The 72,089-nt window shown below is 40.8% G+C and overlaps 2 protein-coding genes across 2 annotated transcripts; both read right to left on the reverse strand.

The window, feature by feature from the left end:
- Window positions 1-10,954: 10,954 nt before the first annotated feature.
- LOC135521805 (zinc finger protein 271-like) lies at window positions 10,955-21,163 on the reverse strand. The gene is made up of 2 exons (XM_064947546.1): window positions 20,549-21,163; window positions 10,955-13,124 (listed from the first exon to the last, which is right to left on the reverse strand). Exons 1-2 carry the CDS (start codon window positions 20,910-20,912, stop codon window positions 12,481-12,483), a joined length of 1,008 nt encoding a protein of 335 aa, XP_064803618.1. The 5' UTR covers window positions 20,913-21,163; the 3' UTR covers window positions 10,955-12,480.
- Window positions 21,164-41,584: 20,421 nt separating this feature from the next.
- Window positions 41,585-45,660, reverse strand: LOC135521678 (zinc finger protein 239-like). Its single transcript, XM_064947358.1, has 2 exons — window positions 45,089-45,660; window positions 41,585-43,841 (listed from the first exon to the last, which is right to left on the reverse strand). The coding sequence occupies exons 1-2, from the start codon at window positions 45,429-45,431 to the stop codon at window positions 43,048-43,050; spliced, it is 1,137 nt and encodes a 378-aa protein (XP_064803430.1). The 5' UTR covers window positions 45,432-45,660; the 3' UTR covers window positions 41,585-43,047.
- Window positions 45,661-72,089: the final 26,429 nt, after the last annotated feature.

Below are 72,089 nucleotides of genomic sequence, written 5' to 3' on the forward strand. Positions count from 1 at the left end.
AGTCAAGTGAGCAACAATCATATTTTGTCTTGTTTTCACATTAGTAGTAACCATACATATTTTTTTGTCTCCAATATAGGCCCTTTTCTGTGTTTGCTAAAATTGTGGCACGAGGGCAAGGTGCACACAATTTGATTGCAGAAACTCTTCCCTGCTAATGAGGAAACCACTAGTTATGGATGTAGTATATCTGGTAATGAGGAAACCACTAGTTATGGATGTAATATATCTGCCTGGAATAAAAATGGTGAGCAAACATTTCAGTTTTTCACAATGTATTCTGAATAATATAGCACAAGATCAGGAGTGCTTACTCAAGGAAACTCACAGTAAGCTCTGTGTCTATTCACTAATTCACCACCGTGGGGGAAAACTCAGGGGAGTTTGAGTAAACCTGAGTATGTCTTGTATAGAATCAGGTTCTGGATGGGTGCATTTCATTTTTAAATGATTAACCGTTTTAATTTGTTTAGGTGAGAAACTTTGCATCCATGGATTGGTCCAAAGCTCTGGAAAGCTCTATCTGTCCCGTGTTGTCAACTGTTTTTGAATGCTGTAGAGTTCAAATTACTGTCTTTATTGAGAACAAAAATTGCCTCCATTTCAAGGTTGAATATGAGTGAATTTCACATTACTTTTGGATTATAATTGTAAGGATTGTTTGAATGTCCTGCTTAATATGTTTGTGTTATTGTCGCAAATTAACTGCTTTATACTTAAACACTTCAAACCAGTAAAATTCTCTTTGGCTAGCTTTGCCATCAGCCGGACAAATGAGGTTTTGTACACTGTTTTTAACAAATTGGCCCATAACTTCACCTAACAATAACAGACCTTCTGTAGGACCCATAAATTCACCTAATAACAACATAGGCCTACCTAGATGTAGGACTATAAATAATATAATATTTCAGGCGAAACATGGAATCTAAAATGTATTTGTCATGACATTTCATAACCTGATCACCAGATAATTTTGTGAATAATCCCGCTAGCTCTGTGTGTTGTACAATACCCTATCCATCAAGGAACAGTTCTCTACACATTATGAGCTAAGTCATTTGACTGTCATTTGAAAATGATTTCCTGGATCAGCTGATGATAGTTGAACATGTGACTGTAGGTAAACAGCTACAGTATTAAGTATTATATGTAATTATTGAAGAACCATGTCAAATACAGTACCGATTTGGGTGTTGTCAAAAAAGTTAAGGTGACTCTCGGTTAGAACCATTGGATTATTTAGGATTTTTGTACCCATGAAAACTGTTTTCCCAGTGTAATATAAGGAGGCACTAAATGTTACGTAGGTAGAGTGCATTTCAGAGATCTGAATACAAAAAAAACTGTACTAATAGGACAATAACCTAAACCAGAAGGTCAAATCTACACTGGAGTAGCTTACCAAGATGACATGGAATGTTCCTGAGTGGACTAGTTATAGTTTGGACATAAATTGTCTTGAAAGTCTATAGCAAGGCTTTAAAAATAGCTTTCTAGCAATGATCAACAACCAACTTGCCAGAACAAGAAAATTAAAAAAAAAAAATGTTCACATAGAGATCTATTTGGTTGACATCACGACTTCCCATCAAGCCAACTCCTTGAATGCCTTACTATGACATCACTCACTCCTTCTAGTTTGCAGTTCTCTCAAAAAACACAATTTTTTAAAAGAATATTATATAGAGCAACAAGTGTTGTTTGATTAGTTCAGATTTTTTATGAGATTTTAAAACAAACTCTACATCAACTCTACATCTATATTTCTGATTCAGTCAGTCAAATAAACTAGATTTTAAAATAAGCACTTAGGTATTGATACCCTTGATAAAGATGAGCAACAATTACTGTATCAAATAAATAAATAAACGTTACCCACTACCAGGATATTTTAGCCCAAAACCTGGTTACTTCTCTGCTATGAGGATAGGAGGCCACAATCTTCCAGCCAGACACACCAAGATCCACAAACAGATGGTTAATTGGGCACAAAATCAACATTTTCAATGTCCATCTCAGTCTTCGGACTTGAACTCCCTTGAAATCCTGCGGTTTGAATTGAACAGGGCAGTCCATAAAGGGCAGTCTAAATAAATCAAGGACCTGGAGAGATTCTGTATGGAGGAATGGTCTAAGATCCCACCCAATGTGTTCTCTAATCTCATAAAACATTTTAATGTCATCATCTTTTTCAATTGTATAGTATAAAATAATACAATTTCCCTTTTATTGTTAGTGTAACAATACATCATGTAGATGTATATAATGAACAGACTAGGTCTATACTGCTCCTACGTGGTGTAACAATACATCATGTAGATGTACACAAAGGTTTGGGGTCACTTAGAAATGTCCTTGTTGTTGAATGTCCTTGTTGTTGTTGTCCTTGTTCATTGATCATTTATAAAAACCTGTTTTTGCTTTGTCATTATGGGGTATTGTGATGTCATTATTGGGTATTGTGTGTAGATTGATGAGAGGGGGGAAATTATTTAATCCATTTTGGAATAAGGCATAACATAACATAACAAAATGTAGAAAAATTGAAGGGGTCTGGAAACTTCCGAATGCACTGTATAAATATAGGGGCAGTACTTTGTGACATCACTTCATGAAACAAGAGGTACAAATACAGTATATAACATAGGTTCACAATATCAACATTCAATGTATAAAAATATATTACCCAGTTGGAAGTGGAAGCGCCAGCCCAGCCACAATCCTAGAGGTTCACTGATGATCAACCTCCTCCTTCACATCTGACTCCTCAGCCATATAGTGTTAGTTTACAAACAATGGCGTTATACGAGCTTATGTTTTGGTTTCTGGTGGGGTAATACGGTTGAAACATTAGGGTAATTTACAAGTTATATTCTTCATGTATCAATGGTTATATAGTAAATGGGTCTTTCTATAACTGCCAGTGTAGATTTCCTGTTGGGGTCAAATTATTACAGCTGTTTAAGTCATTGTTTAATATTCAGCCAATTTATTTTCATGCCATTAGATCAATACAGCCCAACCAGAAGAGGGATAGCTCTTCCTGTGAACCATGTCCTCCTGCTTGGCCTTCATAAATTCTAATGATAGTTTAACCAGGTTTCTAGGATATATAGTTTATTCTAGAATGACCCGTGTAGATTTCCTGTGGGGGTCAAATTGTTAGCTGTTGATGTCATTGTATAATATTCTGGCAATTCCTTTCATGCCATAACATTAAAGGCACAAGATTGTATTTTCCTTAGCAAGGTGTTGCTCAAATAATTTTAGCTCATTATCGCTAGTTAGCGGGCTAGCTGGCTTTGCTAAATGTTTGAAGAGTCAGGGCAAATGTAGCTAGCTAATACTGCCTGGTACCAGTGCTGTTGTCAGACTAGATAAGCATGTTTGTGCAGCGGTATCTTATAAGAGGGGAGTTTTTCTATGTTATTTCCCAATTATTTAACCAGGTAGGCTAGTTTAGAACATTTCTCATTTGCAACTGCGACTTGGCCAAGATAATGCATAAAACAGTGTGAACAGACAACACAGTTACACATGGAGTAAACAATAAACAAGTCAATAACACAGTATAAAAAAGTTTTAGAAAAGAGTCTATATACCAGGTCTATATACATTGTGTGCAAAAGGCATGAGGAGATAGGCGAATAATTAAAATTTTGCAGATTAACACTGGAGTGATAAATTATGTCCAGGTAGAGATATAGGTGTGCAAAAGAGCAGAAAAGTAAATAAATAAAAACAGTATGGGGATGAGGTAGTTAAATTGGGTGGGCTTTTTACCGATAAGACTATGTACAGATGCAGCGATTGGTTAGCTGCTCAGATAGCAGATGCTGAAGTTGGTAAGGGAGATGTCTCCAACTTCAGCGATTTTTGTAATTCGTTCCAGTCACAGGCAGCAGAGAACTGGAATGAAAGGCGGCCAAATGAGGTGTTGGCTTTAGGGATGATCAGTGAGATACACCTGCTGGAGCGCGTGCTACGGGTGGGTGTTGCCATCATGAGCAGTGAACTGAGATAAGGTGGAGCTTTACCTAGCATGCACTTGTAGGTGACCTGGAGCCAGTGGTTCTGGCTACGAATATGTAGCGAGGGCCAGCCGACTAGAGCATACAGTCGCAGTGGTAGGTGGTATAAGGTGCTTTAGTAACAAAACAAATGGCACTGTGATAAACTGCATCCAGTTTGCTGAGTAGAGTATTTGGAAGCTTTTTTGTAGACGACATTGCCAAAGTCGAGGATTGGTAGGATAGTCAGTTTTACTAGGGTAAGTGTGGCGTCGTGAGTGAAGGAGGCTTTGTTGCGGAATAGAAAGCTTGATTTTAGATTGGAGATGTTTGATATGAGTCTGGAAGGAGAGTTTACAATCTAGTCAGGTATTTATAGATGTCCACATATTCTAGGTCGGAACCATCCAGGGTGGTGATGCTCTTCGGGCGTGTGAGGGTGCAGGCAGCGAACAGTTGAAAAGCATGCATTTGGTTTTATTAGCGTTTATGAGCAGTTGGAAGCCACTTCCGTGGAGTGTTGTATGGCATTGAAGCTGGTTTGGAGGTTAGCTAGCACAGGGCCAGAAGTATACAGAATGGTGTCATCTGCGTAGAGGTGGATCAGGGAATAGGGAATAGCCCGCAGCAAGAGAAACATCATTGATATATATATAGAAAAGAGTCGGCCCGAGAATTGAACCCTGTGGCACCCCCATAAGAGACTGCCAGAGGTCCGGACAACATGCCCTCCGATTTGACACTCTGAACTCTGACTGAGGAGTAGTTGGTGAACCAGGCAAGGCAGTCATTAGAAAAACCGAGACTACTGAGTCTGCCGATAAGAATATGGTGATTGACAGAGTCGAGAGCCTTGGCCAGGTTGATGAAGACTGCTGCACAGTACTGTCTTTTATCGATGGTGGTTATGATATCGTTTAGTACCTTGAGCGTGGCTGAAGTGCACACGTGACCGGCTCGGAAAACCGATTGCACAGCGGAGAAGGTACGGTGGGATTCGAGATGGTAGTGATCTGTTTGTTGACTTGGTTTTTGAAGACCTTAGATGGGCAGGGCAGGATGGATATAGGTCTGTAACAGTTTGGGTCCAGGTTGTTGAAGAGGGGGAATGACTGCGGCAGCTTGTCAATCCTTGGGGAACTCAGATGATATGAAAGAGAGTTTGAACAGGCTGGTAATAGGGGTTGCGACAATGGCGGCGGATAATTTCAGAAATAGAGGGTCCCAATTGTCAAGCCTATCTGATTTGTACAGGTTCAGGTTTTGTAGCTCTTTCAGAACATCTGCTATCTGGATTTGGGTAATTTCGTCCTTGTGAATGTTAACCTGTTTTAAAGGTCTTACTCACATGGGATGCGGAGAGCGTGATCACAAAGTCGTCCGGATCAGCTGATGCTCTCATATGCTTGTTTCAGAATTACTTTCCTCGAAGCAAGCATAGAAGATTTATTTAGCTCATCTTGTAGGCTTGTCACTGGCCAGCTGCGCTTCCCTTTGTAGTCTGTAATAGTTTGCAAGCCCTGCCACATCCGATGAGGGTCTGAGACAGGGTATATCAATCTCCCCAGGATAGCATTAATACGTTGAGGGGTACCCCTCCCATAGGTGGCTCATTATTGGGATTCATTGCTGATTCCTTACCTGTAGCTCACTATGAAGTGTCTAGTGATACAGGTAAAGGTCCCTGTTGGAGATTGGTGGTTGGTAGCTGAGTCGAGGGAACAAGGCATGTTATTATCCCACAGAGTCTCTGTGGTTCATATGAACCCCGTTCCTGGGAATTCGATTTGATTACAAATCGTCCCAGTCTGTTACCACAGAAGGGGTCCGTTTGTCCCATTTTCCAGCAAGGTTACGAGGCGCTTTGTCATTTCCAGAGTCAGTTTATTTTGGTACTGTCCATATGTAGCTTGTTTTGTGTCACAGAATGGCTGAATAAGTGCAACATTTTCGATGATAAATCAGTCTACCTAATTGAAAATGATACAAATCTAAATAACTTTTAATGCCATTGCCAACTATGTAAAAATAGCCTACATATGAAGCCAACAAAATATCCAAATATCCAGATAAAAATAAATAACATTGGCTGCGCATGGCCTTGTCTTACAGAGAACTTTAAACAGTGTATCAACTATCACCTAGGTCTGTCCGACACGTGATTGCAACATTGTATAAAATATATTCTGGGCCCTCAGTTTCCCCGCGCCAGTGAGTTTGGGACAGACTCAGCTGTTGGCTTTTTGTGCAAGGGATAAGAAGTAATCAGGTATTGTATGACCTTTCCATTGGATCAGAGCATTACATTTTTCCCTTTCATGTCAAGTGGTTATCAAGAGTGAGAGCTGGATTTTTTTTTTACAAATACTTTGAGCAACTTGTCATTCGCCAATTAGATTTTAATAAGGTCTTGGTTGCTGGTGCTTGCTGGTGAAGAAAAAAATACTTTGAGAAGCTCCACAAATCATTAGTGGTGGTGCGTAAGTCCTATCAGACATCCCCAAATAGGTGCATCGTTCTTTGTTGGCTAAAATGCAATTTGGTTGCAGAAAATCCTCCATGCTAATGCGGAAATCCCTAGTTATACCAATACCATAGACCTATTGTAGGACCCATAACGTCACCTAACAACAACATAGACCGACAGAAAGGTGCCTAATTGTAGACCAAAAGTTGTCTGGCACACTGCTTAGGTTTTCAACAACTTTAAAAATGTATTACTAATACATCTAATGTATCTACTAATGTGAAAACAAGCCAAAATATGATTGTTGTTCACTTGACTGTTAACAATTAACATTCATTAGACATCATTGTTTGTACACCATAATGGCTATGCTGTTGGCATCACCTTTTACAGTGGATTTCTGCTGATTTTTACAGTGTATTTTTTTCTGGGCCTTAAACCACCTGTCCGACTTTTTGTTCACACAGGAGAGAGACGTGACTATCGTGGATCCACTGGGGGGCCTCAACAACCTCATGATGATACTGATGAGGCAGAGAACAGTCCCTCCACGTCAAAACACCTCAAGAAACACCAGCAGAGACCCACAGGGAAGAAATCTCATTGCTGCTCTGTGGGAAAGGTTGCAAATCTTCATTAGAACTTAAAATACACCAGAGAACACACTGGAGAGAGACCTTATAGCTGTGATCAATGTGGGATGAGTTTTCCTACATCTAGCCAGATGACTTCACACCAGAGAACACACACTGGAGAGAAACCTTATAGCTGTGATCAATATGACAAGAGATACACTGATAAAAGATCTCTGATCAAACATCAGAAAATCCATACATGAAGAAGTTGTTTCATGATATCAATGAAATAATGTCACAATGTAGAAAGTTTTAACATTGTAGTATGAGTATTTTAATGATTCTCTACCTTATCGTTTGCCCTGTTCAATTGATTGCAGCATGATATGGATATTAGCCTCAAGGGAAAATCCAGGCTCAGAATTGAAAGCGTATTATTAAACAAAAAGTGACTAACAAAAAAAAAGCTGTGTCACTGCGTTGGTGACCCACTTGAATCAAAATGCAGCACTTCAAAATGTCGCCAGCTGTTTTCTACAAGTTGAAAAAGCTGCTTGTTTAAAAAATACATGTAATATGATAGTTGCAGATGTTTGTGTATATACACACACGAAAGCAGTATAACATATAATCAATTTTATTAACAATCAGACATCACTCCATTATATCTTGACAACATTCAAATGCTAAAATTGTCTTAATTCCACTACTGAAGTAGCATGACTCAAATCACCTACTCATATTTCAAACCTTCAGCCTGATAAAATATACATGTTTAGTTACTCCATGCCTCATCATTAAGTGAACTTATTGCCAATACATATTAACAAAAGGGTGTACATTTGGTTTTGATTTCCATATTTACAATTTGTGACAGTAATCATAATTATTTATGCAACCAGCTGACAATTGTTGGGTACAGTTGTCTTGACAATGTTGCCCTGATTTTAGAGTATCATGATTCATTCTCAGATGTGCTAACCCAAATGCATGACAATTGGGGACTGGGCCCAATCCAACAACATGCCAATCGAGTCAACCTTGAAAAGAGAAAGCGAAGTAAAGTGGAAAGTTTACTACGGATATTGCAGCAGTTGGTTGCTGATTCTCAAGGGTGGGCAGTCAACAAGTTTTGCATTTAGCCAGTGCGTTGCCATGGATCATAATTTATTTTTCCGTATTGGGGAGAAGATTTTTGGGGGCTCTTTCCAAGTGGATGAGAGTTCTAGAAGCTTGTGGGTTTTATGATTCTATTGAAAGAAAAATGATTTAAAAAATAATTCTAAGAATAATATTGTATATTATTATTTAGAAATGTGTTTTTTCTTGTGTTCTACTGAGGAAGGGCCTCTGGGAGAAAACACTGACAGGAGATTTACAAGTGTCTTTTGGGTGATGAAACCTAGAGACCGCATTCCAAACAATGAGTTAATGTTTCTGTTCTATATGGTACCAGGGAGAGATGACCCCAGTCTCTACAGATAGTTTTTCCAGCAGATACTGTCTGCTGAGAATTATGTTATGCAGCTGTTGTTTGTCATGTAGGTTGAAAGGAGAGTATCTTGGCTATAAAAGACCTTTGTACTTTTGTCCTGTTGGTCGACCAGCCATCATTATCGTAGAGCACTCAATTGATTCACTTTATATGTGCACGTTGTATTGACCTGCTCCCTTATTAAGTGACTAAAGATTTAGTTTAAGCATAACTCTGACTTGTGTGTTAAGTTTCTCTCCACATTTGATATTAAAGAAGTTAACCACATTTGGCGATGGGGATGTTATTCTTCACTTGGTGACCGCTCCTGACGACCTGGGTAAATGGTACACGAGGGCACCCTCAAACTTGGGCTCTCAGAGAGACATCACTTAGGGAACGGAGCTGATGGACCCACCTTTGATCTGAGAGGCAGTGAGCCGAGCGAAACTTGTTCCTGATAAATGGTGCTCAAACTTGGGATCTCAGGGAAAACATCCGGACCATTTATGAAATAGTATAAGATAGTAAGGTAATTGTTGTAATTGTCTTAAACCTGGATCCCATTTTCAAAGTATTAAAAGATGTAAATGTATGAGTTGCAATTATCCTAGGATCTAACCATGATAGAAATGTGAAAATATTCCTGCAGGTTAAAATATTGTTGAAAAACGAATTGATGTTTGAGAATAGCATTGCGTGACTGTGGTATAAGAGTTGTGACTGTGGTATGAGAGTTGTGCCTGTGGTATGAGAGTTGTGCCTATGGTATGAGAGTTGTGTGACTGAGTCTTAATCTGAAGTTTGGATAGTAACATCATAGAATATCGCGGGGTGGTTTTGAGAGCGGGATGATATTTTAGAAAGCAGCGGAAGGTCTATAGTTCCTGGGAGGCTTGATTTTTGCCGTGGTCTCTGGGATGGTTTAGAGAACCGTTGACGATCCAGTCATTGTCTGGTAAACAAATGTTTATTTTTGGTTCTGCTTGGAGTATGTTTGGAGAGCTGCTTCGGAGCTGTGGAGAGTCCTTGAAAAAGCATATAGATTGGGTGCCATGAGTACCTAAGAATTTCTTATGGATTTTGTGAATAGATGAAAACATGATGAATTGTACATGTGTACAATGATTACTAGAGATTTGATAAAGTAATACTGGGAATATAATTAGATACAATTTAAACAACCCATATGTAGATTAACATTGAGTTGGTATTTTTTAATGGATAATTTGATTAAGATGAGGTTTAAGCATTATTAAACAGTCTATAAAGTCTCGGCAGTTGTCTCAGAAACTGATGGCAGTGTGTCCACTTTAGAGTAAGGTACCCTAAGGATGAAAACTATAAAACACTTATTAGACTTTTCCCGTCCGGGTACTCCATTTTAAATAAAACTGCCCTTCAAGGCGTTCATATATCTCCCTCGCTAACTTTAAGCATCAGCTGAAAGAGCAGCTTATCGATCATTGCACCTGTACACAGCCACACCCAACTACCTCATCCCTGTATTGTTATTTATTTTTGCTCCTTTGCACCCCAGCATCCCTACATTCATCCTCTGCACATCCATCACGCCAGTGTTTAATTGCTGAATTGTAATTATTTCGCCACTATGGCCTATTTATTGCCTTTCCTCCTTACTCCATTTGCACACACTGTATATAGATTTTTGTGTTGTTTTTGTCACACTGCATTGCTTTATCTTGGCAAGGTTGCAGTTGTAAATTAGAACTTAGAACTTGTTCTCAACTGGCCACCTCGTTAAATAAACGTGAAATAAAAAAATAACATTTTGTTGAAATCAAATCAAGCTTTCTTTATTACAGCACATTTCAGGCATGAATGCAACAATAGTTTTACAGGAACAATGAAAATAAACATTTTAGTATGCAACAAACAGAAGACTAACAATTGAAAGACAATGAAATTCCATTGATTCAAATATTAATCGGATGCAATATCCAACCCAAAATATAAGCTAGTTTTTTTAGGTAGGGTTCTGAAAGAAACGGAGGGTGTCCACTGAAAATTGACTAGTAACAACAACTGGGACCGAAAAGACAATCCACTATGAGACCCACTAAATCTGCCCAAGAAGAGGCAAACAAAAGAAAAACCCACACCAAACTTAAAGACAGGAAGCAAACCTAAAAGGTGTTGACTGGAGCACTGGGCCAGACACTCTTAAATAGAACCTGGACCAACTCAGGTGAAACACCTTCCCACTAACGAGATGGGCAAAGCCAGCACAGGTGTAACACATACTGACTAACAAGGTGACAGCAATCAGTGCGTCCTACCTGCTAACGCGCCTCAAAACATCAATGGAAAAACCAAATCCTGTAAAATCTTCACCCTTAAGACAACAAATATATCCTATATTTTTGTTGGACAACTTCCATTTCACATTATAATCAACTACAATGCTTCACCTATATAGACATGATGTCTGCTGGCTGTCAACAATTGAAGACAGGAAAAAAATATTTCTAAATAATAATACACAACAGTATTATTATTTTTCTCTAAATCCTCTTTATAGAATCTGAAAACTCACGAGCTTCAAGAATTCTAGTCCACTTTTTATTTAACTAGGCAAGTCAGTTCAGAACAACTTCTTATCGACAATGACGGCCTAGGAACAGTGGGTTAACTGCCCTGTTCAGGAGCTGAACAACATATTTTTACCTTGTCAGCTCGGGGATTCCATCCAGCAAACTTTCGGTTATTGGCCCAACGCTCTAACCACTCGGCTACTGAAATTACGTTGGTTTAAATCATTTAAAAAATGACCCAAAAATACATATTTTCATCTAGAACCAAACAAATATTTGACGTTGGGCATTGTCTTCTTTTCAATTACATTTTGCTCGGTGGAATAGCCCCCATGTCAAAACACAGTTAACGTTTCTAAATTAATAACCAATATATAGAAACAGTTTGTGATATATTGAAAACCTAAAATGTGCTATGTACAGAAACTGCCACAATAATAATATTACTTGTATTTTTTTAAACAAGCTCCTTATAAACTGCACAAGCATCAGAAACGCTTTTGTTTTGACAAGTAGCAATAAATCACTAGGGGGGAAATCAGATTTACGTGATGTTGAAACTAACACAACTAAAATAAACACATGGAAATGGGAGATATATTTTACCTCACAGGTTAGAGTACAACCTGCAGAAGACAGTCAGCTACATTTAAATTTAGGGGTCACTAAATAAACACAACACTTCTTTGGCATCATTCAACGATATCATGTTGAAATCAATTGTGTGACAGAAGGGAGATGGGGTTGCACGTCCTGTTAAAACTAACAGCTCAAAAACCACACAGAATCTGGGAGTAATGTGTACATCACTGGTTAGAGGACAATTTGTAGAAAACAGCTAGCCACATTTTGAAGATTTTGATTAAAGTGCGCCACCAACGTGGTAAGTCACTTTGTTGAATCTCATAAATAATACTCTCTCAATTCAGAGCATGGATTTCTAATAATAACCATAACCATATCATGCTGAAATCACTTGATAAGGGGGCAAATATTTAGGCTTCAACAATGTGACATTATTAAAATACTCCTACTACAATGTGTTAATATTCTACATTGTGACATTAATTCATTGATATCATGAAACAACTCCATGTATCTTCTGATTGTTTAATCATAATTATTCATTAATTATAACTATAATTATTCGCCTACCTCCTCACAATGTATATAGACTCTTTATTTTTTTTCTACTGTGTTATTGACTTGTTAATTGTTTACTCCATGTGTAACTCTGTGTTGTTGTCTGTTCACACTGCTATGCTTTATCTTGGCCAGGTCGCAGTTGTAAATGAGAACTTGTTCTCAACTAGCCTACCTGGTTAAATAAAGGTGAAATATTTTTTTTTAAACCAGATATCTATTAACAGAGTATCTCTTCCCACATTGATTACAGCTATGAGGTTTTTCTCCTGTGTGTGTGTTCTCTTTGGTGTCTAGTCCGCACACTAGATATAGAAAAACTCTTCCCACATTGAGCACAGCTATAAGGTTTCTCTCCTGTGTGTGTTCTCTGGTGGTATATCAGGCTGCTTGGCCGATTAAAACTCTTCCCACATTGGTTACAGCTAAAAGGTTTCTCTCCGGTGTGTGTTCTCTGGTGTACAACAAGATAGCTAGAACAAGTAAAAATCTTCCCACATTCATCACAGCTATACGATTTCTTTCCTGTGTGTATTCTCTGGTGTGATATCAGGTTTCTTACCTGAGGAAAACTCTTCCCACATTGATCACAGCTATAAGGTTTCTCTCTTGTGTGTGTTCTCTGGTGTGATATCAGGCGGGTTGACAGAGTAAAAGTCTTCCCACAGTAAGAGCAGCAGTAAGGTTTCTCTCCCGTGTGATTTCTCAGGTGTATTTTAAGTTCTGATGAAGACTTTAAACATTTCCCACAATCAGAACAGCAGTGAGATCTGTTCCTTGTGGATCTGCGCAGGTGTTTCTTGAGGTGTTCTGATGTGGAGAGACTCTTCTCTGCCCTGTCAGCATCATGATGTTGTTGAGGCTCCCCAGAGGATACACAGTAGTTCTGTCTCTCTCCTGTGTGAACAACAAAGTCAGACAGATGGTTAAACCTGTTAGGTTAGAGGGCAGCATTGTCACTTTTTGATGAATTGCGTGCCCAAACTGAACTGCCACCTACTGTCCAAGATGCTAATATATGCATTTTTTATTTGTATTTTTTTTATTATTTCACCTTTATTTAACCAGGTAGGCTAGTTGAGAACAAGTTCTCATTTGCAACTGCGACCTACATATTATTAGCATTGGATAGAAAACAATCTGAAGTTTCTAAAACTATTAGAATAATGTCTGTGAGTAATAACAGAACTCATATGGTAAGCAAAAACCTGAGAAGAAATCCACACAGGAAGTGAGAAGTCGAATTTCAAAACAGAGCCTATTTAAATTCCTGATAGTTATGGATGTGCATGCACTTCGACTAGATGTCACCGTCTTTAGATCCTAGTTTTAAGATTATACTATAAAGGAGGGGCTCATGAGACCCCTTTTAGTTAGTGGTCTGGCAGACCTCAGTCTCATTAAGCGCGCTCCCGGGAGAGTATGCTCTCGTTCCAGGGCTTTTATTCAGACAATGAAATTCTCCAGTGGGAACCTTATTGATGATATATGTTAAAAACATTATGAAGATTTATTGTTTTGACTTGTTTCTACGACCTGTAATGGAACTTTTTGAGTTTTTGCCATGGAGGAAATGGTCGCGCCTCCATGAAGATGGATTACTGGGCAGAACATGCGAACAACAAGTGGCTATTTGGACATAAATGATGGGCTTTATGGAACTTTTTGGAACAAATCAGTCATTTATTGTCGAACTGGAATTCCTGGGAGTGCCTTCTGATGAAGCTCATCAAAGGTAAGTGAATATTTATAGTGTTTTTTCTAACTAATGTTGACTCCAAGATGGTGGAATTGTCTAATTGTTTATAATCAGGTAATGAGCGCCGTTCTCAGATTATGCTTCTTCCGTAAAAAAAAATTGAAATCTGGCACAGCGGTTGCATAGAGGATCAGTCCATCTTTATTTCTGTGAATAACACTTGCATCTTTTATCAATGTTTATTATGAGTATTTCTGGGAAAATCACCGGATGTTTTGGAATTAAAATATTACTGCAAGTAACGCGCCAATGTAAACTGAGAACAAAACATACATGTACATGAATGTATACATCAAAGGTTTGGGATTAATTTTATCTATATTTCTGCTTTTTGTGACTCATATCTTTGGCTGGAGAATGGCTGTGTGTGTTTTTGTGACTTGACTCTGACCAAACATAATCATATGTTGTGCTTTTGCTGTAAATAATTTTTGAAATCGGACACCATGGGTAGATTGACTTTCATTTGCGGTATTGGACTTGTTAATGTGTGAAAGTTACATATTTATTTAAAAAATTGAATTTTGCGCTCTGCCTTTTCAGCGGAATGTTGAGGTGGGGTTCCGCTAGCGAAACACTTGGCCTAGACAGGTTAGAGGCCCACAACAGCGAAAATCCACTGTAAAAGTGATGCCAACAGCGAAGCCATGATGTTGTACAACAATTGACGCCTGTAATGAATGTAAAGATTATTTGACATTTGTCTTAATTGACATTTGTCTTAAAATGAGCAAGAATAGTCATTTTGTCTTGTTTTCACATTAATATAACATAAGATTGTAGACTAGAAATAAGTTATTCATATTGTTGAAACTCTAAGCAGTGAGCCAGATGGCTTTTGGTTTCCAATATATATATATATATATATATATATCCCATTTAGCAGACGCTTTTGTCCAAAGCGACTTACAAGTCGGCTGGGGCCACTACTTTTACATATGGGTGGCCCTAGCGGGAATCGAACCCACGACGCTTGGCGTTGCAAGCACCATGCTCTACCGACTGAGCCACACAGGACCCAATATAGGCCCCTTTCTGTGCTTGCTAAAATTGCGACATGAGGGCGATAAACACACAATTTGATTGCAGAAACACCTCCCTGCTAATGAGGAAACCGATAAATATGGATGTAGTGTATCTGCCTGCAACAAAAACGGTGAGTAAAATTTTTAGTTTTTCACAATGTATTCTGAATTTGAATGGGGGAAAACTCAGTGGAGTAACCTCCATTTCCAGGTTGCTTATTAGTGCATTTCATACTACTTTGGATTATAATTGTAAGGCTCGTTTGAATGTCCTGCTCAATATAATGTTTGTGTCATCATCGCAAATCAACCGCTTTGTACTTAAAAACCCCCCACTTCAACCAGTAAAATGCTCTTTGGCTACATGGTTTGCCAAATTGGCACCTAAAATAGCTCTATGTGTTGTACAATAGCCTATCCATGAAGGAACAGTTCTCTTTCTCTACACATTATGACCAAAGTAGGGATGATGGATCCAACTTGGATTACGGTATAGCTGTCTTTACCAGAGTAATGAATGAAGAAGCACTTTGGTTGTTGTTGCATGTCGTGATGTTTGTCATGCGACTGTCATTCAGAAAAATATTTCCTGGATCAGCTGATGATAGTTGAACATGTGACTAAAATAAAGTTAGGATATTTTTTTCACCTTTATTTAACCAGGTAGGCAAGTTGAGAACAAGTTCTCATTTTCAAATGTGACCTAGCGAAGATAAAGCAAAGCAGTGTGACAAAAACAACACAGACTTACACGTGGGATTAACAAACAAACAGTCAATAACACGATAGAAAAATCTACATAGTGTGTGCAAATGGAGTACGGAGGGCAAGGCAAAAAATAGGCCATAGAAGCGCAGTAATTACAATTTATCAAATTAACACCGGAGAGAGAGAAATGTGCAGATGATGATGTGCAAGTAGAAATGGTGTGTAAAAGAGCAAAAAAAAAAAAAAAAAACATGGGGATGAGATGGCAGTTGGATGGACTGTTTACAGATGGGCTATTTACAGTGGAGTGCATTGTGAAGCAGAATTCACCAAGCGTTGGATTGTTCACCCACTAATAGGGAACGTGAGCTGGATTTAGACCGTCGTGAGACAGGTTAGTTTTACCCTACTGATGATGTGTTGTTGCAATAGTGCATGTGACTGATGATAGTTGAACATGTGACAGTGTCCCAGATAGCAGATGTTTAAAGTTAGTGAGGGAGATATAAGTCTCCAACTTCAGCGATTTTTGCAATTCTTTCCAGTCATTGGCAGCAGAGAACTGGAAGGAAAGGCAGCAAAAGGAGGTGTTGGCTTTTGGGGTGACCAGTGAGATATACCTCCTGGAGCGCGTGCTATGGTTACCAATGAGCTGAGTTAAGGCGGAGCTTTACCTAGCAAAGACATATAGATGACCTGGAGCTTTGGCGACGAATATGTAGCGAGGGCCAGACGACAAGAGCATACAGGTCGCAGTGGTGGGTGTTATATGGGGATTTATTGACAAAACGGATGGCACTGTGATAGACTGCATCCAGTTTGCTGAGTTGAGTATTGGAGGCTATTTTGTCAATGACATTTGCCGAAGTTAAGGATCAGTAGGCTAGTCAGTTTTACGATAATAATACGGTGATTGATAGAGTCGAAAGGCATGGGACAGCCGTAGAGAAATGCTTATTGAAATTTCGATTATCGTGGAGTTATCGGTGGTGACAGTGTTTCCTAGCCTCAGAGTAGTGAGCGGGAGGAGGAGGTGCTCTTATTCTCCATGGAATTTACAGTGTCCCAAAACTTTTTGGAGTTAGAGCTAAAGGATGCAAAGCTAGCCTTTGCTTTCCTAACTGACTCTGTGTATTGGTTCCTGACTTCTCTGAAAAGATGCATATCCCGGGGACTATACTATGCCAGCGCAGTACACCACAGGATGTTTTTGTTCTGATCGAGGGAAGTCAGGTCTGGAGTGAACCAAGGGGTAACAACGGGTAAGACAACAACAGTAAATCAGCTAAGACAAAAGGTAAAATGGCAATGAATGGGCAGAGAGGGTCAGTTAGGGCCTGAGTTCGAGTCTGTGGCCGACAGATAAACAAAATGGAGACCTGTGATTAATGATCAATCCAGCAGGCATCAGCTATGTAGCCAAGTGATCATAGGGTCCCAGTGAACAGGAATATATGAACCAGGGAAGCCGTTAGGTAATCATTACTACACTAGCCGAAAGATGCGCCTGGCTTGAGGCTAACTGGTGACAGCTTCGGGACAAGGGCGTCACCGACGTCCTGCAAAGGCCGGTTGAGGGCACGTCGGACGGAATTACGTCGGCAGACAAGTCGTGATGGATCGGCGGGGCTCCGTGTTGACAAAGGGTGCAGGAGAATTGGCAAAAGAGGTATTGTACCTGGAGTAATTTTGTTTGCTTGCCGGGAGATGCACCTGGCTCGAGGTTAACTGGTGCTAGCTTCGGGACAAGGGCGTTAGCCACTATGGCCACTCCGGTGCAAAGATCCAGAGCGTACGGCAGGAATCCGGTGATGTAGTGGCTTCAAGTCGTCTTAGTGAAGAGTCTGGGAGAAATCAGCTGTGTAGCCGAGTGATCATAGGGTGCACTGAGCAGGCTGGGAGATGGGCCTGGCTCAAGGCTAGCTTCGAGGCTTTGACACTCGGTGGCAGCTAGCTTGCTGCGGTTATCCGGTGTATTGGTCTAGAGCGGGAATACAGCAAGAATACGGTGATGTGGTGGAGAAAAACAGCAGGAATACGGTGATGTAGTGAAGAAAAAAACAGTCCGATATGCTCATGGTTGACATTGCGCTGTGCAGACTGGCAGGTATTATCCAGACTAAAAGCGGCTGGTGTCTGAGCTAAAAAGGTAAAGGCCACTATAGCAGTGTCTAACAATGACTAAATAGCTAGTAGCTAATTCGCTGATTAGCTTCTGATGGCTAGCTGCTGATGGAGGTTCTAGCTATAAGGTCTAAAAAAAATAGCAGATCCGTATTACATTGGGTGAGGTGGGTTGCCGGAAGGTATATTCAACTTAAACATGAAAAAAAAGATTGAAATATTTTGCAATATATACAAAAATGATGAAAAAACAACAACATTTACAACAGCAAACACGTCATACTGCTACGCCATCTTGGATTGCAAGATGACTCAGTTAAAAAACATTGGGTATAGCAAACTCTGAAATGATTTAGTATTTCTGTGCTGATGAAAACTGTTTTCCCAGCACAACATAATTAGCAACTAAATGATACATAGTTCGAGTGCATTTCAGAATGGAAAAAAACTGTCCGACAGCAAGATCCCGTATTTAAGTTGAAGTTCATCATATGACAAGCGTAATGCTATGACTGTAACTACTGTTCCCTAAATGAGGGAAACTAGGTACAACATGCTATTAAATTCACACCTCGCTGGAAGCCCGTCTTCCACAGGTGATGAGCGTGAGGCTCGGGTTTATTCCTTAAATTTAATACCGCTCTACACCAACCCAGGAAGGGGCGGGGCCAAACAGGTTTTGCACCTCATTTCCCTCCTTCAGGGAACAGTAATTATAGTGTTAGGTTCTAATTTTTCAGAGTAAATAACTCACAGACACTAGAGAAGCTTAACCAAGTTCAAATTTCCCAAAGGGTCGTTACAGCCATAGTTCAGACAAATGTATATTCCACACTTTGGACACTCCTCCTTCTCTCCAATCCTTACATCTTCTGGGTCGACAGGAAGAGGGTAACAGGATACTAAATCCTTATTACTCCCTTCAGGGGATCTGACGTGACCTCAACCCTTCCTTTGTGCCTAATCCACAGATGTTCATCCACTTCCCTTATAGCAATCCTGTGATTTCCTCCCGTCCACCCAGCACATTCCACAGCCGGGATGTCTTTCTACAAATCTCACTCCTTTATATACTCTGTGTCTGATCTATCATGTCTTTAATATCTCATGTTCAAAGTTTAGCCCGATTCCAAAAGTCATAAAGTTACACTCAACTTCTGTAAAACATACTATGTGAAAATACAAAATACAATCATTCCCCATGCCGACCCAAACGGATACTAAATGAAACGGCCCCTGGCAGACCACCCAGACCTTACACAAGATGTCAATTTATGAATTGTATTTTGTTTGAAACACTCCTGTCAATGTTGAGTAAGGACACACACCCAATTACGCATATAGAAGTAGGACTAGTCTACCTGGTCTGAGGGCAAATGTAGGCCTATAAATGTGCCCATTTGGGGATGTCTGATAGTATTTCTGATTGTCGTAACGCACCACCACTAATGAGTTCTGGAGCTTCTCAAAGTAATGCTTTATTCACCTCAAACAGCAAGTAAACAAAGTCTAATCAGAATCAATTGCAAATGAGAATAGTTCCTCAAATGATTTAAAAAATATTTCCAGCTCTCGCCCTTTCGATAACCACTCGGCACGAAAGAGAAAAACGTAATACGCTGATCCAGTGGAAATATTAAAATACCTGATTACTTCTTATCCCTTTTACAAACAGCTGTGTCGGTCGAGAACTCACTGGCGCGGGAAACTGAGAGACCAGAATATTTTATACAATTGTGCAAGCTTGCTATATCGAGTTTTGGGGCGACCCAGTTGATAGTTGATCCAATGTTTCCAGTTCGTTGCAGACAGGCCATGTGTAGCCAAATGGTTAAAGGGCCACAACAGCAGAAATCCACTGTAAAAGGTGATGCCAACAGCGTAGCCATGATGTTGTACGAACAATGACATCTGTAATGAATGTTAAAATTATTTGTGTTAAGACAGTCAAGTAAGCAACAATAGTCTTATTTTTTGTCTTGTTTTCACATTAGTAGTAACATCAACGATTGTAGGCTAGAAATACGTTTTTAAAGTTGTTGAAATCCAATCACTTTTCAACAAGAAAAGTTTTTAAAAATTCACTGGAGGACGTCATGAACAATTCCGACAGTACAAAAACATATTTAAGTGTAGAACACCCTTTTAAAAATCACACAATAGATTAACAACTGCAGAGTTTGTGTCCCTGTTTTATAAGACAGAACTCACTGTATTTACTGGTGTTAATTGAGATCAATGTCCCTGTTTTATAAGATAGTACTCACTATCTGCCAGCAGCATACCACCCTGCATACCACTGCTGGCTTGCTTATGAAGCTAAGCAGGGGTGGTCCTGGTCAGTTCCTGGATGGGCCAGTAGGAGGCACTGTTTCCTCTGGTCTAAAAATATATCCCAATGCCACAGGGGAGACTACCCTCTTTCGGATGGGAAATTAAATGGGTGTCCTGACTCTCTGAGGGTCACTAAAGATCCCATGGCACTTATTGTAAGAGTAGGGGTGTTAATCCCGGTGTCCTGGCTAAATTCCCAATATGGTCCTCTAATAATCCCCAGTTTACAATTGGCTCATTATTCCCCAGGTCGTTGCTGAAAATGAGAATGTGTTCTCAGTCAACTTACCTGGTAAAATAAAGGATAAATAAAAACTATATTTACTGGTGTTAATCAGATCAATGTCCCTGTTTTATAAGATAGTACTCACTGTATTTACTGGTGTTAATCAGATTTCCAGTCCTTTCTTCTTTGTCCTCCTCTAATGTGACAGTAATCTCCCCCTCTTCATCCTTCATTCCAAAAACCTCTTCATCTTCTTTCACTTCATCCTCCACTCCAAAAATCGAATATTCCTCTTCTTTCACAGTAACATCTTCTTCTTTCACAGTAACATCTTCCTCCTCTTTCACTCTGAAGGCGACTTTCTCTTCTTTTTTCACGGTAACAGCCTTACCCTCTACTTGTTTTTGTATTGTAATAGCCTCTTCTCCCTCCTCCTCTTTCACGAGAGCTTCTTTCTCCGTCCAGCAGACCTCCTCTTCTTCAGCAGGAGAGTAGTTGAGTGAGCTCATGGTCGGAGATGTTAGCTAGTTGGCATTAGCGACTAGACTAGTGATAAATTTAACCAGCCAGCAAGTTGATTTACAACGTAAATATTAAACTAAATGGGGTAGCTAGTTGTTACCATCATAGTGGAAAATCATATCATAAATCATCATGTTTAAATCATAGTGGCAAATAAACCAGTAAATTGTCTAAAGAACTTGAATGTTCCTACTTTGTTGTCCAGCTAACTACCAAGGTGGTTGCAGTTGTTGAAGAAGCGTTCCGTCCACTAAATTATACGTCAGAGTAGAAACATCGCCTGCAAGACACATATCGCCACCTGCTGTAAGGAGGGAGGAAACGCAGTTGAGGAGGGATTTTTTTTATTTTTTTATCTTCAATTAGTTTTAATATTATAAAGCAGTTTAGGGAAACGTTTTTTCCTCTCCATTAAATAAGAATATTATATCAACACCGTACAAAGAGCAACAATATTTTTTACGAAAATGTAAAATTAACTCTACATCTACTCCACATGTGTATTACTGATTCAGTCAAATAACTAGACATCAAAGTAAGCACCTAGTTATTGATACCCTTGATCTTCCAGCAAGACACATCAACACCCACGAAGAAATGGTTAATTGGTCACAAAATCAACATTTTCAACGGCCATCTCAGTCTTCAGACTTCAACTCCATTGAAAACCTATGGTTTGAAATGAACAGGGCAGTCCATAGCACAGACAAAATAAATCACGGACCTGGAGAGATTCTGTATGGAGAAATGGTCTAAGATCCCACCCAATGTGTTCTCTAATCTCATAAAACATTTCAGTGTCGTTATCCTCCCAAGGGGAGGGTGCTGGAGTATTGAAGACATGGGTGGCAATAATTCAGACCCCTACCTTTTGAGAATTACATGTTAAACTAAATCTCTTTCTCTGAGCAATTGTATCAGTATAAAACAATATAATTTCCCTTTATTTGTTGGTGTAACAATACATCATGTTGATGTATATAATGAACAGACTTGGTCTATACTGCTCCTACATGGTGCAACAATACATCTCTGTCAGAAGGAGTACAATGTAAATGTACTTTCAATCCATCTGTCTGTATATTTCAAGACATGGCATATGAGGATGCAATGAGATACCCGATGGTTGGATGATACTTTTCTAATCAGTCATCTTAAATATTATAGTTCAAAGCTGGACATCAACCAATCCTCTGTTGTTAATTCAATAGAATGGTAAAATGCCTCATTATCTATAAGTTGAAAGTAAGTGGGCGACGGAGAGAAATAAAATGGTGCTGATGCGGGCGCTGGAGATTGGTCTGGGCAGGTGTGATGAAGTTATTGGAGATGGAGGTGTGTTCTAGTGGGTCTGGGCAGGTGTGATGTAGTTAATGGAGATGGAGGTGTGTTCTAGTGGGTCTGGGCAGGTGTGATGTAGTTAATGGAGATGGAGGTGTGTTCTAGTGGGTCTGGGTAGGTGTGATGTAGTTAATGGAGATGGGGGTGTGTTCTAGGGGGTCTGGGCAGGTGTGATGTAATTAATGGAGATGGAGGTGTGTTCTCGTGGTTCTGGGCAGGTGTGATAAAGTTAATGGTATGGAGGTGTGTTTAACGTTTGCAAGCCTGAACTTGATATCAACCTAGTGTGACCTTTCTGGTCCCGTCTCTCAAGTCAGTGAGTCAACACAGGAAGGTGCAATGGATGGATAGTTAATTTATTTCCAAAGCTGCAATGATGGGACACATACAGTATGGATGAATGATCAGTAGTGACGGGATAGAAATAGCACTCACACAGCAATTCTACATAAATCTGCCCTATAATATACTGACAAAAAAAAAGTTGAAATGTCTATCAAAGTTATTGTGATCGTATAGTGGATTTAACAATTCCTACTAATTCCTAATTTACTATAATAATAAAAAATACATTATTTCCATGTGTCTCATATTCACAACATCAGAATAAACTGTCATACATTTTAGTATCAAAAATGATCAAATAACCTGAAATAGTACTCAATGTCTCCCTCTTGTGGCGAAGTGTAATTACACCCAAACTAACAAAACCGGGATAATAAATTCGCTGGTGTTCATTTGTTTATAAAGCATATACTTTATACATTTGTCATAAATGACCTGCATTGATGAGACACACAGTGTGGATGAATGATCAGTAGTCAACAGGGTAAAAATAGCACTCCTAAAGAAGATGCATTTTCCAGTTAGATACCAACTTGAAAGAGGGAACTTAAGCATAAAACCCACATGGAAAACTGAGATTTGGCAGATAATATATAAAGGGAGGCTGACTTGACACCAAAGCAACAACAGTAGTTACTAAAACATAAAACATGATGTAATGTTAATTTTATACATTTCTATCCCAGGACCACTACCTTTATCACACGAGCGGCGCAGCGGTCTAAGGCACTGTTCTTAACTGACTTGCCTAGTTAAATAAAGGTTAAATATATTTCAAAAATGTAACTTCATTACACGGTTACACTGGCATACAAACGCGGTAGCACAGAGTTGATCATCCATATGACGTGAAGAAATACTGCATTGTGGGTAGTTTGGAAGAGTTCACAAAATAAGTTAATACATATGTAATAACGCAAAAACATAACTGTTCATCCTTATAGGTAGCCATGTCATGACGACAATTAGCGTACTAAGTCTTTAACCACATTGTATTGTTACACTGGTGAGTAAAAACTCATGCTTCATACACTTTAACTTGTTATCTGAAGATAAAATATACATTTTACTCAACTGCGTTACCAACTCCAGTCAGCAGATGGCGGTTTGGGAATTTAAGGTTATGCTGTTGGTGTGACGTATAATTTAGTGGACGGAACGCTTCTTTCAGCAGTAACAACAGTTCGCCAGACACCTTTGGTAGCTTGCTAGACAAAATAGCCGAACCAATTAGACGTTTTTGTTTATATTAGCCACTGTGTTTTAAACCCACTTCGGTCCTCTAGTTAGTTATCCGATTTAATTTAATATTTCCTGTGTTGTTGGTATTATTCAGCTAGCGGGCTGGTTGAGTTAGCATTAGCCTAGCTAGCTAACGTCTCCGACCATGCGGTCACTAAGCTACTCCCCTGCTAAAGAAGAGGGGGGTATCACAGTAAAACAAGAAATAGAGGCCGTTACTGTGACAGAAGATGAAGACACGTTCAGAGTGAAAGAGGAGGAGGATGTTACAGTAAAAGAAGAGGAGGAAGCATTTTATGGATTGAAAGCGGAGGAGGGGGAGATGACTGTCATATCGAGAAGAGGAGGAACCTGGATATCTGGGCCCAGTTTCCCAAACTCATCGTAAGGCATCCAATGGTTCTAACAATGAATAAGATGGTTTTGAAAAACCGTTCCCTGATTAACACTAGTAAGTACTGTCTTAAAACAGAGGCACAAACTGTGGGATCCTGTATTTTACATTATAGCCATTAGTATATATATGATTAAATATGATCTGATGTTGGTTGTGTGAGGTGTCTGCATTTGTGCACTGGAGCATCATTATGAGATTAAACAACTGCTTGCTACTTGCCTGTTTGTGTGTGACAAGAACTGAGTATCATGGTGTGACCTGCATGTTGCAAAACTGTAGATGACAGCCCAGCAGATGCTTTGTCCTTGTGTTTGTATGTTACAGCAAGTCACAACATGTGTTCAATATTGTATCTTAAAACGTGATAGGGAGGGGTGGTCATCACGAGGTTTAACTGAAATTGAAAAATACTGAGCTATTATAACTAGGGGGTGATACCAGAACAGTAGGAATCTATACATCGACGGAGGGAGGACTCCAAGAGGCGGGGACCCGCCTGAGCGCCTGTGATAGGCTGGACAAGTTTAAACCACGCCCAGCCTCTACTGTGTCTATCACAGTATAAGAACACTGTTTACATACATCTTGTCAGTTCTCTGTTCTGCCCTGCGTGGTATTACAGTGAGCCCGTATATACGAAAGTTGCATTTGCCATTTATTACTTAGCTAATAAAAAATACATAGTATACAATCGGTGACTCATTGTTATATTTATCCTGATACCAGATTCAGATTTACGCAACTCTGTTTGGTGTGTTAAAGCGGACATCTCCAAATATTACATCCATATTGTGACTTTTTAATTATTTATTTATAGCCATTGATAATTGAAGAATATAACACATGCCTCATGAGCTTAGTTCAACTGTTGTACCCCATCAGAACCCAGAATAAGCTTATTTTACTCTGTTTAGAAACAATGTAAATCAACACTGTATAGCCTCGACATGGTTAAAACTATAATGTTGATATCATGGATGGTCAGTCCCTGCATCCATAGGTCTGTCTATGAATTTTGAAAGTAGTTACATTTCTCCAACCCCATCATATTCTTATTACCAAAACAGTGGTGGAATGACCAATTTGTTATTGTTTGAACTGCAGATTGCTGGGATGTGTGGGTTTTTAAAACAGCAACAAAATGGCTGCCCAGAGGCTTGGTTTGGTAAACAGCTGAGGGATGGGGGAAGGAGAAGTGTTACCACTCTCACATTCATAGGTTACGGTTGCTACAATAGCTTTCTCTAACACCTAGCGACCTCGTCAAGAAGTTCAGAAATCTTGGCGTAACAGTTATAAGGTGTTGGCTTGACAGTCACTGGACCCAGGTTTGAGTTCAGCTCAGGGCTACCCCCAGAATTCACTATACTATGAATACAAGGACTGGCCATGCATGATGTCATAATGATAGTTTAACCAGGTTTCTAGGCTATATAGTATATTATAGAATTGCCAGTGAAGATTTCCTGTGGAGGCAAATTATTAGAGCTGTTGATAAGTCATTGTATAATATTCAGCCAATTTTTTTCATGCCATTACATTAAAGGCAAGACATACCTAGATTGAATTACATTCATGAATTGGTTTGAAACCTTTGTTTTAAACCCTCCTCAAAATTAGTGCCTTGATGGATTTGTAAAAAATGGTTTGTCATGAAACACTTAAAAAAATTATTTTCATATGTGACCTTTAACTAGGCAAGTCAGAACAAAATCTTATTTACAATGACTGTGTACCCGTGACGACGCTGGGCCAATTGTGCGCCACCCTATGGGACTCCCCATCACGGCCGGTTGTGATACAGCCTGGATTTGATCCAGGGTGTCTGTAGTGACGCCTCAAGCACTGAGATGCAGTGTCCGCTGTGCCACTCGGGATCCCCAAAATCATGTTCTTGTGCTGTCCCAAATAAAATACATCTTGGTCAACCAAGAGTCATCTGTAATTTCTACCAATCGCCCCATGTGTTTTTATAAAATCTATATGTATTCACGCCTCGCTGTTTGATAAAATAAATAAGACACAAAAATTACTTGGAGGGAGCGGGTCATTGACACAACCTGACTAGGAGGGAGCCGGTCATCGACACAACCTGACTAGGAGGGAGCCGGTCATCGACACAACCTGACTAGGAGGGAGCCGGTCATCGACACAACCTGACTAGGAGGGAGCCGGTCATCGACACAACCTGACTAGGAGGGAGCCGGTCATCGACACAACCTGACTAGGAGGGAGCCGGTCATCGACACAACCTGACTAGGAGGGAGCCGGTCATCGACATAACCTTTTTAATTTTATTTTTATTTTACTCGGCAAGTCAGTTAAGAACAAATTCTTATTTTCAATGACTGCCTAGGAACAGTGGGTTGCCTTGTTCAGGGGCAGAACGACAGATTTGTACTGTGCCAGCTCGGGGACCCGATCTTGCAACCTTTCGGTTACGAGTCCACCGCTATAACCACTGTGCTACGCTGCCTCCCCAACCTAACCACTATAACACTATAATTAGTATTCCCTGAAGGAGGGAAACGAGGTACATCGCCTGTTTGGCCCTACCCCTTCCTGGGTTGGTGAAGAGCAGTATTAAACTTAAGGAATAAATCCGAGCATCACATCATCACCTGTAGAAAGCGGGGCTTCCAGCGAGGCGTGAATTTAATAGTATGTTGTACCTAGTTTCTCTCCTTCAGGAAACAGTAGTTATAGTCATAACGTTACGCTTGTCATATGATGAACTTCAACTTAAATACGGGATCTTGCTGTTGGACAGTTTTTTTGTATTCTGAAATGCACTCGAACTATGTATCATTCAGTGGCTCCTTATTAAGCTGGAAAAACAGTTTTCGTGGGAACAGAATTACTAAATAATTTCAGACTTTGCTAAATTCAATGGTTTTTAACTGATTGTCATCTTGTAATCCAAGATGGCGTAGCAGTAAATCGTGTTTGTTGTAAATGTTGTTGTTTTTTTCCATATTTTTCATTTTTGTATATATTGCAATATATTACAATCTCTTTTTCTATTTTTAAATTAAATATACCTTCCGGCAGCCCGCCTCACCCAATGTGATTCAGATCTGCTATTTTTAGACCTTATAGATAGAAGCTGGCCATCAGAAGCTAACCAGTTAATTAGCTACTAGCTATTTAGTCATTGTCAGCCACTGCTTTCTTAGCTCAGACACCAGTCGCTTTTAGCCTGGATAATACCTGCCAGTCAACACAGCGCGATATCATCCATGATCATATTGGACTGTTTTTCTCCACTACATCACCGTATTCCTGCCTTAAGCTCTGGACCATTACAGTGGATAATCGCAGCTAGCTGCTACCGACTGGCTCAGCCCCGAAGCTAGCCTTGAGCCAGAGCAATTTTTCAGAGAAGTCAGTTAGGAAAGCAAAAGCTACCTTTTTCAAACAGAAATTTGCATCCTGTAGATCTAACTCCAAAAGGTGTTGGGACACTAAAGTCCATGGAGAATAAGAGCATCTCATCCCAGGTGCCCACTGCACTGAGGCTAGGAAACACTGTCACCACCGATAAATCCACGATAATCGAGAATTTCAATAAGCATTTCTCTATGGCTGGCCATGCTTTCCTCCTGGCTACCCCAACCCCGGCCAACAGCTCCCCACCCCCTGGGCAACAGCTCCCCACCCCCGCAGCTACTTGTCTAAACCTCCCCAGCTTCTCCTTCACCCAAATCCAGATAGCTGATGTTCTGAAATATTTGCAAAACCTGGACCTGTACAAATCAGCTAGGCTAGACAATCTGGACCATCTCTTTCTCAAATTATTTGCCGCCATTGTGGCAACCCCTATTACTAGTCTGTTCAACCTCTCTTTCGTATTGTCAGAGATTCCTAAAGATTGGAACACTTCTTCCGTCATCCCCCTCTTCAAATGGGGTGATACTCTAGACCCACAGACCTATTTCCATCTTTCCCTGCCTTTCTAAAGTCTTCGAAAGCCAAGTTAACAAACAGATGACCATTTTGTATCCCACCGTACCTTCTCCGCTGTGCAATCCGTTTTCCGAGCTGGTCACTGGTGCACCTCATCCACGCTCAATGTCCTAAACGATATCATAACCGCCATCGATAAGAGACAATACTTTGTAGCCATCTTCATCAACCTGGCCAAGGCTTTCGACTCTGTCAATCACCGTATTCTTATCGGCAGACTTAACAGCCTTGGTTTCTCAAATGACTGACTTGCCTGGTTCACCAACTACTTCTCAGAACTAGTTCTCAAGAGTTCAGGACGTCAAATCGAAGGGCCTGTTGTCCGGACCTCTGGCAGTCTCTATGGGAGTACAACAGGATTCAAATCTCTGGCCGACTCTTTTCTCTGTATATACCAACAATGTTGCTGTTGCTGCAGGTGATTCCTTCATCCAACTTTACGCAGATGACACCATTCTCTATACATCTGGACATTATTTGGGCACTGTTAACAAACCTCCAAACACGCTTCAATGCCAAACAACACTCCTTCCGTGGCCTCCAACTGCTCTTAAACGTTAGTAAAACCAAATGCATGCTTTTCAACCGTTCGCTGCCTGCACCCGCACGCCTGACTAGTATCACCACCCTGGATGGTTCCAACCTTGAATATGTGGACATCTGTAAGTACCTAGGTGTCTGGCTAGACTATAAACTCTCCTTCCAGACTCATAACAAAAATCTCCAATCGAAAATCAAATCGAGATTCGGCTTTCTATTCCGCAACAAAGCCTCCTTCACTCACGCCGCCAAACTTACCCTAGTAAAACTGACTATCCTACCGATCCTCGACTTCGGCGACGTCATCTACAAAATAGCTTCCAACACTCTACTCAGCAAACTGGATGCAGTTTATCACAGTGCCATCCATTTTGTCACTAAAGCACCTTATACCACCCACCACTGCGACTTGTATGCTCTATTCGGCTGGCCCTCGCTACATATTCGTCGCCAGACCCACTGGTTCCAGGTCATCCATGCTAGGTAAAGCTCCGCCTTATCTCAGTTCACTGGTCACGATGGCAACACCCACCCGTAGCATGCGCTCCAGCAGGTGTATCTCACTGATCATCCCTAAAGCCAACACCTCATTTGGCCGCCTTTCGTTCCAGTTCTCTGCTGCCTGTGACTGGAACGAATTGCAAAAATCGCTGAAGTTGGAGACTTTTATCTCCCTCACCAACTTCAAACATCTGCTATCTGAGCAGCTAACCGATCGCTGCAGCTGTACATAGTCTTATCGGTAAATAGCCCACCCAATTTGACCTACCTCATCCCCATACTGTTTTTATTTATTTACTTTTCTGCTCTTTTGCACACCCATATCTCTACCTGTACATGACCATCTGATCAGTTATCATTCCAGTGTTAATCTGCAAAATTGTAATTATTTGCCTACCTCCTCATGCCTTTTGCACACAATGTATATAGACTCTTTTTTTCTACTGTGTTATTGACTTGTTTATTGTTTACTCCATGTGTAACTTTGTTGTCTGTTCACACTGCTATGCTTTATCTTGGCCAGGTCGCATTTGCAAATGAGAACTTGTTCTCAACTAGCCTACCTGGTTAAATAAAGGTGAAATAAAAAAAATAAAAAATAAAAATACTCCTACTACAATGTTAAAATATTCCACATTGTGACATAATTTCATCGATATCATGAAACAACTCCTTCATGTATTTTCTGATGTTTAATCAGAGATCTTTTATCAGAGTATCTCTTGTCATATTGATTACAGCTAAAAGGTTTATCTCCTGTGTGTGTTCTCTGGTGTCGAATCAGAGTGCTAGATGTAGTAAAACTCTTCCCACATTGATCACAGCTATAAGGTTTCTCTCCAGTGTGAATTCTCATGTGTATTTTTAGTGAATGTAATCTTAAGAAACTCTTCCCACAGTCATAGCAGCAGTATGGTTTCTCTCCTGTGGGTCTCTGCTGATGTTTGAGGTGTTTTGATGTGGAGAGACTCTTCTCTGCCTCTTCAGCATCATGAGGTTGTTGAGGCCCCCCAGAGGATCCACGATAGTCACGTCTCTCTCCTGTGTGAACAACAAAGTCAGACTGATGGTTTAAGGCCCACAACAGCATAAATCCACAGTAAAAAGTTTATGCCAACAGCCTAGCCATGATGTTGTACAAACAATGACATCTGTAATGAATGTAAATTATTTGACATTTATCTTAAGACAGTCAAGTGAACAACAGTCATATTTTGTCTTGTTTTCACATTAGTAGTAAGATCGACGATTGTATGCTAGAAATACGTTTTTAAAGTTGATGAAATCCTAAGCAGTGTGCCAGACAACTTTTGGTCTCCAATATAGGCACCTTTCTGTAGGACTATGTTGTTGTTAGGTGAAGTTATGGGTCCTACAGTAGGTCTATGTTGTTGTTAGGTGACGTTATGGGTCCTACAGTGGGTCTGTTGTTGTTAGGTGAAGTTACGGGTCCTACAGTGGGTCTATGGTATTGGTATAACTAGAGATTTCTGCATTAGCATGGAGGAGTTTCTGCAACCAAATTCCATTTTAGCAAACAGAGGGCAGAGAGCGATGCACCTATTTGGGGATGTCTGATAGTATTTACGCACCACCACTAATGATTTGTGGATCTTCTCAAAATAATTTTTTCCTCACCTCAAACAGCAAGTAAACAAAGTCTTACAAATACTTTGAGGAACTATTGATTTTAGTAAAATATTTCCAGCTCTCACTCTTGATAACCACTCCACATGAAAGGGAAAAATGTAATGCTCTGATCCAGTGGAAATGGCATACAATACCTGATTACTTCTTATGCCTTTCACAAAAGCTGCATCTGTCCCAAACTCACTGGCGCGGGAAACTCTTGAGGGCCCAGAATATTTTATATCAAGTTTCAGACTGACCCAGGTGATAGAACTTGAAACATTATATCCACTATGTAGACAGGCCATGCTCAGCCAATGTGATTTATTTTTATCTGGATATTTTCTAGCTGTTTTTATTTGTTGGCTTTATGTAGACTATTTTACATAGTTGGTAATGGCAATAAACATTATTTAGATTTGTAATTTTCATCATAGGTACACTTCAACTATGCCAGACAAAATTAGAAGATTTTTTTTCTCCAGAAAATCACATTGTAGGATTTTTAATGAATTTATTTACAAATTATGGTGGAAAATAAGTATTTGGTCACCTACAAAAAAAGCAAGATTTTTGGCTCTCACAGACCTGTAACTTCTCCTATAAGAGGTTCCTCTGTCCTCCACTCGTTACCTGTATTAATGGCACCTGTTTGAACTTGTTATCAGTATAAAAGACACCTGTCCACAACCTCAAACAGTCACACTCCAAACTCCACTATGGCCAACACCAAAGAGCTGTCAAAGGACACCAGAAACAAAATTGTAGACCTGCACCAGGCTGGGAAGACTGAATCTGCAATAGATAAGCAGCTTGGTTTGAAGAAATCAACTGTGGGAGCAATTATTAGGAAATGGAAGACATACAAGACCACTGATAATCTCCCTCGAGCTGGGGCTCCACGCAAGATCTCACCCCGTGGGGTCAAAATGATCACAAGAACGGTGAGCAAAAATCCCAGAACCACACGGGGGGACCTAGTGAATGACCTGCAGAGAGCTGGGACCAAAGTGACAAAAGCCTACCATCAGTAACACACTTCGCCGCCAGGGACTCAAATCCTGCAGTGCCAGGCGTGTCCCCCTGCTTAACATGTCCAGGCCCGACTGAAGTTTGCTAGAGAGCATTTGGAGGATCCAGAAGAAGATTGGGAGAATGTCATATGGTCAGATGGAAACCAAAATATAACTTTTTGGTAAACTCAACTCGTCGTGTTTGGAGGACAAAGAATGCTGAGTTGCATCTAAAGAACACCATACCTACTGTGAAGCATGGGGGTGGATTTTGAGTGAAAACCTCCTTCCATGAGCAAGGGCATTTAAGATGGAACGTGTCTGGGTCTTTCAGCATGACAATGATCCCAAACACACCGCCCGCATGGTCCTGGAGTGGCCTAGCCAGTCTCCAGATCTCAACTCCATAGAAAATATTTGGAAGTCCGTGTTGCCCAGCAACAGCCCCAAAACATCACTGCTCCAGAGGAGATCTGCATGAAGGAATGGGCCGAAATACCAGCAACAGTGTGTAAAAACCTTGAAGACTTACAGAAAACGTTTGACCTCTGTCATTGCCAACAAAGGGTATATAACAAAGTATTGAGATAAATAAGTATTTGGCCAATAACAAAAGTTTTCCACCATAATTTGCAAATACATTCATTAAAAATCCTACAATGTGATTTTCTGGAGAGAAAAAAATCTCATTTTGTCTGTCATAGTTGAAGTGTACCTATGATGAAAATTACAGGCCTCTCTCATCATTTTAAGTGGGAGAACTTGCACAATTGGTGGCTGACAAAATACTTTTTTTGCCCCACTGTAGAATGTAGATTAATCACAGACAATGATTTAGAGATAGTTTAATTTGTAATTGTTCCAGTAAAATGTAAATTTGAAAATTATCACTGGCACCAGATCAGTAGAAATGGTCAGATAAATTTGCACTCCAAAAAAGGTTGCCGACTGCTGTTGTAGTCTATTACTGAAAACTTCAGGAGCATAGCATCAGAATTTACGAAGGCCAGCAGCAGGGGGAGGAGGAATAGTTTTTTTTCTTATGGTTAGGCTCTTGATCTCTGGTTCCCTCGAGTCATTTGTGTGTCTCAAAAACACGTGATTCCTATGTTGACGATGTAAAGAATATTTGCTGCTCTGTGGGTGTGTAATGAGGAGCAACCAGACGCTGCACACATTTATGAAATTGCTTAATTCCAGTTACTAATAAGCATGCACCCATTAAGAAAATGACTGTAGAAACTAAAATCTCCTTGGATTGATGAGGAATTGAAAAATGTTATGGTTGAGAGGGATGAGGCAAAAGGAATGGCAAATAAGTCTGGCTGTACAACCGATTGGCAAACATCCTGCAAATTGAGAAATCATGTGACAAACTGAAGAAAAAGAAGAAAAAAATGACACAATGAATCAAAGATAAAGGACAAAGAATAATAGTAAAGATTTTTAGAACCTTACTTAAATTTTGTGATTTTTTTAAAAACTGAATCAGAATGCTTATTCATCACAAAGCAGACTGCTTTTATGATTTTTTCATTGGCAAGATTAGCAAACGTATGCATGACATACCAGCAACAAACGCTGACACTACTACACTTGCAAGTATATCTGACCAAGTTATGAAAGACAATCATTGTAATTTAGAATTCCGTAAAGTAAGTGTGGAAGAGGTGAAAAAATGATTGTTGTCTATCAACAATGACAAGCCACCGGGGTCTGACAATCTAGATGGAAAATTACTGAGGATAATAGCAGACTATATTGCCACTCCTATTTTCTGTATCTTTAATTTAAGCCTAGTAGAGAGCGTGTGTCCTCAGGCCTGGAGGGAAACTATAAAGTCATTCGACATGCTCTGCATAGTTAGCTCCAGGTGAAATGTTGCACTTATTCAGCCATTCTGTGACCAAAAACAAGCTACACATGGATAGTACCAAAATAAACTGACTCTGGAAATGACAAAGCGCCTCGTAACCTAGCTGGAACTGGGACAAACGGACCCCTTCTGTGGAAACAGACTGGGGCGATTTCTAATCGAATCTAATTCCCAGGAACGTGGTTCATATGAACCACAGAGACTGTGTGGGATAAGAACATGGCCGTGTCCAACCCTGCTTGTTCCATCGAATACGCTACCAACCAACAATCTCCAACAGGGCCCTTTACCTGTATCAATAGCAGTGGTGGGCCGTCAGGGCCAGCAAGGCCTTCTCTGCTGGCCTAAACATTATCAGAATATATATATATTTTTAAATATATTTCCCCACAAATATGTATTAAATTATTCCCCACAATACATAATGTAGATGTATATAATGAACAGACTAGGTCTATACTGCTCCTACATGGTGTCGCGATACATCATGTAGATGTATATAATGAACAGACTAGGTCTGTACTGCTCCTACATGGTGTAACAATACATCATGTAGACTGTGGTGGGCCGTCAGGGCCAGCAAGGCCTTCTCTGCTGGCCTAAACATTATCAGAATATAATTTTTTAAATATATTTTCCCACAAATATGTATTAAATTATTCCCCAGAGTAAGAGTTACACTCTTCATTTCATAGCGTTCCTCTTGGTTGCACTGCTTCCAGCCCCAGGTTGAGATTTGGAGGGCTGGTCTTTATGTTAGATATTTTATCCAATCATATTCAGCCATCATGTGTTGCCAGGGGTCTAAAATCTGCCCTCAGGCCTTCAGAATCAACAGTGCGGGCGCTTGTTGCTTAAAGTGAATGGAAATTAAAAATTAGTGTCAACCAATCAGCTTTAGAGTTGGCTATTGTACGCCTGCTGGCTGGCTCCAGTGTTACACAGGAGCCAGCTAGCAGGCGTAGTGCGTGCACGTCTTTTGATTGGATTACCAATATTGAGAGGCAGGTCCTATATGGGCAGGTCTCAGAACTAGGAAACTGAAATTGATCAACTAATTAATTTGCGTACTACTAAGCTGTTTTTTCAACCCACAATGGCGGAAGGAGAAGATATCGATTTGGTCGAGGATATAATTATAACGCCATTCTCAAGACAAACTTTTCAAGAAAAGTTAGACATTGTCAGGAGAGGTAGAGACGCCGACGCTACAAAGCCTGTCACAGGCGGGAAAGGGGTTTGTTCGCCACTTTCAATTATGAGCGCTATCAATTACTCACAGGCTCTGAGAAGCACTGCAAACTGTACTGCTGGAAATGCCAATTATTTGCAAGTGATCGATTTGGTGTTTGGAGCCACATTGGCTTTGCAAACGTGAGTTGTCTAACCAAGGCAGCAACGAGACAGCAAAGTACGGCTGGGCACTTACAAGCAATGGTGCTTTTGAAAACTTTTGGTGACACCCGAGTGGATCTACAGCTCAACGAACAAGCGCGCAGGGCAACGAAGCTGCACAATGAAAGGTATTGTACTCTTCCCCTGCAATTCTCTGAATAAAAATGTCAATTTCAAGGTGATGCAACGCCTGGTTATACTGCGTTTCTGTCTAAATGTATAGTGTCTAGAGCCATGGCATCATAATGATGGTAATAAGAGGTGGATTAATTCGGGTGGGACTGTGTAGGACTTCACTAAAGGCCCAGGCCCCAGAACCACGGCACACTACTGATCAATAGACACTTCATAGTGAGCTACAGGTAGGAATCAGCAATGAATCCCAATAATGAGCCACCTATGGGAGGGGTAACAAATCTTTGTGGACAAATCTCAACGTATTACTGCTACCCTGGGGAAATTGCTATACACCTTGAACATCGGCTACAACCCTCGTCGGATGTGGCAGGCTTGACACATCAGACTACAAAGGGAAGCACAGCTGATAGCTGCCCAGCGGCACGAGCCTACAAGATCAGCTAAATACCTTCTATGCTCGCTCAAGGAAAGTAACATTGAAACATGCATGAGAGCATCAGCTGTTTTGGACGACCTTGTGATCACGCTCTCCGCAGCCAATGTGATTAAGACCTTTAAACAGGATTATTTTCACAAGACCGCAGAGCCAGACGGATTACCAGGATGTGTACTCCAAGCATGCGCTGACCAACTAGCAAGGGTCTTCACTGACATTGTCATCCCCTGTCTGAGTCTGTAATACCAACATGTTTCAAGCAGACGACCAAAGTGTTCTTGGTCACAGGGACTAAGGTAACCTGCCTAAATGACTACCGACCCATAACACTCACATCTGTAGCCATGAAGTGCTTTGTGGAAATTATGGCTCACATCAACACCATGGCTCACATCAACACCATTATCCCAGAAACCCTAGAACCACTCCAATTTGCATACCGCCCCAACAGATGATCTCTATTGCACTCCACACTGCCCTTTCCCACCTGGACAAAAGGAACACCCATGTGAGAATGCTATTCATCGACTACAGCTCAGCGTTCAACACCATAGTACACTCAAAACTCATCACTAAGTTAAGGACCCTGGGACTAAACACTGAGCACGCCCCCATTCTCATCGAAGGGGTTGTAATGGAGCAGGTTGAGAGCTTCAAGTTCCTTGGTGTCCACATTATAGGCTTAGTTAACTGGTGAACTGTTGAAATCATGGAAACATAATGACAATTCTAATTATAGATTTGGAATAGAATGTGCAGCACCTTTAATATATTGTTGTTTGACTACCAATTAATAAACCAGGGAGAAATTAAAGTAAAAAGAGGCTATTCTTTTAGTACAGTTCACAAACACAATAAGGCAGTTTGATTATGCTTACTATATAACTAAAACTCTGTTTTCAGAGTAGGAGCGTGGTGGAGACATCCAAGAGAGGAAAATCAGGAAGGGAAATGACAGCAAGTAGTGCAGACGAAAGGGATAACAAGTTGGTGAAGCAACAGGAATGAAAACAATATAGATGGCATGAGAACAATATAGATGCTACTTTGAGAACACAAACTCACATCTTTCACACCACAGAACGAGGGAGTCCGGGGGACGACTGGATGAGTAATGGAGGAAGCATTGAGGTATTATCTTAGCGTGAGTACAGTTTGAGACTGAGTGGACAATGGTGAAGAACAGTGGTGTGAAAAGGGCTAAAGTTGGTAATGAACAGCAGTTTAGGGTCGGAGTGGGATGTTTGTGGGTGACCTGTTAATTAACGGTCTCAAAGATGGTGAAGGATGAATTGGGTAAAGTGGAATCGGTTTGAGTGTCCAGGAGAGGTATGATAATGATTGCGTGTCAACAGCGCAAAAGGAGAAAGCTTTGTGTGGTTTAGGTTAAACATTTCAGGTAGACGCACGTAGATTAAAATGACTGATAGACGGAAGGTTTCACTGTGGTTTGGTGAAGTGGTTCTCCCATCTTATGTAAAACCTTGGTAAGTGAGATATACAGAAACCGCTGCAGTGTTACAATTGTAAAAAAGTTTGGACATGTGGCAAGTGTTTGTTGAAGGAATAAATGTCGTAGTCAGATGAAGCATGTTGTAATTGTGATGGGAATCCTGTTCCCGAGTTCCCGGAGTGCCCTGTACGGATGAAGGAGGTCATAGTAGCTAGGATTATCAGGCCCATCCAGCAGGTGTCCTAAGTGGAGGCAGTGAAAATAGCTGAAGGAGTTGAGAGGAGAAGGTAGCTCATGTCCCACAGTCTGCAGTGAAGCCATGCAGGAGAAGGATCCCAACAGACAAATAGTGAAAGAGGTGGACATTGTTGTAGAGCAAGTGATAAATTGCATTAATAGATTATTAGTAACCTTCGTCCAAAACTAGGAGTTTCCACATTAGCTTGGAGGAGTTTCTTCAACAAAATTGCATTTGCATTGCCCTCACTGCCGCAGTGATAAATTGCATTAATAATAAACAAATTAAACATCTAAGAAGCTAGACATCATTGTGAAGGCGGCAAATAGATTTCTGGAATTCCAGTACTTCAGACGAAATGTTTACAGGGAGTACTGAATGAAGACGTTCCCCCCTCCCAGGTTCTTGAACCTGTGTAGGGATCTGAATAGTGCCATTTTTTTAAATTCAGGGTACTGGAGTAAATTTGGTTCGTGTTTATTTTTTATTTTACGTAATAAGTATGATTTGTTAATCGCAATTTCTTTTGCGTTTTGGTTATTTTTTACAACCCCATACAGTAGGTGGCAGCAATACACCTGATGAGTGTAGTCTGACAATAAACTTCAGAAGAAGACATGGTAGGAAGTAAGTGTTGTCAGTGCCTCCAGTTGACCCTAATTAGATGTTACATTACAAATTGTTGTTTTCTTACTTCATGTAGCCTGCTAGCTAGCCAACATATTCATACTTCGCTTACTCCTCTCTGATAACATATTGCTGCACAAACATGCTTATCTAGGCCGACAACAGCACTGGTACCAGGCAGTATTTGCTTGCTTCGTTTGCTCCGACTCTTAATACATTTAGCAAGCTAGCTAGCCCGCTAACTAGCGATTAGCAGCTAACATTATTTGAGCAACACCTAGCTAAGAAAATACAATCTTTCACCTTTAATGTAATGGCATGAAAATAATTGCCAGAATATTATATAATGACTTATCAACAGCTCTAACAATTTGACCCCAACAGGAAATCTACACTGGCAGTTTAGAATGACCCATTTACTATATAACCATTGATTCCACTGATTATTGAAGAAAATGACTTATATGTTAATGTTTCAACTGTATTACCCCACCAAAAACCAAAACATAAGCTCATGTATGTAACGCCACTGTTTGTAAACTAATACTATATGGCTGAGGAGTAGGGTCGACCCAAGCGTTCTGACCTCACAATGACAGTAAAGCACTGGCTAACGTTGGATAGCTTGCTAGACACAAATCAGGGAAAACCTCACTCTCACCATTTTACTTTCCCTAGCAGAGCTGGTTAGGCTGTTTTCATGTTTCCCAGAGCGTTGGTGACTGACTGTGCTGCTGGCAACAATTTAATTTGAGTTTTTTTGCAGATGTTTACTGACACCTGGATATATTCAACGGGTGTTGAACGTTATTAAATTCATCAGTTATTGTGCTCTCTAATCAAGTCAATAAACATTGGGTAGTTAGAATATAGTTACTAAACTGGCAAGTTTGATGTATAAGAAGCCAACTAACGTTAGGTAGCTAGTTTACATACCAATACGTACTGCTGTAAAGATATGCTATGCGTTAAGTAAGGACAGTGTAGCTAACATAACGTGTAACGTAACTTATTTGAAAATTCATTACATTCCTCAACATTTGTCATAATTATTTAAAGCAGTTCATTTGTACCCGCTCTCGTTGGACTTCGGCTGAATATTTTCCTCCATTTTCTTCAAATCTGAAAACGATGTGAAGCCACGCCCATTTGGGCCCTAAAGTACTGCGTGTATACGTCATTAGTATGAGTATGAGTATACTAACACAGCTCAGGTCTCTGGGCAGCCATTTTGTTTGTTTAAAAACTAGGTGGCCCCTTTAAAAAAGCCACACAACAATCCATCAACCAATCTGCAGTTCAACCAATAACAAAGCTGTCATTACACCACTACTTTGGTAATAAGATGGATGGGGCTGGAGAAATGTAACTACTCTCAAATTCATAGACAGACCTATGGATGCAAGGACTGATCATCCATGATATCAACATTAGTTTTAACCATATTTTGTGGCTATTACAGTGTTGGTTTACATTCTAAACATTGGAGTAAAAAAAAGCTTGGGGTTCTGATGGGGTAAACAGTTGAACTAAGTTCATGAGGCATGCGTTATATTATTCAAGAATCAATGCCTATAAATGAATAACTTAAGTCGAAATATATAGATGTAGCAATTGCAAATTTCCCCTTAAACACCACACATCAGTTCAAACACCGCAGAGTTTGTGCCTCTGTATTTAAGACAGTACTTACTAGTGTTAATCAGGGCCCGTTCATCGTTAGAACCATCGAACACCTTAAAATTTCAACTCTGTCAATCAGCTGATGTTCAAAGAGCTTCAAAATCTGTCTTCTAAAATTATCTGCCGAAATTGTTGCAACCCCTTGGGAAACCGGCCCCAGATATCCAGTTTCCTCCTCTTCTCCTCTTCGATGTGACAGTCACATCCCCCTCCTCTTCTTCTTTCACAGAAACGTCGTCGTCCTCCTCTTTAAAACCTCTTAGAGATCGGGCTACTTTTTTCAACATTCTGTTAAAAATCACGCAACATTTCAACGTCCTGCTACTCATGCCAGGAATATAGTATATGCATATGATTAGTATGTGTGCATAGAAAACACTCTGAAGTTTCTAGAACTGGTTCAATGGTGTCTGTGACTATAACAGAACGAGTTTGGTCAAAATCGCCAGAAAACCTGGTCACTAAAATTGACGGAGAAAAAATCAATCCACCAGTCCATGTATTGTCTATTGGAAGGAAAAAACTGACATTAAATAAACAATCAAATTGATCACGGAGCGATCTGTATTCAATAGGCACAAGTTTGGGAAGCGTAGTCAACTTCTCCGGTTCCATTGTTTACAGCTGTGGACTTGACATCACAACAGACGGATTAAAAGTAAGTTTACATTATAATACCGGATGTGGCTATTACTCAGATGACCAAGGATTTAGTTGAATCGAAATCACAACACTGGCGACATCGTGTGGAAGCTATAGGAACTGTATTCTCAAGTATTTAGCACTTATCAAGAGAACATCCCTGGTCATCCCTACTGCCTCTGATCTGTAGGACTCACTAAACAGAGAACATCCCCGGTCACTCCTACTGCCTCTGGTCTGACAGACTCACTAAACACAAAGTATTCGTTTGTAAATGATGTGAGTGTAGGAGTGTGACCCTGGCTATCTGTAAATAGTAAAAAACAAGAAAATGGTTCCGTCTGGTTTGCTATTAGTATAAGGAACTTGAAATGATTCATACTTTTACTTTTGACACTTAAATATATTTAAAACCAAATACTTTTAGACTTTTACTCAAGTAGTATTTTACTCTGTAACTTTCTATGAAGATATCTATACTTTTACTCAAATATGACAATTGGGTACTTTCTCCACCACTGATCATGAGTCTATTCTGGTATCCTTCAACATGGTGAGCCTCATTATGAGTCTAATCTGGTCTCCTTCAACATGGTGAGCCTCATTATGAGTCTAATCTGGTCTCCTTCAACATGGTTAAATAAAATAATTTTAAAATGTAGCAGAATTAAATACCCACTGGGAACTAGATTGACTCAGTTCACAGACTGTCAGCCAGACAGTGATTGTGCAATATCATCAGTCTAAATTAGAGTAACAACCAGATAAAACATCTATTGGAAATAATGTGGGAGGATTAGCAAACCACATGTACAAGTGCATTGGACACAGCTATGAGGTCAATACTAATCCCATCATGTCTACATTGGACCCGCCAATGGGCCAGCAGGTAGCCTAGTGGTTAGAGCATTGGCCCAGAAACCAAAAGGTTGGTGGATCGAATCCCGAGCTGACAAGGCAACAATCTGTCGTTCTGCCCCTGAACAAGGCAGTTAACCCACTGTTCCCCGGTAGGCCATTATTGTAAATAAGAATTGGTTCTTAACTGTCTTGCCTAGTTAAATAGTTTAAATTAATAAAATAATTTTTAAACGTAGCAGAATTAAATAATGATTGTGCAATATCAGACTAAATTAGAGTAACAACCCAATAAATCCGACAAACAGGGAATGTTCAATGACCCAAAAAACACTATAGTTCATTCTGTGAATCAGCCCTTTATTTCCTATCATAAAGAACACCTGTGGAAAAGGGCAGTGGGTTTAGACATCCATCCCCAAAATTAGACATGATTGAATAGTGTCTAATCCAAATAATCAACACAATAGCAGGTGCTAGTGCAGGGTTGGAACAGAAACCTTCACACCCAGTAGCTAGATCTCTAGCAGCAAGGTTGGACATGTATTTTCTAGGTCTGTGAATCGTTGAACAGTATTGGTGTAGTCATACAACTTATTCTAACAGTAAACCAAAAGCATATTCAGAGCATTAAGAAAGTATTCAGACCCCTTGACTTTTTACACATTTTGTTACGTTACAGCCGTATTCTAAAATGTATTAAATAATATTGTGTTCCTCATTAATCTACACACCATACCCCATAATGACATAATACCCCACAATGACATCACAATACCCCATAATGAAATAATACCCCATAATGACAAAACAGAAATACCTTATTTACATAAGTATTCAAACTCTTTGCTATGAGACTTGAAATTGAGCTCATGTGCATCTTGTTTCCATTGATCATCCTTGAGATGTTTCTACAACTTGATTGGAGTCCACCTGCGGTAAATTCAATTGATTGGACATGATTTGGGCACACACCTGTCTTATATAAGGTCCCACAGTTGACAGTGCATGTCAGGACAAAAACCAAGCCACAAGGTTGAAGGAATTGTCCGTAGAGCTCCGAGACAGGATTCTGTAGAGGCACAAATCTGGGGACCAAAAAATGAAAACCAAAGGGTACCAAAAGATGTCTGCAGTATTGAAGGTCCCCAAGAACACAGTGGCCTCCATCATTCTTAAATGGGAGAGGTTTGGAACCACCAAGACTCTTCAAACAGATCAGTCAGGGAAGAAGGGCCTTGTTCAAGGATGTGACCAAGAACCTGCTATGACAGAGCTCCAGAGCTCCTCTGTGGAGATGGGAGAACCTTCCAGAAGGACAACCATCTATATAGCACTCCACCAATCAGGCCTTTTATGATCGAGTGGCCATGGGGAAGCCATTCCTCAGTAAAAGGCACATGACAGCCTGCTTGGTGTTTGCCAAAAGGCATGTAAAGGACTGACCTTGAGAAATAACATTCTCTGGCCTGATGAAACCAAAATGTAACTCTTTGGCCTGAATGCCATGTATCACGTCTGGAGGAAACTAGGCACCATCCCTACGGTGAAGCACGGTGGTTGCAGCATCATGCTGTGGGAATGTTTTTCAGTGGCAGGGACTGGCAGACTCGTCAAGATCAAGGGAAAGATGAATGGAAAGTACTAAGATTTTCCCACTGATATCCATATCATGCCAAAACCAATTGATAAGGGGCAAACATTTAGGGTTCTACATTGTGACATCATTAAAATACTCCTACTCCAATGTTAAAACATTCTACATTGTGACATTATTTCATTGATATCATGAAACAACTCCTTCATGAATGTATTTTCTGATGTTTGATCAGAGATCTTTTATCAGAGTATCTCTTGTCACATTGTTCACAGCTATAAGGTTTCTCTCCTGTGTGTGTTCTCTGGTGTACGGTCAGATCACTAGATGTAGTAAAAATCTTCCCACATTGGTCACAGCTATACGGTTTCTCTCCTGTGTGTGTTCTCTGGTGTGATATCAGGGTGCTTAACTGAGTAAAACTCTTCCCACATTGATTACAACTATGAGGCTTCTCTCCTGTGTGTATTCTCTGGTGTGATACCAGGGTGCTTGACTGAGTAAAACTCTTCCCACATTGATTACAACTATAAGGCTTCTCTCCTGTGTGTGTTCTCTGGTGTCGAATCAGATGGCTTGATGTAGTAAAACTCTTCCCACATTGATTACAGCTATAATATTTCTCTCCTGTGTGTTTTCTCTGGTGTGATAACAGGTTGCTTGACTGACTAAAACTCTTCCCACATTGAGTACAGCTATAAGGTTTCTCTCCAGTGTGACTTCTCATGTGTACTTTTAGTGAATCTGATCTTAAGTAACTCTTCCCACATTGATTACAGCTATAAGGCTTCTCTCCAGTGTGTGTTCTCTGGTGTATTTTAAGTTCTGATGAAGATTTGCAACCTTTCCGACAGTCAGAGCAGCAATTAGATTTCTTCCCTGTGGGTCTCTGCTGGTGTTTCTTGAGGTGTTCTGATCTGGAGAGACTCTTCTCTGCCCTGTCAGCATCCTGAGGATGTTGAGGCCCCCCAGAGGATCCACGATAGTCACATCTCTCTCCTGTGTGAACAACAAAGTGAGACAGATGGTTAAAGGGCCACAACAGCAGAAATTTTGACATTTGTCTTAAGACAGTCAAGTAAGCAACAAAAGTTATATTTTGTCTTGTTTTCACAAATACGTTTTTAAAGTTGTTGAAATCCAAAGCAGTGTGCCAGACGACTTTTGGTCTCCAATATAGGGCCCTTTCTGAAGGTCTATGTTATTGTTATGTGAAGTTATGGGTCCTACAGTGAGTCTATGTTATTGTTATGGGTCCTACAGTAGGTCTATGGCAAGACTTGAAAATGGATTTCTAGATCAACAACCAACTTGACAGAACTTGAAGGATTTTACAAAGAATAATGAATATTCACATGAAGATCAGTCGCCTATTGGATGACATCACGACTTCCCATCAAGCCAACTCACTCACTCCTAGTTTGCAGTTGTCTAAAAAAACAATATTTTGCTCAAAACATTTATTTATTTCCCTTTTATATGTTGATACTTTACTGTATTTATATATCACATTTCAAAGGGATTTTTTTTTTTAAATCACTGGAGGACGTCATGAACAATTCCGACAGTACAAAAACATATTTAAGTGTAGAACGCCCTTTTAAAAATGGCACATTAGTTCAACAACTGCAGAGTTTGTATCCCTGTTTTATAAGACAGTACTCACTGTATTTACTGGTGTTAATCAGATCAATGTCCCTGTTTTATAAGATAGTACTCACTATCTGCCAGCCACATACCATCATGCATACCACTGCTGGATTGCTTCTGAAGCTAAGTAGGGTTGGTCCTGAACAGTTCCTGGATGGGAGGCCAGACGCTGCTGGAAGTGGTGTTGGAGGGCCAGTAGAGGCACTCTTTCCTCTGGTCTAAAAAATTATCCCAATGCCCCAGGGCAGAGACTGGGGACACTGCCCTGTGTAGGGTGCCGTCTTTCAGATGGGACGTTAAACGGGTGTCCTGACTCTCTGAGGTCATTAAAGATCCCATGGCACTTATCGTAAGAGTAGGGGTGTTAACCCCAGTGTCCTGGCTAAATTCCCAATCTGGCCCTCAAACCATCACCTAATAATCCCCAGTTCACAATTGGCTCATTCATTCCTCTACCCTGTAACTATTCCCTGGGTCGTTGCTGCAAATGAGAACGTGTTCTCAGTCAACTTACCTGGTAAAATAAAGGATAAATAAAAACTATATTTACTGGTGTTAATCAGATCAATATCCCTGTTTTACAAGATAGTACTCACTGTATTTACTGGTGTTCATCAGTTCTCCAGTCCTCTCTTCTTCGTCCTCCTCTAATGTGACAGTAACCTCCCCCTCTTCATCCTTTATTCCAAAAACCACTTCATCTTCTTTCACTTCATCCTCCACTCCAAAAACCGAATATTCCTCTTCTTCTTTCACAGTAACATCTTCCTCCTCTTTCACTCTGAAGGCGTCTTTCTCTTCTTCTTTCATGGTAACAGCCTTACCCTCTACTTGTTTTTGTATTGTAATAGCCTCCTCTTCCTCCTCCTCTTTCACGTGAGCTTCTTTCTCCGTCCAGCAGACCTCTTCTTCGGCAGGAGAGTAGCTTAGTGAACTCATGGTAGAGATGTTAGCTAGTTAGCATTAGCGACTAGTGCTAACTTAACCAGCCAGCAAGTTGACTTACAACGTAAATATTAAATTCAATGGGATAGCTAGTTGTTTCCGCATAAGTATGTTTAAATCATAGTGGCAAACAAACCAGGAAATTGTCTAAAGAACTTGAATGTTCCGACTTCGTTGTCTAGCGAGCTACCGAAGTGGCTGCAGGTGGTGAAGAAGCGTTCCGTCCACTAGATTAGACGTCACAGTAATAACATAGCCTGAAAGACACATATCGCCGTCTGCTGTCTGGAGGGAGGAAACGCAGTTGAGGAGGGAAAACTTTGTATTTTCTTCATTGAATTATAATATTATAAAGCAGTTTAGGGAAACGTTTTTTCCTCTCCATTAAATAAGAATGTTATATCAACACGTACAAAGAGCAACAAGTGTGGTTTGATTAGTTCAGATTTTTTTAATGAGAATTTAAAACAAACTCTACATCTACTCCACATCTGTATTTCAGATTCAGTGATATCGAAATAAGCACCTACTTATTGATACACTTGAAAAAGATGAGCAAAAATGTATGTATAAAATAAATAAGTAAACTTTACCCACTACCAGGATATTTTAGCCCAAAACCTGGCACCCTCTCTGCTAGGAGGCTGAAACTAGGGCCATAAGTGGCTCTTCCAGCAAGACACATCAACATTCATGAAGAATTGGTTAATTGGGCACAAAATCAACATTTTCAATGGCCATCTCTGTCTTCGGACTTCAACTCCATTGAAAACCTGTGGTTTGAATTGAACAAGGCAGTCCATAAGCGCAGACTAAATAAATCAAGGACCTGGAGAGATTCTGTATGGAAGAAGGTCTAAGATCCCACCCAATGTGTTCTCTAATCTCATAAAACAATTCAGTGTCGTTATCCTCCCAAGGCGAAAGTGCTGGAGTATTGAAAACATGTTTTTTTCATTTATATTTTAGATACAATATATCTCAGTATTTGAAATCTTTTTTTATAGAGTCATTTATCTCATCTTTATCAAGGGTGTCAACAATTTGTCCCCCACTGTACCTCCATACTGCTGCTACATGGTGTAACAATACATCATGTAGATGTATCTAATGAACAGACTAGGTCCATACTGCTCCCACATGGTGTAACAATTCATCGTGTAGATGTACAGTGGGGCAAAAAAGTATTTAGTCAGCCACCAATTGTGCAAGTTCTCCCACTTAAAAAGATGAGAGAGGCCTGTAATTTTCACCATAGGTACACTTTTTTTTTACCCCATTTTCTCCCCAATTTCGTGGTATCCAATTGTTTTAGTAGCTACTATCTTGTCTCATCGCTACAACTCCCATACGGGCTCGGGAGAGACGAAGGTTAAAAGTCATACGTCCTCCGATACACAACCCAACCAAGCCGCACTGCTTCTTAACACAGCGTGCATCCAACCCGGAAGCCAGCCACACCAATGTGTCAGAGGAAACACCGTGTACCTGGCAACCTTGGTTAGCACGCACTGCACCCGGTCTGCCACAGGAGTCACTGGTGCGTGATGAAACAAGGACATCCCTACCGGCCAACCCCTCCCTAACTCGGGCCCCACAGATCTCCCGGTCACAGCCGGAAACGACAGAGCCTAGGCGCGAACCCAGAGTATCTGATGGCACAGAGATCACCCTTAACCACTCCACCACCCAAGAGGCCTGGTACACTTCAACAATGACAGACAAAATGAGAAAAAAAATCCAGAAAATCACATTGTAGTATTTAATGAATTTATTTGCAAATTATGGTGGAAAAATAAGTATTTGGTCACCTACAAACAAGCAAGATTTCTGGTTCTCACAGACCTGTAAGTTCTTCTTTAAGAGGCTCCTCTGTCCTCCACTCGTTACCTGTATTAATGGCACCTGTTTGAACTTGTTATCAGTATAAAAGATACCTGTCCACAACCTCAAAAAGTCACACTCCAAACTCCACTATGGCCAAGACCAAAGAGCTGTCAAAGGACACCAGAAAAAAAATTGTAGACCTGCACCAGGCTGGGAAGACTGAATCTGCAATAGGTAAGCAGCTTGGTTTGAAGAAATCAACTGTGGGAGCAATTATTAGGAAATGGAAGACATACAAGACCACTGATAATCTCCCTCAATCTGGGGCTCCATGCAAGATCTCATCCCGTGGGGTTAAAATGATCACAAGAACGGTGAGCAAAAATCCCAGAACCACACGGGGGGACCTAGTGAATAACCTGCAGAGAGCTGGGACCAAAGTCACAAAGCCTACCATCAGTAACATAAGAGTTCTGAGAAACAATTTTGTTATTTACCAAAAACTTATTTTCCACCATCATTTGAAAATAAATTCATTAAAAATCCTACAATGTGATTTTCTGGAATTGTTTGTCTCATTTTGTCTGTCATAGTTGAAGTGTACCTATGATGAAAATTACAGGCCTCTCTCATCTTTTTAAGTGGGAGAACTTGCACAATTGGTGGCTGACTAAATAGTTTTTTAGCCCCACTGTACATAATGAACAGACTAGGTCTATACTGCTCCTACATGGTGTAACAATACATCATGTAGATGTATATAATGAACAGACTAGGTCTGTACTGCTCCTACATGGTGTAACAATACATCATGTAGATGTACATAATGAACAGACTAGGTCTATACTGCTCCTACATGGTGTAACAATACATCATGTAGATGTATATAATGAACAGACTAGGTCTATACTGCGCCAACATGGTGTAACAATACATCATGTAGATGTACATAATGAACAGACTGGGTCTATACTGCTCCTACGTGGTGTCACGATACATCATGTAGATGTATATAATTGTAATGGCGTTCTTCTGTTGAAGGAGGAGCGGACCAAAATGCAGCGTGGTGGTTCCTCATGTTTATTGATGAAAATAGACTAGACATGAAATAACTGAAATGTACAAAACAGACGGAAACGTGAAAAACTATACAGCCTATCTGGTGAATATAAACACAGCGACAGGAACAATCACCCACGAAACACTCAAAGAATATGGCTGCCTAAATATGGTTCCCAATCAGAGACAACGTTAATCACCTGACTCTGATTGAGAACCGCCTCAGGCAGCCATAGACTACGCTAGACACCCCGCAAAACCCCAAGACGACAAAAACACACCACAATAACCCATGTCACACCCTGGCCTGACCAAATAAATGAAGATAAACATAATATATTTCAACCAGGGCGTGACAATAATGAACAGACTAGGTCTGTACTGCACCTACATGGTGTAACAATACATCATGTAGATGTACATAATGAACAGACTAGGTCTATACTGCTCCTACATGGTGTAACAATACATCATGTAGACAGTGGTGGGCCGTCAGGGCCAGCAAGGCCTTCTCTGCTGGCCTAAACATTATCAGAATATAATTTTTTAAATATATTTTCCCACAAATATGTATTAAATTATTCCCCAGAGTAAGAGTTACACTCTTCATTTCATAGCATTCCTCTTGGTTGCACTGCTTCCAGCCCCAGGTTGAGATTTGGAGGGCTGGTCTTTATGTTAGATATTTTATCTCATCATATTCAGCCATCATGTGTTGCCAGGGGTCTAAAATCTGCCCTCAGGCCTTCAGAATCAACAGTGCGGGCGCTTGTACTTAAAGTGAATGGAAATTAAAAATTAGTGTCAACCAATCAGCTTTAGAGTTGGCTATTGTACGCCTGCTGGCTGGCTCCAGTGTTACACAGGAGCCAGCTAGCAGGCGTAGTGCGTGCACGTCTTTTGATTGGATTACCAATATTGAGAGGCAAGTCATATATGGGCAGGTCTCAGAACTAGGAAACTGAAATTGATCAACTAATTAATTCGCGTACTACTAAGCTGTTTTTTCAACCCACAATGGCGGAAGGAGAAGATATCGATTTGGTCGAGGATATAATTATAACGCCATTCTCAAGACAAACTTTTCAAGAAAAGTTAGACATTGCCGGAAGAGGTAGATGCCGACGCTACAAAACCTGTCACAGGCGGGAAAGGGGTTCGTTTGCCACTTTCAATTATGGGCGCTATCAATGACTCACAGGCTCCGAGAAGCAATGCAAACTGTACTGCTGGGAATGCCTATTATTTGCAAGTGATCGATTTGGTGTTTGGAGCCACACTGGCTTTGCAAACCTGAGTTGTCTAACCAAGGCAGCAACGAGACACCAAAGTACGGCTGGGCACTTACTACAAGCAATGGTGCTTTTGAAAACTTTTGGTGACACCCGAGTGGATCTACAGCTCAACGAACAAGCGCGCAGGGCAACGAAGCTGCACAATGAAAAGGTATTGTACTCTTCCCCTGCAATTCTCTGAATAAAAATGTCAATTTCAAGGTGACGCAACGCCTGGTTATACTGCGTTTCTGTCTAAATGTATAGTGTCTAGAGCCATGGCATCATAATGATGGTAATACGAGGTGGATTAATTTGGGTGGGACTGTGTAGGACTTCACTGAAGGCCCAGGCCCCAGAACCACGGCACGCTACTGATCAATAGACACTTCATAGTGAGCTACAGGTAGGAATCAGCAATGAATCCCAATAATGAGCCACCTATGGGAGGGGTAACAAATCTTTGTGGACAAATCTCAACGTATTACTGCTACCCTGGGGAGATTGCTATACACCTTGAACATCGGCTACAACCCTCGTCGGATGTGGCAGGCTTGACACATCAGACTACAAAGGGAAGCACAGCCGATAGCTGCCCAGCGGCACGAGCCTACAAGATCAGCTAAATACCTTCTATGCTCGCTCGAGGAAAGTAACACTGAAACATGCATGAGAGCATCAGCTGTTTTGGACGACTTTGTGATCACGCTCTCCGCAGCCGATGTGATTAAGACCTTTATACATGATTATTTTCACAAGACCGCAGAGCCAGACGGATTACCAGGACGTGTACTCCAAGCATGCGCTGACCATCACTGACCTTCACTGACATTGTCATCCCCTGTCTGAGTCTGTAATACCAACATGTTTCAAGCAGACCACCATAGTGTTCTTGGTCACAGGGACTAAGGTAACCTGCCTAAATGACTACCGACCCATAGCACTCACATCTGTAGCCATGAAGTGCTTTGTAAGGCTGGTCATGGCTCACATCAACACCATTATCCCAGAAACTCTCGACCCACTCCAATAGGCATACCGCCCCAACAGATGATCTCTATTGAACTCCACACTGCCCTTTCCCACCTGGACAAAAGGAACACCCATGTGAGAATGCTATTCATCAAGTACAGCTCAGTGTTCAACACCATAGTACACTCATCACTGGGACTAAACACTGAGCACGCCCCCATTCTCATCGAAGGGGTTGTAATGGAGCAGGTTGAGAGCTTCAAGTTCCTTGGTGTCCACATTATAGGCTTAGTTAACTGGTGAACTGTTGAAATCATGGAAACATAATGACAATTCTAATTCTAGATTTGGAATAGAATGTGCAGCACCTTTAATATATTGTTGTTTGACTACCAATTAATAAACCAGGGAGAAATCAAAGTAAAAAGAGACTATTCTTTTAGTACAGTTCACAAACACAATAAGGCAGTTTGATTATGCTTACTATATAACTAAAACTCTGTTTTCAGAGTAGGAGCGTGGTGGAGACATCCAAGAGAGGAAAATAAGGAAGGGAAATGACAGCAAGTAGTGCAGACGAAAGGGATAACAAGTTGGTGAAGCAACAGGAATGAAAACAATATAGATGCTACTTTGAGAACACAAACTCACATCTTTCACACCACAGAACGAGGGAGTCCGGGGGATGACTGGTGGAGCAAGGGAGGAAGCATTAAGGGATTATCTTGGCGTGAGTACAGTTGGTGAGACTGAGTGGACGATGGTGAAGAACAGTGGAGTGAAAAGGGCTAAAGTTGGTAATGAACAGCAGTTTAGGGTCAGAGTGGGAATTTTCTGTGGGTGACCTGTTAACGGTCTCAAAGATGGTGAAGGAAGAATTGGGTAAAGAAGAATCGGTTGATCGGGAGTGGTATGATGCCGATTGTGTCAACATCGCAAAAGGAGAAAGCTTTGTGTGGTTTAGGTTAAACATTTCAGGTAGACGCACGTTGATTAAAATCAGTGATAGACGGAAGGTTTTACTGTGGTTTGGTGAAGTGGTTCTCCCATCTTATGTAAAACCTGGGTCAATTGCATTATGGGCCCTAAAGTACTGCGTGTAAATGTCATATTTTGGCGAATTTAGTACGACATCCGGGAACTTTTGGCATACTAACTACATCATACTATAATAAGCAAACTATATACTATTAAACCCCTACAACTCATCCAGAACGCCGCAGCCCGTCTGGTGTTCAACCTTCCCAAGTTCTCTCACGTCACCCCGCTCCTCCGCTCTCTCCACTGGCTTCCAGTTGAAGCTCGCATCCGCTACAAGACCATGGTGCTTGCCTGCGGAGCTGTGAGGGGAACGGCACCGCAGTACCTCCAGGCTCTGATCAGGCCCTACACCCAAACAAGGGCACTGCGTTCATCCACCTCTGGCCTGCTCGCCTCCCTACCACTGAGGAAGTACAGTTCCCGCTCAGCCCAGTCAAAACTGTTCGCTGCTCTGGCCCCCCAATGGTGGAACAAACTCCCTCACGACGCCAGGACAGCAGAATCAATCACCACCTTCCGGAGACACCTGAAACCCCACCTCTTCAAGGAATACCTAGGATAGGATAAGTAATCCTTCTCACCCCCCCCCTAAATGATTTAGATGCACTATTGTAAGTGGCTGTTCCACTGGATGTCAGAAGGTGAATTCACCAATTTGTAAGTCGCTCTGGATAAGAGCGTCTGCTAAATGACTTAAATGTAAATGTAATATACTCAATTAACATTGGGATGAGTATTCTAACACAGCTCAGGTCTCTGGGCAGTCATTTTGTTAGTTTAAAACCTCGGTTGCCCCTTAAAAAAGCCACACAGCACTCAATCAATCAATCTGCAGTTCAACCAATAACAAAGCTGTAATTACACCACTATTTTGGTAATAAGATGGATGGGGTTGGAGAAATGTAACTACTCTCAAATTCATAGACAGACCTATGGATGCAAGGACTGACCATCCATGACATCAACATTATAGTTTTAACCATGCTTTGAGGCTGGACAGTGTTGGTTTACATTGTTTCTAAACATTGGAGTAAAAAAAAGCTTATTTTGGGTTCTGATGGGTAACAGTTGAACTAAGCTCATAAGGCATGCATTATATTCTTCAAGAATCAATCTCTATAAATAATGTAAAAGTCAAAATATGGATGTAGCAATTGCACATTTCCCCTTTAACACCACACATCAGTTCAAACACCGCAGAGTTTGTGCTTCTGTTTTTAAGACAGTACTTACTATTGTTAATCAGGGCCCGTTCATCGTTAGAAGCATCGGACGCCTTAAGATGCGTTTGGGAAACCGGCTGTGGTCTTCCTAAAACTCACCAGCTTCTAGAACTCTTGCACTCTTGTCCCCTTGGAACGAGACCAAACAAAACTAATCTCCAATACAGAAAAACGGGCATTCAAAATAAATTGTGATCCATGGCAACGCACTGCTTAAACGCACAACACAAATCTTTCTAACTGCCCACCTTTGATACAATCTGCACCCAAGTTGTCCTTAGCAAGGACATGTCTGATTTCAAGAGGAAACTCCTGCAATATCTGTAGTAACTTTCCACCTCACTGCGGAGCTTCTCTCTTTTCAGGGTTCACTAGATAGGCATGTTGTCGGATCGGGGCCCAGTCCTCAATGTCATGCTATAGTACACGTGGTTTGGCACATCTGAGAATGAACCCTGATATTCTAAAAGCAAATCAAATCAAATCAAATTTTATTCGTCACATACACATGGTTGGCAGATGTTAATGCGAGTAGCGAAATGCTTGTGCTTCTAGTTCCGACAATGCAGTAATAACCAACAAGTAATCTAACTAACAATTCCTAAACTACTGTCTTATACACAGTGTAAGGGGATAAAGAATATGTACATAAGGATATATGAATGAGTGATGGTACAGAGCAGCATAGGCAAGATACAGTAGATGGTATTGAGTACAGTATATACATATGAGATGAGTATGTAAACAAAGTGGCATAGTTAAAGTGGCTAGTGATACATGTATTACATAAGGATGCAGTCGATGATATAGAGTACAGTATATACGTATGCATATGAGATTAATAATGTAGGGTAAGTAACATTATATAAGGTAGCATTGTTTAAAGTGGCTAGTGATATATTTACATCATTTCCCATCAATTCCCATTATTAAAGTGGCTGGAGTTGAGTCAGTGTCAGTGTATTGGCAGCAGCCACTCAATGTTAGTGCTGGCTGTTTAACAGTCTGATGGCCTTGAGATAGAAGCTGTTTTTCAGTCTCTCGGTCCCAGCTTTGATGCACCTGTACTGACCTCGCCTTCTGGATGATAGCGGGGTGAACAGGCAGTGGCTCGGGTGGTTGATGTCCTTGATGATCTTTATGGCCTTCCTGTAACATCGGATGGTGTAGGTGTCCTGGAGGGCAGGTAGTTTGCCCCCGGTGATGCGTTGTGCAGACCTCACTACCCTCTGGAGAGCCTTACGGTTGAGGGCGGAGCAGTTGCCGTACCAGGCGGTGATACAGCCCGCCAGGACGCTCTCGATTGTGCATCTGTAGAAGTTTGTGAGTGCTTTTGGTGACAAGCCGAATTTCTTCAGCCTCCTGAGGTTGAAGAGGCGCTGCTGCACCTTCTTCACGATGCTGTCTGTGTGAGTGGACCAATTCAGTTTGTCTGTGATGTGTATGCCGAGGAACTTAAAACTTGTTACTCTCTCCACTACTGTTCCATCGATGTGGATAGGGGGTGTTCCCTCTGCTGTTTCCTGAAGTCCACAATCATCTCCTTAGTTTTGTTGACGTTGAGTGTGAGGTTATTTTCCTGACACCACACTCCGAGGGCCCTCACCTCCTCCCTGTAGGCCATCTCGTCGTTGTTGGTAATCAAGCCTACCACTGTTGTGTCATCCGCAAACTTGATGATAACAGCCTAACCTTAAATTCCCAGACCGCCATCTGCTGACTGGAGTTGGTAACGCAGTTGAGTAAAATGTATATTTTATCTTCAGATAACAAGTTAAAACCTGTTAAGGTTCGGGAAAATTACTGCTCCCTTTGGAGGAATTGCGTGCCCATAGTAAACAGAAAAAATCTGTCCAAAATTGTTAATATATGCATAAATAATTATTATTGAATAGAAAGCACTCTAAAGCTTCTAAAATCGTTTGAATTATGTCTGTATGTATAGCAGAACTCACAGGGCAGCCAAATCTCCCAAACTATTTCTCTCATCAGGAAAGTTGGGCCAACTTTGACGTCATCGCCCCACCCTTCCCAACCAGCTATGGATCTGGGAACAGTTTCTAGGTCTTCGGCGGGATGTCTTCTTTCAATAGAGCGTGTAATTGAGCAAATCCCGCGAGCTTTGACCCTTTGGCAGGCAAAATACTGAAGTGTCGCGAGAAAATAGATGCGCGTCCTGGCGCAATTGTACACAGTCATTTCTTTGTTCCAGATCGTCTGAGAGGAGTTGCGTTTCTCCGGTCGACCGCCAATTGTTTTGTACGTTAATAACATCCTAAAGCTTGATTTTGCACTTAGTTTGACCAGTTTAGTCGACATATATGTACTTTTGAAGTTTTGATGCGCAACCCCTCGAGACCAGAGCAAATTTTGGCTGCATTTCAGCCGGAATTTGTCGTGTTTGCTACGACTTGAAACCAAACGCTGTTTTGGGTAAGTATAACTCCTTCCACTACATTCTGATCGAAGACCATCAAAGAAAGGTAAGGGAATATTTATGTTGTAATTTTGTGTTTCTGTTGACTCCAACATAGCGGAGAAATATTGCTTACGTCTGAGCGCAGTCTCAGATTATTGAATAGTGAGCGATTTCTGTAGCGTGAAAAAGAAATGTGACAAAGCGATTGCATGAAGAAGCAGTGTATCTTTCTAACTATATGTAGAACATGTATATTTAGTCAAAGTTTATGATGTGTATTGCTGTTATCTGGCGTTATCTGGCGGAGTTATCCATAATTTCTCCGGACATTTTTGTAGCATTTTTTGAACATGTCTCAATGTAAACGGAGATTTATGGATATAAATTACATATTATTGAAAAACACATAAATGTACTGTGTAACATGTCCTATTACTGTCATCTGATGAAGATTTTCAAAAGGTTAGTGAATTATTTTTCTTTTAATCCTGCGTTTGTGATTGCATCTTTTGTTTGACAAAATGCCTGTCAGGACCCGGTTACGAACCTGGGTCTCCGGAGTGAGAAACAGTCACTTAACCAACTGAGCCACGAATAGTCAGCAGAACCCAGAAGATGAGGCAGACACAGCAGTACTTAAGACGGTGTATTTAATAAAGTAAAAAAGGAGAAGTCCTTCAATACAAAAATGGCAAATCCAAAAGGTGGTAGGAATAGCACAAAAAAGCCTCAAGAGATACTCAAAAACAAAAACAGAATTCCACAAGAGCATCCACCGGAATCGACAAGAATACACAGAACACTAGGGCTGGGTGCTAACATACAAACACAGAGCACAGAACTGAGGGAAACTAAGGGTTTAAATACAATCAGGGAAAACGAGGCACAGGTGCAAATAATAATGGGGAACAAGGGAAAAAACATAAGGTCAAAAAGCACAATGGGGGCATCTAGTGACCAAAACCCGGAACAACCCTGGCCAAATCCTGACAATGGCTACATATCGTCTGTGTCTTTGTGGTGGTTTGATATACTTATGTGCTATGTTTTTGCCGTAAAACATTTTAGAAATGTGACTCACTGGGTAGATGAACAAGGTGTTTATCTTTCATTTGAGCTATTGGACTTGTTAATGTGTGGAGGTTAAATATTTCTAAGAATATTTTTGCATTCTGTGCGCCACTTTTTGAGTTGAGGGGGTGTGGGGGGGTGCCCTTGGGGAACTTGTAGCGTGAACACGTTAAAGTGTGGGAAGCATGAGTTTTTACTCACCAGTGTAACAATACAGTGTGGTTAAAGACTTAGTAAGCTAATTGTCGTCACGGTATGGTTACCTATAAGGACAAACAGTTATGTTTTTGCGTTATTACATATTTATTAACTTATTTTGTGAACTCTTCCAAACTACCCACAATACAGTATTTCTTCACGTCATATGGATGATCAACTCTGTGCTATATATAGATTTAACCTTTATTTAACCAGGCAAGTCAATTAAGAACAAATTCTTATTGATATTGAAGGCCTGCCCCTGCCAAACCCTAACCCAGACGATGCTGGGCCAATTGTGCGCTGCCCTATGCGACTCCAAATCATGGCTTGTTATTATACAGCCTGGTTTTGAACAAGGGGCTGTAGTGATGCCCCTAGCACTGAGATGCAGTGCCTTAGACTGCTGCGCCGCTCGTGTGTTTACATTACACTCAGTGATAAAGGTATGGGATTCTGGGAAATCCACAGCAGATTTTGGGAGAATTTGAAAATTGAGTGGACCTGGGATAAAAATGTATGAAGTTGACATTACATCATAAAATCCACATTTTAAATCCTACATTATAGCAATTTATGTTTTAGTAACTACTGTTGTTGGTTTGGCGTCAAGTAAGCCTCTATTTATATATTATTTGCCGAATCTCAGATATCCATGTGGGTTTTATGCTAAAGATCCCTCTTTCAAGTTGGTAGCATACTGAATATTGCATCTTCTTTAGGTTTGCTATTTTTATCCTGTCGTCTACTAATCATTCATTCACAGCGTGTGTCTCATCAATGCTGACAATTTATGACAAATGTATAAAGTATATGTTTTATAAACTCATAAACACCAGCGAGTTTATTAGCCCGGTTTTGTTAGTTTAGGTGTATTATACCTACATTGAGTAAATATTCATGTTAATTTGATATATTTTGATACTAAAATGGATGACAGTTTATTCTGATGTTGTGAATATGAGACACATGGAAATAATGTATTTATTTTTATTATAGTAAATTAGGAACTATCCATTCATTGCTCCTTCCTGTGTTGACTCACTGTCTTGAGAGAAGCGGCCAGGAAGGTCACACTAGGTCGATATCTAGCTCAAGCTTGCAAATGTTAACCACACCTTTTCATGAACTGTGCGGTTGTGTTATCTAGTGGGAACCCGTTAGCACGGTAGGCTCTGGTGCCTTCTTGCAGTGGGCTCAAAATGCCAGAGGAAATAAACTTGATTTATTTCGTCGAGCAACCACCTGATTGGTTTGGTATTGGGCTTGATCAACATTGCAGCCGACAGTGCAGGTTAGCACGGTAGGGTGCCGTGGGCTCAAAACGATAAAGGAAATCAACCTGCTCCTTTTGGTTTTGTCCAATTTTCAATAGGGATGTTACAGAAGGTACAGGCATGCGTCGAAAGTGTTCCGTGTGCCGATGTCTGTATCACTTTATCAGCAGTATGTGATCAATGACATCTGGTGATAGACCGATAGTAGCGAGCTTCTTATTTAGATTTAGTATGACTTAATGAAACTGCCTTAAATGTGCTGAAGTAAACATTTTTTTATTCGCACTAATCAATCAACACATTCCTGTCTTTTGTATGTCTCAATATAATAGTATTATTTAATTAAATCCATTTAGAATGGATTACTTAAGATGACTGATATGTCTAGAATCAGATGACGCAGAGAACAAGCTACCAAGTTTTTATTAGAAAACACAATTCTAAGCAGTCCACCTGATAGAGGTTCATATCTGACAGATGAACACACCGTTCTATACTGTCCACCTGATAGAGGTTCATATCTGACAGATGAAAATCTCTGTTAGAAACTTAGAAAGAGGGGGAGTCTAAAGCTGCAACAACTAGGATTGTGCCTTTTGGCTTCTGGACAAGGAAATAAAGTTGATATGAAAACCAATAGGACAGGAGAGAAATGGCATAGTGGTGGGTCCAATAAAACAGGAGAGAAATTACATAGTGGTGGGTCCAACAGAACAGGAGAGAAATTACATAGTGGTGGGTCTAATAGAACAGGAGAGAAATTACATAGTGGTGGGTCTAATAGAACAGGAGAGAAATGACATAGTGGTGGGTCTAATAGAACAGGAGAGAAATTACATAGTGGTGGGTCTAATAGAACAGGAGAGAAATTACATAGTGGTGGGTCTAATAGAACAGGAGAGAAATTACATAGTGGTGGGTCTAATAGAACAGGAGAGAAATTACATAGTGGTGGGTCTAATAGAACAGGAGAGAAATTACATAGTGGTGGGTCCAATACGGAAGTAAATGAAAATACATTTGCCCAAATGAAGAATCAAGGATAATTAGCTTCTTAAAAAAAATAGCTGTGTATGGTTTCAAATCACCAGCTTGATGGCTTATACCTATTTGGGCAGTGCGTGTGGCAATAGACCTCGTTGATTATTGAGTTGGGGCTGTCAATGAAAAGCATCTCAAATAGGTGTGAAGATCATGTCTCTTGAGTATAATTTAAAATGTTGAGACGAGGAGAATGGGGGGTTGTGTGGTGAAGTTAATGTCTCTTGAGTATAATTTAAAATGTTGAGACGAGGAGAAGGGGGGGTTGTGTGGTGAAGACAATGTCTCTTGAGTATAATTTAAAATGTTGAGACGAGGAGAAGGGGGGGGGTTGTGTGGTGAAGGTAACGTCTCTTGATTATAATTTAAAATGTTGAGACGAGGAGAAGGGGGGGTTGTGTGGTGAAGACAATGTCTCGAGTATAATTTAAAATGTTGAGACGAGGAGAAGGGGGGGTGTGGTGAAGGTAACGTCTCTTGAGTATAATTTAAATTATTGGGACGAGGAGAAGGTTGTGTGGTGAAGATATAGGTGAGTCTCTCTTCAGAATGTCCTCCGCTGGCTTCCACCAATTCTTGCTCCTTCGTTGTTTTATTGTGTGAATTGATTGAGTTTATTATATCAATTCCCCATTACAAATGTCACCAGTAGTAAATCTACCGTTACTTCCTGTCATTTGGTTACATTAATTTCTGTTAATGCATGTATTAATTACAGTAATTTACCGTTGTCATTCTCGGAGTGGAAACATTGTGTCAGGACCCGGTTACGAACCTGGGTCTCCGGAGTGAGAAACAGTCACTTAACCAACTGAGCCACGAATAGTCAGCAGAACCCAGAAGATGAGGCAGACACAGCAGTACTTAAGACGGTGTAATTTAATAAAGTAAAAAGGAGAAGTCCTTCAATACAAAAATGGCAAATCCAAAAGGTGGTAGGAATAGCACAAAAAAGCCTCAAGAGACACTCAAAAACAAAAACAGAATTCCACATTTAGGGCTGGGTGCTAACATACAAACACAGAGCATGAGGGAAACTAAGGGTTTAAATACAATCAGGGGAAACGAGTACATTAATAATGGGGAACAAGGAAAAAACATAAGTCAAAAAGCACAATGGGGGCATCTAGTGACCAAAACCCGGAACAACCCTGGCCAAATCCTGACACATTGTCTGTTCAAAATCTGCTACACTTGAGAAACCCATTTTGGTTTATTTCAGAACCATCATTTACAAGATTTGTCAATTTTTTTCATCGTCTTTTTGTTTGGAGTTGGTAGTTCTCCATGTGAGCAATGAGCATGTCTGGTTTCTCTGTCCTGATAATGTTGAGAGAGCGCGTGTCTGGTTTCTCTGTCCTGACAATGTTGAGGGAGCCCGTGTCTGGTTTCTCTGTCCTGATCATGTTGGGGGAGCGCGTGTCTGGTTTCTCTGTCCTGATAATGTTGAGGGAGCATGTGTCTGGTTTCTCTGTCCTGATAATGTTGGGGGAGCACGTGTCTGGTTTCTCTGTCCTGATAATGTTGGGGGAGCACGTGTCTGGTTTCTCTGTCCTGATAATGTTGAGGGTACGCCCACCTGAGCATAGAACTACTTGGCCTGCTGTGCTGAAATGTAGGAAAGTGTTGTTGTTGTTTTTTACATTCAAGCCAAAAATGTCACTCAACCATATGCATATGAACTACTATATCATGTCTGCATTATAAATAGTCTATCACTAGTTAACTGAAATACTTACCGCTTTTGGCAAAGGACCAACACAGTCCACCAGAACCCTGCTGAAAGGTTTGTCAAAAGCAGGAGTAGGCTGCAAAGGTGCAACTGGTACGGTTCGGTTTACCTGTCCGCTGGCAAATGCCACAGGATTTACAGTGAGCCACAACACCCTGTTTCAGATGTCTTGTTGACCCCAAGATCACCTGCCATACTACCATCGTGAGCCACAACATCCTGTTTCAGACATCTTGTTGACCGCCAGATGACCTGCCATACTACCATTGTGAGCCACAACATCCTGTTTCAGACGTCTTGTTGACCCCAAGATGACCTGCCATACTACCATCGTGAGCTAACCTCAGTATTTCTTGTCGAAGCGCAACTGGAACAACAATTTGATATAATCTGGGCCAATCGTCTTGCCCAGAAGTGGCGTGAGAACACCATTTCCTCATTAGAACGCTGTTTCCTCGTTAGAGAGCCGTTTCCTCATTTGAATGCCATATCTATCAAGATTACCATAACAAACTTCATTAAACTTCTTCTGGATGGATCTCAGCAAAAAGAGGGAAACATCTTTAATCTGTTCATCAATCAACTGCTTCCTATAAACATCTTTACTCTGTTCAGCAATCAACTGCTTCCTAGACACCCACGTGTCAACTGTCGGGATCCTCTCTTCATTCAGAGGTTCTACAAACTCTCACCTTTGGGGTTTTCAAAGGAGAGGTCAACTCAGGAGGTTCACCAAAATCAGGATCCCCCATAAATGTCTGACAGATCGACCATGGTGGGATCATTGACATCCTCAACACTTGACTTGCTCCCGGTGACTTTCTTAGACAGAGCACGTGTAATGGCACACTTCAGGGTACTTTTCTGATAAACCATTAGGTTCCTCAATTCTGGGTTCCTTACAAACGACAGGATTTGGCGCAACCTTCCCTCCAGCCAAATAATTTCCAAATATGAATGAGACCCCCTTCACCAGTAGACTAGGCCTTATTCCAACGACAATGGAATGAAAAATGTTTTAAGGTTATACCAAGGATCATTGTGTTATTAAATTTTGAATTGTAAGACCAATGGAAGTATCAACAAAAAATATTACATTATTTTACATCAAAAAATGATTTGTCCGTACTGCAATAACCCATAGTAACACATTGGATAACATTCACAACATGGAACAACAGTAACCATAGTAACATTTTTTCCCCAAAAACATCTAAAGGACGTTTGTTGTGAGGTGTCTGTCCTATATCTGTGAGATTTGTTTGGATGTCTTTAATCCCTTATTTATGTCACTAAAGTCTTTCCACATTTTGTTATGGTACAGCCTTATTCTACAATAAATAAAAATCCTCATCAAGCTACGCACAATACCCCGTAATGAAAAGCGAAAATAGGTTTTTAGAAAAAATGTCACATTTATTAAAAGAAAAAACATTATTATCATTATTTACATAAGTATTCAAACCGTTTACTATGATGCTCGAAATTGAGCTCAGGTGCATACTGTTTCCATCATCATTGTTGAGATGTTTCTACAACTTGATTGGAGTCCACCTGTGGTAAATTCAATTGATTAAACATTTGGAAAGGCACACACCTGTCTGGCTACCACAGCATTCTGAAGCATTCATGCTTCTACACCTGCATTGCTTGCTGTTTGGGGTGTTAGGCTGGGTTTCTGTATAGCACTTTGAGATATCAGCTGATCTAAGAAGGGCTATTTAATCAATTTAATTTGAAGCGATACGCCATCCCATCCTGTTTGCGCTTAGTGGGACTATCATTTGTGTTTCAGCGGGACAATGACCCAACACACCTCCAGGCTGTGTAAGGGCTATTTGACCAAAAGGGGGAGTGATGGAGTGCTGCATCAGATGACCAGGCCTCCACAATCACCCGACCTCAACCCAATTGAGATGGTTTGGGATGAATTGGACCTCAGAGTGAAGGAAAAGCAGCCAACAAGTGCTCAGCATATGTGGGAACTTCTTCAAGACTGTTGGAAAAGCATTCCAGGTGAAGCTGGTTGAGAGAATGCCAAGAGTGTGCGAAGCTGTCATCAAGGCAAAGGGTAGCTACTTTGAAGAATCTAAAATATATTTGGATTTGTTTACCACTTTTTTTTTTGGTTACTACATGATTCCATATGTGTTTTCATTGTTGTCATGTCTTCACTATTATTCTACAATGTAGAAAATAGTACAAATAAAGAAGAACCCTGGAATGAGTAGGTGTGTCCAAACTTTTGACTGGTACTGTATATCTCATGAATGTTTTTACATTCAGTTACATAAAGTCACTTTCTTACCACTTCTTCCATAGTCAAACATGTAAGGAAAGATTTTTTTTAAATCAAAAGGGATGCTGTCAAAAATGTATTGAATTTAAATGGATTTACCCAGCCTACAAAGCACTACAGCCACTCTGTGATGACCAGTTCTGCTCTTTTATTGAGGGATCAAGTCTAGATTAAACCTCATAGGAAGACAGTTTTATCATGTGGAGGTTTCATTCAGGTCTCTGTTTAACTAGATACTGTTTGTCTTTGGCAGGAGAGAGACCAGACTCTCGCTATGACAGCAGGAAGAGTCCGTGTTAGCTACCCTGAAAAGGCATGAGAGACAACACACAGACGAAAAGCCGGGCACCGATGACGTGGATGTTGATTTAAGGCAGCCGCTCGCACCTCTCTGATTCAGAGTGGTTGGGTTAAATGCGGAAGACACATTTCAGTTGAATGCATTCAGTTGTACAAATGACTAGGTATCCCCCTTTGCCTATAGAGCTCTGCTATAAACATGAGAGAAGGATTAGATTTTATGTTCTGCATTATTATTATTATTATGGCACCCACCAAGTTAAGAAATTATGGTATGTTCTGAAAACTAACTTCAGGTTTTTGAGGAATCTAGTCTCGCAGGAAGACCGTTTTATTTTATGGAGGTTTAATTCAGTTCACTTCTTAGTATTTAACTACATACTCTGTCTTTGGTATGAGTGGGACTAGACTTATCACTGTTCCCACTTTGGAATGATTTTTATTCAGTTAGGGAGCCTGAAGGAGCATGAGTGGACAAACACAGGAGAGAAGCCTTACCACTGCATCCAGCGTAAAAACTGATTTTCACGAATAGGGGACCTAAAAGCTCATGAGAGGACACACACAAGAGAAAAGCCTTTCCAATACTCCCAGTGTGTAAAAAGTTTTGTCTGGTTAAGGAGCCTGAAGGAGCATAAGAAGACACACACAAAAAAGCCCTACCACTGAGCTCTTTCTGTGTGGAAGGACATTTTCCTAATCACAGAACCTGAAATCACATGAAAGAATAAAGGCGCTGTGTTCTGACATATTTTCTGACTGGGAATTTGTGTTTTTGTTTATGCCACGTGAAATCATATTGTTTATGATTATACCTGTCTATATAAGGTCCCACAATTGACAATGCCCGTCAGAGCAAACACCAAGCAATGAGGTCGAAGAAATTGTTCATAGAGTTCCGAGACAGGATTGTGTCGAGTCACAGATCTGAGGAAGGGTACCAAAAAATGTCTTCAGCATTGAAGGTCCCCAAGAACACAGTTGTCACCATTATTCTAGAATGGAAGAAGTTTGGAACCACCAAGGCTCTTCCTAGACCTGGCTGGCCGCCCGCCAAACTGAGAAATGGGGGTAGAAGGGCCTTGGTCAGGGAGGCAACCAAGAACCTGATGGTCACTCTGACAGAGCTCCAGAGTTCCTCTGTGAAGATGGGAGAACCTTCCAGAAGGACAACCATCTCTGCAGCACTCCACCAATCAGACCTTTATGGTAGAGTGGCCAGACGGAAACCACTCTTCAGTAATAACAACAGGACAGCCCGCTTGGAGCCAAAAGGCACCTAAAGACTGAACTCTTTGGCCTGATGCCAAGCGTCTTGCCTGGCGTAAAGCATGGTGGTGGCAGCATCATGCTGTGGGGATGTTTTTCAGTGGCAGGGACTGGGACACTAATCAGAATCGAGGGAAAGATGAACGGAGCAAAGTACAGAGAGAACCTTGATGAAAACCTGCTGCAGAGAACTCAGTACCTCAGACTGGGGCAACGGTTCAACTACCAACAAGGGTATCAATAACTAGGGGCTTATTTTGATATCTAGTTATTTGACTGAATCAGGAATACAAATGTGGAGTAGATGTAGAGTTTGTTTTGAATTTTCATTTAAAAAATCCGACCTAATCAAACAACACTTGTTGCTCTTTGTACGTGTTGATATAATATTCTTATTTAATGGTGAGGAAAAAATCGTTTCCCTAAACTGCATTATAATATTATAATTCAATGAAGAAAATAAAAATAGTTTTCCTTCCTCAACTGCGTTTCCTCCCTCCAGACAGCAGAAGGCGATATGTGTCTTTCAGGCGATGTTTCTACTGTGACGTATAATCTAGTGGACGGAACGCTTCTTTAACAACTGCAGCCACCTCGGAAGCTCACTGGACATCAAAGTCGGAACACTCAAGCTCTTTAGACAATTTCGTGGTTTAATCACCACTATGATTTAAACATAGTTATGGGGAAACAGCTAGCTACCCCATTTAATTTCATATTTACGTTGTAAGTCAGCCAGCTGGCTGGTTAAGTCAGCACTAGTCTAGTCGCTAATGCTAGCTATCTATTATCTCCGACCATGAGTTCACTAAGCTACTCTCCTTCTACTGAAGAAGAGGTGGTCTGCTGGACGGAAAAAGAAGCTCTCATCAAAGAGGAGGCGGAAGAGAAAATGTTACAATACAAAAACAAGTAGAGGGTGAGGCTGTTACCGTGAAAGAAGAGGAAGACGCCTTCAGAGTGAAAGAGGAGGAGGATGTTACTGTAAAAGAAAAGGAGGAAGATGCAGTTTTTGGAGTGGAGGATGAAGTGAAAGAAGATGAAGACGTTTTTGGAATGAAGGATGAAGAGGGTGAGATTACTGTCATATTAGAGGAGGACGAAGAAGAGAAGACTGGAGAACTGATTAACACCAGTAAATACAGTGAGTACTATCTTATAAAACAGGGGCACAAACTCTGCAATTGTTAAACTAATGTGTGATTTTAAAAGGGTCTTCTACACTTGAATATGTTTTTGTATTGTCAGAATTGTTGTGATATATAAATACAGTAAAGTATAAACACACAAAAGGGAAACAAATAATTGTTTTGAGCAAAATATTGTTTTTTTCGACAACTGCAAACTAGAAGGAGTGAGTGATGTCATACTAAGGCATTCAAGGAGTTGGCTTTGATAGGAAGTCGTGATGTCATCAATAGGCAACCTATCTTCATGTGAAATTCATTATTCTTTTTTAAATCCTTCCTGTTCTGTCCAGTTGGTTGTTGATCATTGCTAGAAAGCCATTTTCAAGTCTTGCTATAGACTTTCAAGACGATTTAAGTCCAAACTGCAACTAGTCCACTCAGGAACATTCAATGTCATCTTAGTAAGCTCCTCCAGTGTAGATTTGGCCTTGTGGTTTAGGTTATTGTCCTGTTAGGACAGTTTTTTTTTGTATTCAGATCTCTGAAATGCTCTCTAACTACGTAACATTTAGTGGCTCCTTATATTACGCTGGGAAAACCATTTTCATGGGCACAGAAATCCTAAATAATTTCAGTTTGCTAAATCCAATTGTTCTCACAGAGAGTCACTAACTTTATTGACAAAACCTAAATGGATACTGTCATTAATGTGGTTCTTCAATAATTACACATTCTTAATACTGAAGCTGTTTAGTTACAGTCACATGTTCAACTTTCATCAGCTGATCCAGGAAATCATTTTCTGAATGACAGTCACGTAACAAACATCACGACATGCAACAACAACCAAAGTGCTTCTTCATTCATTACTCTGGTAAAGACAGTTATGCCGTGGATCCAACATCCCTAACAAATTGATGTTTATAATGTGTTATTGTCTGCTTGATTTACAGTCGGGTCTCGTTAGTCTTTGCGCACAGAGATACTTAGCTCATAATGTGTGTGGGATTATTCACAAAATTATCTGGTGATCAGGTTATGAAATGTCATATAATTACATTTTAGATTCCATGTTTCACCTGAAATATTACATTATTTAAAGTCCTAGGTCTATGTTATTGTTAGTGAAGTTATGAGTCCGACAGTGGGTCTATGTTATTTTTTGGTGAAGTTATGGGCCAATTTTTTAAACCCTCCATTGTCAGGCTGATGTTAAAAAGCATTTTACTGGTTGAAGTGTTTTTTTTTAAGTATAAAGCAGTTGATTTGCGATAATAACAAAAGCATATTAACCAGGACATTCAAGCGAGCCTTACAATTATAATACGAAGTGATGTGAAATGCACTCATAAGCAACCTGAAAAGGGAGGCTATTTTTGCAGTCAGCCAATGAGAACCCCCTGAGTTTTCCCCCACAGTGGGGAATTAGTAAATAGCGACACAGAACTTAATGTGAGTTTCCTTGGGTAGCACTCCCAATCTTGCACTGATAGTGCGCTGTACTACTCAGAATACAATACATTGTGAAAACTAAAATCTTCGCTCACCATTTTTGGCCCATGCAGATATACGACAGATATACGTGTCGCCCGCGTGCTAGCGTAGTGGCGACAACTCTGCGGCTTCCCTGTTCCATCTACTGCTGCCCCCTGGACACTATGATCTGACCCTCTTTGCCTAGTCATCGGCATTTTACCTGCTGTTGTTGTGTTAACTGATAAGCTGTGGGTGTCTCACCTGTCGTCTTAGCTAACTCTCCCAATCAATACTTGCGATTACTTTATGCCTTGCTGTATGTCTCTCTCAAATGTCAATATGCCGTGTATATTGTTGTTCAGGTTAGTTATCATTGTTTTAGTTTCAATGGAGCCCCTAGTTCCACTCTTCATACCTCTGACACCTCTTTTGTCCCACCTCCCACACATGGGGTGACCACACCCATTATAACCAGCATGTCCAGAGATACAATCTCTCTTATCATCACCCGGTGCCTGGGCTTACCTCCGCTGTACCCGCACCCCACCATACCCCTGTCTGCCCATTATGCCCTGAATCTATTCTACCACGCCCAGAAATCTGCTCCTTTTATTCTTTGTCTCCAACGCTCTAGGTGACCAGTTTTGATAGCCTTTAGCCGCACCCACATCCTCTGTTCCTCGGGTGATGTGGAGGTAAACCCAGGCCCTGCATGTCCCCAGGCACCTCCTAATGTCCTACTTTCCAGGTCCATACCCAAACAGTTCGAACTTCTAATCTTAAAAATGTATCTCTCCAGAAATAAGTCTCTCACTGTTGCCGCCTGCTACCGACCCCCCTCAGCTCCCAGCTGTGCCCTCGACACCATCTGTGAATTGATCGCCCCCCATCTAGCTTCAGTTTTTTCTGTTAAAGTGACCTAAACTGAGATCTGCTTAACACCCCGGCAGTCCTACAATCTAAGCTAGATGCCCTCAATCTCACACAAATCATCAAGGAACCCACCAGGTACAACCCTAAATCCGTAAACATGGGCACCCTCGTAGACATTATCCTGACCAACTTGCCCTCCAAATACACCTCTGCTGTCTTCAATCAGGATCTCAGCGATCACTGCCTCATTGCCTATATCCGCTACGGGTCCGCGGTCAAACGACCACCCCTCATCACTGTCAAACTCTCAAATGCCCTGTTCAAAAAATGCAGAACTAAGAACAGATATAGCCCTTGGTTCACTCCAGACCTGACGCCCCTCGACCAGCACAAAAACATCCTGTGGCGGACTGCAATAGCATCAAATAGTCCCCGCGATATTCAACTGGAAGTCAGGAACCAATACACGCAGTCAGTTAGGAAAGCTTTTTTTTCTAGCTTTTTCAAGCAGAAATTTGCATCCTGTAGCTCTAACTCCAAAAGGTTCTGGGATACTGTAAAGTCCATGGAGAACAAGAGCACCTCCTCCCAGCTGCCCACTGCACTGAGGCTAGGTAACATGGTCACCACCAATAAATCCATGATAATCGAAAACTTCAACAAGCATTTCTCAACGGCTGGCCATATGCCTTCCAACCCCCCCCCCCCCCCCCGCAACTACTCGCCCAAGCGTCGCCAGCTTCTCCTTTACCCAAATCCAGATAGCAGATGTTCTGGAAGACCTGTAGAACCCGGACCCATACAAATCAGCAGGGCTTTACAATCCAGACCCTCTGTTTCTTTGTCGCAACCCCTATTACCAGCCTGTTCAACCTCTCTTTCATGTCGTCTGAGAACCTCAAGGATTGGAAAGCTGCTGCAGTCATCCCCCTCTTCAAAGGGGGAGACACCCTGGACCCAAACTGTTACAGACCTATATCCATCCTGCCCTGCCTATCTAAGGACTTAGAAAGCCTAGTCAACAAACAGATCACTGACCATCTCGAATCCCACCGTACCTTCTCTGCTGTGCAATCTGGTTTCCGAGATGGTCACGGGTGCAACTCAGCCACGCTCAAGGTACTAAATGATATCATAACCGCCATCGATAAAAGACACTACTGTGCAGCCGTCTTCATCGACCTGGCCAAGGCATTCGACTCTGTCAATCATCATATTCTTATCGGCAGACTCAGTAGCCTCGGTTTTTCTGATGACTGCCTTGCCTGGTTTACCAACTACTTTGCAGACAGAGTTCAGTGTGTCAAATCGGAGGGCATGTTGTCCGGTCCTCTGGCAGTCTGTATGGGGGTGCCACAGGGTTCAATTCTCGGGCCGACTCTTTTCTCTGTATATATCAATGATGTTGTTCTTGCTGCGGGCGATTTCCTGATCCACCTCTACGCAGACGACACCATTCTGTATACTTCTGGCCCTTCCTTGGACACTGTGCTATCTAACCTCCATACGACAATCCTTCCGTGGCCTCCAACTGCGCTTAAATGCTAGTAAAACCATATGCATGCTTTTCAACCGTTCGCTGCCTGCACCTGCCCACCCGGCTAGCATCACAACCCTGGACAGTTCCGACCTAGAATATGTGGACATCTATAAATACCTAGGTGTCTGGCTAGACTGTACACTCTCCTTCCAGACTCATATTAAACATCTGCAATCCAAAATCAAATCATGAATCGGCTTTCTATTTCGCAACAAAGCCTCCTTCACTCACGCCGCCAAACTTACCCGAGTAAAACTGATTATCCTACCGATCCTCGACTTCGGCGATGTTATCTACAAAATAGCTTCCAATACTCTACTCAGCAAACTAGATGCAGTTTATCATTGTGCCATCCGTTTTGTTACTAAAACACCCTATACCACCCACCACTGCGACCTGTATGCTCTAGTCGGCTGGCCCTCGCTACATATTCGTCGCCAGACCCACTGGCTCCAGGTCATCTATAAGTCCATGCTAGGTAAAGCTCCGCCTTATCTCAGTTCACTGGTCACGATAACAACAGCCAACCGTAGCACGCGCTCCAGCAGGTATATCTCACTGATCATCCCAAAAGCCAACATCTCATTTGGCCGCCTTTCCTTCCAGTTCTCTGCTGCCTGTGACTGGAACGAATTGCAAAAATCGCTGAAGTTGGAGACTTATCGCCCTCACCAACTTTAAACATCTGCTATCTGAGCAGCTAACTGATCACTACAGCTGTACATAGTCCATCTGTAAATAGCCCACCCAGTCTACCTACCTCATCCCTATACTGTTTTTATTTATTTACTTTTCTGCTCTTTTGCACACCAGTATATCTACTTGCACATGTTCATCTGATGATTTATCACTCTAGTGTTAATCTGCTAAATTGTAATTATTCACTCCTACGGCCTATTTATTGCCTACCTCCTCATGCCTTTTGCATACAATGAATGAAAGGGCCTATATTAGAGACCAAAAGTTGTCTGGCACACTGCTTAGGATTTCAACAACTTGAATAACTTATTTCTAGCCTACAATCATCGATGTTACTACTTATGTGAAAACAAGACAAAATTACTTGTTGCTAACTTGACTGTTTTAATTGTCAAATTTAAAAGACGTCAATTGTTGTACAACTTCATGGGTACACTCTGGGTATCACCTTTTACCTCAAATAAACAGTGGATTTCTGCTATTGTGGGCCTTTAACCATCTGTCTGACTTTGTCGTTCACACAGGAGGGAGATTGGTCAGTCGTGGATCCTCTGGGGAGCCTAAACAACATCATGACGCTGACGAGGCAAAGACAAGTCTCTCCACATCAGATCTCCTCAAGAAACACCAGCGGAGATGCACACGGAAGAAATCTATCTGCTGCTCTGACTGTGGGAAAAGATTGAACTCTTCATCAGACCTTAAAATACATCAAAGAATTCACACTGGAGAGAAACCTTACGGCTGTGAACAATGTGGGAAGAGTTTTACTCAGCGATGCAACCTGATAGTACACCAGCGGGGACACACAGGAGAGAAACCTTTTAGCTGTGATCAGTGTGGGAAGAGTTTTACTACATCTAGTTATCTAACTATACACCACAGAATACACACTGGAGAGAAACATTACGGCTGTGATCAATGTGGGAAGAGTTTTACTCAGCTAAGCAGCCTGATAGTACACCAGAGGACACACACAGGAGATAAACCTTGTGGCTGTGATCAATGTGGGAAGAGATACTCCGATAAAAGATCTCTGATTAAACATCAGAAAATACATGAAGTTATTTCATGAAATCAATGAAATAATGTCACAATGTAGAATGTTTTAACATTGTAGTAGGAGTATTTTAATGATGTCACAAGGTAGAACCCTAAACGTTTGCCCCTTGTTCACTTGATTTCAGCATGATATGGATATTAGCCTCAAGGGGAAAATCCCGGCTCTGAAATGAAGGAGTACTATTTATATGATTTAACAAAAAGTGACTAACAAAAAAAGAGTCCCACTTGAATCAAAATGCAACACTTCAAAATGTTTAGGTTTTCAATATATCCCAAACTGTTTCTATATATTAGTTATTGATTTGGACAAGTTAAAACTGTGTTTTGACATTGCGCTATTCCCATTTAGTCAAATGTAATGAGTTGAAAACAACTTAATTTCAACATACTTGCAGCCTATACACATAGACACAGTATAATAAATTGGTCTATAATCAATTTTATTAACAATCCTACATCACTCCAGTATTTCTTGACAACATTGAAGTGCTAATTGTCTTTATTCCACTACTGAAGAAGCATGATTCAAATCACCTCATATTTCAAACATTCAGCCTGACAAAATATACATGTTTTATTATTCCATGCCTCAACATTAAGTGATTTATTCACAATACATATTAACAAAGGGGTGTATATTTGGTTTTGATATTTCATATTTACAATTCATGTAACATTTAGTAATAATGATTTATGCAACCAACTGACCATTTTTGGGTACAATTATATTGACATTGTTGCCCTGCAGACTAAATAACTTTTTTGCCCGCTGTGAGGACAATACAGTGCCACTGACACGGCCTGCAACGGAAACATGCGGTCTCTCCTTCACTGCAGCCGAGGTGAGTAAAACATTTAAACGTGTTA

Source organism: Oncorhynchus masou, chromosome 4, assembly GCF_036934945.1.
Source record: "Oncorhynchus masou masou isolate Uvic2021 chromosome 4, UVic_Omas_1.1, whole genome shotgun sequence".
Taxonomy (NCBI): Eukaryota; Metazoa; Chordata; class Actinopteri; order Salmoniformes; family Salmonidae; genus Oncorhynchus; species Oncorhynchus masou.

Excerpts from the sequence above, each read along its gene's own strand:
- LOC135521805 (XM_064947546.1), bottom strand. The coding sequence starts at position 20,912 with ATGAGCTCACTCAACTACTCTCCTGCTGAAGAAGAGGAGGTCTGCTGG. Across the intron at positions 13,125-20,548 it reads GATTAACACCAGTAAATACA|GAGAGAGACAGAACTACTGT; the intron begins GTGAGTACTATC and ends TTGTTCACACAG.
- LOC135521678 (XM_064947358.1), bottom strand. The coding sequence starts at position 45,431 with ATGAGTTCACTAAGCTACTCTCCTGCCGAAGAAGAGGTCTGCTGGACG. Across the intron at positions 43,842-45,088 it reads GATGAACACCAGTAAATACA|GAGAGAGATGTGACTATCGT; the intron begins GTGAGTACTATC and ends TTGTTCACACAG.